At 41.0% G+C, this 72,089-nt stretch overlaps 1 protein-coding gene across 1 annotated transcript; it reads left to right on the top strand.

Annotated features, from left to right (window-relative positions):
- Positions 1–22,512: 22,512 nt before the first annotated feature.
- On the top strand, positions 22,513–66,217 carry top3b (DNA topoisomerase III beta). Its single transcript, XM_080208519.1, has 17 exons — positions 22,513–22,656; positions 28,704–28,835; positions 30,572–30,678; positions 32,096–32,170; positions 33,634–33,830; positions 35,833–35,989; positions 39,009–39,122; positions 40,046–40,136; positions 41,601–41,755; positions 42,628–42,733; positions 46,397–46,543; positions 50,145–50,318; positions 54,930–55,058; positions 55,886–56,035; positions 57,083–57,183; positions 62,918–63,119; positions 64,142–66,217. The coding sequence occupies exons 1-17, from the start codon at positions 22,587–22,589 to the stop codon at positions 64,627–64,629; spliced, it is 2,595 nt and encodes an 864-aa protein (XP_080064645.1). The 5' UTR covers positions 22,513–22,586; the 3' UTR covers positions 64,630–66,217.
- The last annotated feature ends 5,872 nt before the right edge of the window (positions 66,218–72,089 follow it).

Below are 72,089 nucleotides of genomic sequence, written 5' to 3'. Positions count from 1 at the left end.
TACTGAATTTACCTTAGCCAATTCTCCCCTGCATACCTATATATTAGCTTTTAAAAAAAAATTGAGCTTCTTCTTTGTGATTGCGATATGCCACTTTCAAATGTAAAATGAAATTCAATGGTATTAATGATCACTATTTCCCAGTGACTCATTTACTATGACATTATTAATTAATCTTGTTTCATTACAAAATACTAAATCTAAGGTAGCATTATCTCAAGTCAGTTCCACAACATATTGCTCCAAGAAACTGATGAAAACATTATACAAACTCATCTCCTCAACCACTCTTGGAAATTTGATTGTCCCAGTGTACCTGAAGGTTAAAGCTCTCCACAATTACAGTAAAGTTGTTCACAGTGTTACGCTCCCATGAATTCTCACAAAAGACAAAATGAGAGTGAATTAGATAGGTCGCAGCCATCCAAAAAAATTGGATGTTAATCAGATTTTTTTTCTGACTTACTGAAAGATTTCCTACACTGAATGCATCAGCTGATCCTTTTGCCATTCCATACTCTCTGAAAAGTTCCCCCCACCTCATTCATTTTCTTGTTTAGTAGACAGAAAACTGAAAGCAAAAAGCATAGTCTAAGCCGCGAACCAATTCCTTTCACTCCACAATTACAGGGAAAGAGATAAGAAAGTGTGCTTTCAAGGGTTCTCTCTCTCTCTCTCTCCAAGTTGTTGACAGCCATAGAATCTCTACAGTGTAAAAGGAGGCAATTTGGTCCATTGAATCTGCATCAACTCTCCAAAAGAGCATCTTACTCAGACTTAGCCCTGGCCCTATCCCTGTAATCCTGCGCATTTAACATGGCTAATCCACCTAACATATATATCTTTGGACACTAAAGGGCAATTTAATATGGCCAATCCACATAACCCTGCACATCTTTGGACTGTGGGAGGAAACTGCAGTACCGAAGGAAATCCACAAGGCATGGGGAGAACATGCAAACCCCACACAAACACTCAAGGCTGTAACCGAACTCAGATTCCTGACACTGTGAGGCAGCAGTGTCACCCTAACAAGATCACATTATTGTCCAGAATGGAGAAAGCTCAATGCCTGTAATTAAGGCATTTAACCCCCTTAATTTTCCTCTCCTGAACATTTAACTATGACGAAATGCCAGGGTCCCATCCATCAGGCCCTTTTAAAGTTTCTCTCTTTCTCTCTCTCTCCCTCTTTCCATCGCGCTCTCTCTCTCTCTGTCAATTTACTTGTCTTTATCCATGTTGCTATCCTGTTCCAATGCCTTAACTTTCTCTCTGGATTTCTAAATCTCTCTTTACCTGAATCCTCCCCTCCCCTCTCTCTGTTAGTTGAACACTCTGTCAACTTTGCAAACTAATCTAAACCTGAGTAAAGATTGACTTCTGGTCTCCTTCTGCACCAGCTGGCTGTCAGATGTTTAAAATGTGTTCATGAAGCTCTGCACATTATTAGCTTCTGTTTCAGAATCACTGTCTATCAAATGCTGGCTCCCTCCTCTACAGGCTGGCAAGGCTAGCGGATAAAGTAGTGCATTCTGAAGTAATTATATTTCACAATGGGTAATGATTTTTTTAAAATCTAAGAAAGTCATGTCAGGACAGTTTCCAAAGAACCTTGAATTGTGAAGGCCAATATCAGAAGATTAATGTTGATACAATACGCAGGACCCTGGAGAATTTAATCCTTCACCATAGCAAACAGTTTACCCTTAATCTCACATCATAGTTTTGAAAACTTCAATTAGATCACCTGGAAATAATAACCAACCTTACCTTACTCTTCAGGGTCATGTTTGAGAGTTCAAATGTTCTGGGCAGTGGGCGTGGGTTTGGTTGCACTATTGCTGGTGACCAGTGTGGTGTGTTGGTAAGGGCCCTGGCACCTATTTATATTGCTCCTGATAATCATTAAGTATGGGCGGCAAGCATTTGAAATTTCTCAGTACTGCTAGGTGAGGCTGTCTGAATCACACTTACTCTCTCATCAGCCCGACACTCATTTAAATGTCATTCTTTCTGCAGCATATTTGTTTCAATCATTTACTGAAACACAGAATTGTGGATTTTGAGTATATCTTAAAACAAGAAAAAGGTATTTTGAAAAGCTCACTCTAGAAAGTGCTTGCTTTTGGTATGACCCCATCTCATGTTAACACAGACAATCACACAACACTATTTTATTGATCACAAAAATCCTACTACACTCTTTTTATTAGTGATGGCTGTACTTATGGGGAATGGGCACAAGAATTCAACTGCTACAAAACCTTCTTTACCAAACGAATGACATTATCATTGATACGCCTCAAAATTAGACCCTGTAATACCATAATTTAGATAAAGGATACAGCGCACATCACAATGTACAGGGACACAGAGGTCTTGCATTTGAGGTATCACACTGGCAGAATTCATTCATCTCAGTAGAATTTACTTCCATCTCTCTATAACTCAAGCCCAGCCATCTGTCACAATCCTTGTAACCCACTCCCAGCTATCTATCTTTATCAATGTAACTCAATTACAGATGTCTGTCCATCCATTGACTCTGTCTACATTTCCCACTGCCTCAGAAATGCAACCAACATAACCAAGGACCCTATGCACCCTGGACATAATCTCTTCCACCTTCTTTCATCAGGAAAAAGATACAAGTCTAAGATCACATGTCAACTGACTCAAGAATAGCTGGTTCCTTGCTGCCATCAGACTTTTGAATGGACTTACCTTGCATTAAGTTGATCTTTCTCTACACCCTAGCTATGACTATAACACTACATTCCGCAATCTCTCTTTCCTTCTCTATGAATAGTGTGCTTTGTTTGTATAGCATGCAAGAAACAATACTTTTCACTGCATACTAGTACATATGCCAATAATAAATTAAATCAAATGAAATCAAATCCTCCCGAATGTCTATATCTATTCATGCCACTCACTCCCAGCCATTTGTCTCTGTTTCATAAACAAGATATAGCAAAGGCTAGGGACCTTGACAACATCAAAACTATGATACCAAAGACTCGTGCTCCAGAACCATCCATGTTGCCGTTCCAGTACAGCCACAACACTGACATCTATCCACCAATCATCAACAAAATGATTGTAGGTATCCTTCACAGTGCTTTCAAGCAACACTCACTCAACAACATCAAGCCCTTTGATGCACAGTTGAGTTCCATCAGTCTACTCAGCTCCAAGCATGGACTAAAGATCTTAACTTCAGAGGTGAGGTGAGAGCGATTGCCCTTGACATCAAGGCAGCATTTGACAAAGCTTGGCATCAAGGAGCCCAAAAAAAATTAAAGTTAATGGGAATCAGCGGGAAAGGTCTCCAGTGGTTGGAGTCATAGCTGGCACAAAGGAAATTGACTGCAGTAATTGGAGGCCAATCATCTCACTCTCAGGATATCATTGCAGGCGTTCCTCAGGGCAGTATTCCAGGCCCAAACATCATCGCCTGTTTCATAGTGCCTTTCCTTCCAACATAAGATAAAAGTGGGGACATTCACCGATGATTTTACAATCACCAGAACCATTGTCTTTGGGTCAAAATCGAAGAACAGCATTGTGGGTGTACCTATACCATATAAACTACAGCATTTTAAGATGTCAAATTTTTCAAGGGCAATTAGGATCGGCAATAAATGCTGATATTGCCAGCAACATTCACATTTCAGAAAATAATTAAAAAACACTGTCCCAGTAACTCACTCCCAACTTCTATCACTGTCTCAGTAACTCACTCCCAACTTCTATCACTGTCCCAGTAACTCGCTCCCAATTTCTTTCACTGTCCCAGTAACTCGCTCCCAACTTCTCTATCCAAATGACTCTCTTCCAACTATCTCTATCCCAGTAACTCACTCCCAACTTTCACTATCCCAGTAACTCACTCCCAACTATCTCTATCCCAGTAACTCACTCCCAACTATCTCTATCCTAGTAACTCACTCCCATTTATCACTATCCCAGCAACTCACTCCCAACAATCACTATCCCAGTAACTCACTTCCAACTGTCACTATCCAAATAATTCTCTTTCAACTATTTCTATCCCAGTAACTCACTCCCAACTGTCTCTATCCAAATAACTCTCTTCCAACTATCTCTATCCCAGTAACTCACTCCCAACTATCACTATCCTAGTAACTCACTCCCATCTATCACTATCCCAGTAACTCACTCCCAACTATCACTATTCCAGTAACTCACTCCCAACTGTCTCTATCCAAATAACTCTCTTCCAACTATCTCTATCACAGTAACTCACTCCCAACTATCACTATCCTAGTAACTCATTCCCATCTATCACTATCCCAGTAACTCACCCCCAACCATCACTACCCCAGTAACTCACCCCCAACCATCACTATCCCAGTAACTCACTCCCAACTTCTATCATTATCCCAGTAACTCACTCCCAACTTCTATCATGATCCCAGGAGTTCATTCCCAACTTCCATCACTATCCCAGTAACTTACTCCCAGCCATTTATCACCATCCCTTTAGCTCACACAGGAAAGTTTAGTTGAGACATGATCATATTGAATAGTGGAGCAAGATTGAGGGGCTGAATGGCCTATTCCTTCTCCTATGTTCCCCATACAGAAAAAAACTTACATTTGTGTAACAAGTTTTCATGACCTCATGGCATTCTGAAGAAATTTGCAGCCAATAAAGTATTTTTGGAGTGCAGTCACTGTTGTAATGTAATTGAAAGTTCTTCAGATAGATGTTTTGCTAAGCTATTCACTTCCAAATTTTATGATTGAAGCAGACATTATGTAAAAATTTGCAACTGGATTGGACTGGTGGATGAATTCACACAGATGGTGCCACACATTTGGAATTCTCTACACCAGACGGCTCTGGAAGCTCAATCATTGAGCTTGTTCAAGGTAGAAATGGATAGATTTCAGGACACTAACAATACCAAAGGGATATGGGGATGGTGGGGGAAACTGGCATTGAGATAGATTAACAGCCATGATGTAACTGATGCAGAGCAAACTCAATGGGTCAAATGGTTTACTCCTGTTACCATGAAGGAAAAACATTTGTATGGGTATGAGAGCAGACTGAGTTAAAAATGATTAGATGGAAGTTGGCTCCAGGCTTCCGTCCAGTCACCCCTACTGAGAGCATGGGTTCAGGTGCTGGACTTCTCCATCATTTATTGGAAGAGTGATCTGCATTGCAGGTTTCCCATTCCAATCCTTCATTTCCTACCACCTCTGAATCTTCTGCCCACCACCCTTGGAAAAGGCTCTTCATGCAAAATATGCTTCTTAAGGTTCCCCAAACAGTTTCTGAATTTTTTCTCCATTTATTATAATTCTTTGATTTAATTGAAATCATACCTTTAAATCTGCATTATACATAATTTTCCTCCTAAGACTCACCTGAGCCTGCTGTGAATAGTTACGCAAGCACACTTACACAAGAGAATTAAATGGTATGGGTACTGTACCAGGATTTATTCCAGTTCTAAATCTTCCAAATCTTCATGTTAGAAAAGTCCATCCCTGTCTGATGCCACAAAGATCAAAACAATATATTTGAGTGCTATCAATAAGGCTGGGGCTGGCATAGAGACATAGATGACCACAACCACTCATGTGACCGACACAAACACACGCATCCCTGTACACAGAGCAACATATGCCTGCTTGTGAATTCACACAGATACCATATTTGTATGTGCAACTATGTGCTTGCTGATAGGAACACGAGTAGACCATTCAGCATCTCAAGGCTCTTAGATCACAGCTGATCAGCATCTTAACTTTATCCCAGCTATATTTCAGTAATCATTATTATTACCTATAACAGAGCTCTCAAGCTCAGTTTTGACATTGTCAAGTGACTCCCAATCTCAACGGCTTTCTGAGGAAGAGTTTTCAGGATTTTCACTGTGTGAAGAAGTGCTTTCTACATTGCCGGTGAACACCCTAGACAGAATTCTCTGGCCATTCACACCCTGCCGCCACTGCCAGCGAGAATGGAGAATTTGGTGCTCAGCCAAATCTCTGTTCACTGCAGTGGGACCGGACAATCTCAGCAGCAGGCAAGCTCAGATAATCCGGCCTCCTTATCTCTAAGGTTATGCCCCTTGCTCAGTTTTCAGCTTCTTGCCATTTAGAAAATACTGTGATTTATCCTTTTCAAGTCTGGGTCAATGCCCCTCCCCCACACTGTGGTTCAGTTGGTAGCACATTGGATTGTAAGGTTCCAGGTTCAAGTCACACTTGAGAGCAAAAATCAAGGATGATTCCAGTGCACCATTGAGGGAGCAATGTACTTTTGAAGTTTCTGTCTTTGGATGAGCCATTAAACCAAAGTCCCAACTGCCTACTTGGGTTAACATAAAAGATTGCATCACACTGTTTCAAAGAAGCGCAGGGAAGTTATCCTAACCAGCAACACCCACATCCCTTGACGGTGGATAGGGCATCAATTTTAACATCTGTTCCAAACGTACAGCATTTATGATAGTGCAGCAATCTTTCAGCACTGCACCTTATTGACAGTCTCCATGTTTGTGTTCAAGTCTCTGGAGCAGAACTTGAACTGCAACTTCTGATTCAGAGGCAACGAGGTGACTAGCTGAACCACAGCTGACACTTTTTTGGTGCTTTTGGATGCATTCCTGCTTAGTCAATCAGATATTTGTTTGGAGTTTAATAGATAAGTTGAGACTATCATACTTTTCTGCCCTACCAATGTACAAGTACTTGAAGGCAGAGGATGTCTAAAGGCCTCATTTTTAAGCCATGATATTGATCAGGCCACTCTTTCAGTTGCAACGCTTGTGAAATGTGTAGCGTTTTGGATGTATGCTCAATGCATGATTTTTAATTATACATTCCTGAAGCTTCACTATGCTTCCCTTGGAAAATGTTCCTGTCCTAGAACAATGTAAATCACTATGCATTAATATATTGCTAGAGAATAGAGATATGCCTTTTTAATTGAAAAGACCATATGAGTTAGCTGATGTTCATATTGGTGATCATAACTCTGGATTGGTCTATGTGAAGATCAATCAGGGCTTGTAGACAATGTAGCTGTGATATACTCTGTTCTGCAAGAGTTTTCTGTATATTGCAGTGACTGTCTTTCTACAATATTTGCATTGGACAATGTGTGATGTCTGAAAGTGTGGCACAAAGGGCACGCGTATGTTTTTACCATCAAGACAGAGAATATTGATGGACAGCTATATAAACACTGTGGCTACAAGAGCAGATTGGAGCTAGGGAGTTCTGCAGCAAGTAACTCATCTCCTGGTTCCTCAAAGATTGTCCACCATCTACAAAGCACAAGTCTGAAGAGTGATGTAATACTCTTCACTTGTTTGGACAAGTATAACTTCAACCACACCGAATGAGCTTGGCAGCATCAAGATAAAATGGCCTGTTTGATCGGCATCCCATTCATCACCTTAAACATTCACTCCCTCCACAGCAACATAATATTCTCAAGAAGCACTGCAGCAACTCATTAAGCATCCTTCACCAGCACCTTCCAAATCCCCAACCTCTACGATCTAAGAGAACAAGAACAACAGGCACATAGGAACACTACCATTTGCAAATTCCCTTCCAAGCCACAGACCATTCTGACTCAGAGAAACTGGATTTGCATGCCATTAATCTGATGACCTGAGAAGGTACTACATTCAAAGAGGGTTCATAGAAACATAGAAATATTGGTAGGAGCAGGCCCTTCAAGCCTGCTCCGCCATTCATCACAATCATGGCCGATTGTCCAATTCAGTAGTCTAATCCTGCTTTCTCCCATAACTTTTGATCCTGTTCAGCACAAGTGCTATATCTAGCTGCCTCTTGAATACATTCAATGTTTTGGCATCAACTACTTCCTGTGGTAATGAATCCCATAGGCTCACCACTCTTTGGGTGAAGAAATGTCTCCATCCTAAATGGTCTATCCCGAATTGTCAGATTGTGACACCTGGTTCTGGACTCCACCACCATCGGGAACATCTTTCCTGCATTTACCCTGTCTAGACATGTTAGAACTTTATAAATCTCTATGAGATCCCCCCTCATTCGTCTGAACTCCAGCAAAAACAATGCTAACCTAGTCAATCTCTCCTTATATATCAGACCTGTCAATCCCAGAATTACCCTGGTAAATCTTTGGTGCACTCCCTCGAAATCAAGAGCATCCTCCCTCAGAAAAGGAAGCCAAAACTCCACACAGTATTCTAGGTGTGGCCTCACCAAGGCCCTGTATAATTATAGCAAAACATCCCTGCTCCTGTTTTTGAAATCTCTCGCAATGAAGGCCAACATACCATTTGCCTGGCACTGATTCTTCAGTCTGCATTTCTTTGTGTAGATTCCGCTCATGGTATGGAATTGATGAAGGTTTCTATCATGTGTTGCTTTGTTCCTTCATTGTATATTCACAACTTTTAATGACATAAAATACATGCGGGTTTGTTTAGATTAAAAAAAGTTTCAGATTTGATTTATCCCTAGTTATTTGCAGTCTCCAAAATAAATTACATGCATCAATGATTGCAGATTTGGTGGAATATTGTCACAAGGTCAGGGAAGTGGGATGGGATGAAATACACCAGAAAATGACATCTTTACTTAAATCAGAACAGGTAAGTGTTTTTTTACATCCACTTTTCTCACCAGAATTTCCATACTCAGAACTCATGTTAGGACTTAAATCATTACTAATTGATTACTAAATGAGAATGGCAGCCAAAAAGAATATGATGCATGATGTTAGTGTGTGTAAACAGTTTTTAAACATGCAATGATGTATGCAAATAAATTCACGGAAAAAAATGAGTGTAAAATGAGTGTTAACAGAGAGCATTTAATAATCATACAGTATCAATCTTCAGTTGGTTGAGTAATAATTTTGCCCAGAGAATCACAATGTTAAATCACATGATACAAAAAAAGTGCTTTAGATTTTGAGAGTGTCAATGCTGCACAGTTATACCCAACATGTCCTCTCTTGTATCTAGGTGTATTATTGAACATTGCTTCTGTTTAGCACATAGCAAGTCTGTTACTTTGGTTTCTGTGGAATACAATTTGGTGGTCGGAAAGTGACTTTTTTTGCACAAGGCAACACATAATAGAAAACTTCACCAATTCTATAGGGCGAAATTCCTTTGAGCGGAATCTACACTCAAAGTAATGCAGCCTGAAGAATCAGTGTCATTTGTCAAGTCATCTTTGAATGTAATATCTTTTGAGGTCATCAGACATGCAAATTCAGTGTCCTGAGGCAGAGTGAAGGTAAACATTTCTCATCTATCTTCAGCTTGAGAGCATTCTTTAGAAATGGGGCTGACTGCTGACTTCATGGAAATGTCTGACTAATGACCCTATAATTTCATATTCTATTTACAGAATCACAGACTTGTTACGACACTGAAGGACATCATTTGGCCCATTGTGTCCGATGCTTCTCAAAATGAGCAACACACCTGGAGTCATTCCTCCACTTTCTGCCAATAATCCTGCACATTCTTTCTTTTCAGATACCAGTCTAATTCCCTCTTGAATGCATCAATTGAACGTGCCTCCACCATGCTCTTAAGTGGTGCATTCCAGAGCCTAACCACTCACTGTGAAAACATTTTTCCTCATATCACTTTTCTTCTTTTACTAATTACTTTAAAATTGTGTCCTCTCATTCTCAATTGTTTTAAGAGTGTTTTAAGAGTCTCCCCATATACTCTGTCCAGACCCCTCATGTCAAATATTCTCTCAGCCTTCTTTTCTTCAGGAAAACAGTCCTAACTTCTCCAATCTAGCTTCATTACTGAATGGTTTCATCCCTACATCCTCTCTAATACCTTAATATCCTTCCTAAAATGTGGCATCCAAAACTGGAATGCAATACTTTAGCTGAGACAAAATGGTGACTTATATAAGTTCAACATTACTTCCTTGCTCTTGTGGTCTACAGACATAGTCATAGATCTTTACAACACCCTTTGGCCCATCGTGTCTGCACTGGCCATCACGCCCCTAGTTGTTCTAATCCCATTTTTTAGCACATGGTCCATATCATTTTATGCTATGGTGTTTCAAGTGTTCATCTAAATGTTTTTTTAAGGTTGTGAGGAAATAAGCCCCCATTTATGAAGACTGGATAGTGCATGCTTTATGAACCATGCCCCCAAACTGTCCTGCCACTTTCAATGACTTATACACATATACACATAGGTCCCTCTGCTCCTCTATTCCCCTTCAGAATTGTACCCTTTACTTTATACTGACTGTCCGTGTTCTTCTTAACAAATTTTTTTTTACATTTATCTACCTTTCTGTTCATTTCACCAACTTGTCTACTGTGGTGATAGTTGCTATTGTTATAGATATACATTTTTTTAATGCTGGGAAATGTTTTAAAAATTCATTTTTTTCTACAGGCAGTTGATATGGCTGGAATAAATACAGCTCAGATGCTGGGACAGCAGGATAATTACTCAGCCTAGTCAGGTAGTGTTTACTAAGAAAGCGAATTGACTTTTGTTTACAAAATCAAAAGACCTACTTTTTTTGATTAAAGGGATGAAATGTGGGTTTAGGTAGACAAAGTTATGTGATGATGTGGGAGGAGCTAGATTTGTAGGATAGAAAAACAACTTTTCAATTCTGGCTGGGGTTTGTTCTAAAGACAGGAATGCAATCTGCGTGAAAATCGAAACCTCTCTGACACTTTGAGACTGTGTACACTCCTTGCTGTTAAGAGTTAAGCTCCTTCCTTTGTTACAGTTATATTTAAACTGTGTTATTAAATAAAGTTTAATAACACTTAAAGTTGATAACAAACCAAGAGTGCTGAGACACATCCAAAGACACCAATTACAACCAATTGTCTCTGAAGAGCAATCCAAAGATTCAGGCTTATGCTCTCTGGGCATGGATTCAAATCACACTGGTGGAATTTGAATTCAGTTAATAAATTTGGAATATAAAGACAGTCCCAGTAATGTGACCATGAGGCTATTCATCAATTGCCGCAATATGTCAACTGATTTTGGAAATTTGCTGTCCTTACTGAGTCTGGCCTACATGTGACTCCAGACCCATAGTCCACTGAAATGTTTAGTTCAACGGCAATTAGAGATGGACAAAAAAAATGGTGGCTTTGCCAGCAACACCCACATCCCATGAAAGAAAAAAATGTAGCCAGTATCTACCTGAACAGAGATGGGAGCATTTTCCCCTATTTCTAGGCTTGGATTGTTTGTTTGGGTAGATTACTTTACCCTGGATAAAGTTTGTTTTACTATTAAAAAATCCCAAAATTGTCAACAGAATTACTCCAGGAGTGAAGCATCCTATCCTCACACTTATGCAAAAATAGAAAAATTGTTGGGGTCTAGTCTGGCTTCACGATATACCTTGGGATTGGTTCCAGGACCCTAACATTATGTCCTTTCGAAGCTCTATGCTATCCTCCTCACAGTTCACAATGCTGTACATGATAACATTTGTTTTCCAAAATATTTCCTAATGACAAGTTTTGTGTGGCTGCACAGTTGCTTCATTGAATGTGCCTCAACTGGCTTTGGAAACCTACGTAGTTAGAGATCTTGGAAAACCTGTTTGATTCTGCATGTTGACATTGTGCATTCCTACATCATGTTCAGACAAGACATGAATTCTTGCTTACTAAAATTTGTCTTGAAGCAGCAACAGATAGGGTATAAGGTCTTAGATTAGAATGGTTAATTTTACTGTTCATTATTAAAATCTATTAGGTCAGTGCGTACTTTCTTCATTTTTTAATCAATTTCTACCACATTGAATTTCCTGATTTGGATTTTAATACATCAATGAAGAACTAAAACACCAAGATAACTGATCATTAGAGAGTGAATCACTTTTACATTAGTTAGCAAAGGTGGAGTTAACAAGGTCTGTATGCCAATCCTAAGAGCTTCTACTGAAAGATAAAGATGTGCTAAAGGGAGAAGTTAGGCTGATTAGGGACCAAAAATGTGGTTTATGGAGGCAGGGAGTGTACCTGAGAAATTAAATGCGTTCTTTGCATTTTACTTGACCAAGGAAAAAGATGCTTATGCAAGCTATGGTGAAAGAAGAGGCATTTCAGATGCTTTAACGATTTAAATTGATGTAGAGGTATCGGATAAGCTGTCTGTACTTAAAGTTGATAACAATCCAAGAGTGCTGAGACACATACAAAGACACTAAGTGAAGTGAGAGTGGAAATTACAGTGGCACTGACCATAATTTTCCAATATTCCTTAGGGTCAGGATATGACAGAGGGCTGGAGAATTGCAAACATTGCTACCTTGTTCAAAAAGGGCCAGTCAGTTTAACTTCGCAGATGGAAAGGCTTCTAGAAACAACACTTCAGCACAAAATTAATAGCCCATGGGAAAATGCAGGTTAATTAAGAAAAACTAATATGGATTTGTTAAGGACAAACTTGTTGGAATGTTTTGATGAGGTAACAGAGAGGGTTGATGAGGGTAATACTATTGATGTCATGTTCAAGGAATTCCAAAAGGCATTTAATAAAGAGTTTCACAAGAGACTTGTGCGTAAAGTTATTGCTCATGAAATAAAAGTAGAAACATGGGTATGAAATTGGTTGAGTGACAGGAAATAGAGAATAGCAGTTAATGGATAGTTTTTGGAATGGAAGGTTTGTAGTGAAGTTTCCCAGGGTTTGTATTTGGACCCCTGTTTTTCCTGATATATATGTAAAAATGTAGACCTTGGTGTATAAGGCACAATTTCAAAATCTGCGGATGATATGAAATTTGTAAATACTGTGAACTGTGAGGATGACAGTGTAGAGCTCGAAAAGGACACAAGCAGTTTGGTTGGATGGGTGGACAAGTGGCAGATGAAATTCAATGCAAAGAAATGTGAAGTGAATCATTATGGTAGGAAAAACAGAGAAAATGTAAACTAATGGGTATAATTCTAAATGGGGTGCAGTAGGAACCTGTGCATAAATCATTACATCAGAAAGGTTGAGAGCACGATTAATAAAACATGCAGCAATGTAGGCTTTATTACTGGGGACATTGAGTACAAAAGCAAGGAAGTTACATTAAACTTGTAAAGAGCACTGGTCAGAAGCCTTTCCATCTCAGATGAAGTATTACATCCAGTTCTGGACACCACACTTTAGGAAAATGTGAAGGCATTGGAAAGAGTGAAGTAAAGATTCACAAGAGTGGTTCCAGGGACGACGAACCTCAGTTACATAGATAGGTTGGAGCTTTCATTGGAGAAAATAGAGAGATTTCAGAGAGTATTTAAAATTATGAGGGCTCTAGAATATACAGGGAAAAACTGTTCCATCATTGGAAAGATTGAAAACAAGAATACACAGATTTAAGATAACTGGCAAAATAAACAATGGAGCCACAAGGGAGAGATGTTTTCTTGTAGCAAGTGTTAGGATCTGGAATGCTTGAGACTGTGGGAAGGCAGGTTCAAGAGGACATTGAAATATTATTATCTGAAAAGGAAGAATGTACAGGGCTACAGAGAAAAGGCATGAGCTGAATTGTTGCTTTGGTAAGCTGGTGCAGACATGATGAGCTGAATGGCTTCCTTCTGAACTGTAAGGATTCTATGGGGTAGATGACACAATTCTGATAAAACAACATCCATATAGATTAAATCTAGCAAAGTTATCATAAGTACAGTGGGAAATTGAATATATGCCTCAGGATAATATCATTGAATTAAAATCTAGTGATTGGAGCCTCCCTATTGTAATGGTACCAAAACTGGATGCAACGCAAAGGGTGGAATTTTCTTATCCTGCCTACCACAGGAATCATAGCAGGCAAGACATGGACCTTGACCTCGGACGGGATTTTCCAACCTTGGGGTGAGCGTGGCCGAAAAATCCTGCCCAAAGACACAGTAGAGTGAATGCTATCAGCGAAAGGGGTTTTTATCCTATTCCATATTTGGAAGATTGCCTTGAAAGAATTAGACAGTCTAAATTCATCATGAAAATAGACTTTCTGACAGGCTATCGGCAAGTACCTTTGACCAAGAGGGCAAAGGAGATCTCTGCATTCGTGACACCAAATGGATTTTATCAATTCAAAGTTATGCTATTTGGGATGAAGAACTCACCTATAACTTTCCAGAAACTCACGAATAAAGCTATTCAAGGACTGAGTCACAGTGTGGTATCCATTGATAATTTGGTGGTGTTCAACCAAAGCTGGGAAGAACGTTGCTGCTTTGGAGAGCCAGTGCAGACCTAATGGGTGTTATAGTAGTTCTGTGACTCTGTGATCAACCTTGCTCACCTTGTGTTTGTCCATCTCTACATTCCTCATGCATCATTATGTTTGCTCATCTCTCTGTGTTCCCCATGTAGCTTGTGTTTGTCCACCCCTCTGTGTCTCTCCTAAATCATTGTGGCTGTCCACTGCTCTGTGTTTCCCACATATACCATGCAAATGAGACAACAAATTTTTCACTGCTGAAAGTAAATGTGTCAAGCTGCTTAATAAGGTCCCTCAGGGAGCAAATAAAATGAAAGATCAGTTAGCCTGCATTTTTGTTGATGTTGGGTAAGTGACCATCATTGATCAGGACACCAGAAGAATTTTTACTTGTTCTTCTTCAAATCCACTAACGTCCCACTCCCAAAATAGGCAGACATTACCTCAGTCACTTCCTAAAGTGCAGCACTCCCTACTCAGATCCTAGGTGAAGTTTTCAGACATAAAAATCTGACTCAGGCTGAAAGTGATTTCCAACTAAACTATTACTATTAACATGAGTAATCTGATGAACAATGTGCTTCCTCGCAGGTGGAAAATTCTGGAAACCTTTGCAGGAACATGTTTCTCAGTTAGAGCATTTCAAAGACATTAAGAAGAAAAACAAAATGTGAAAGCTTAGTGACCTAATCTCATGACTATAACATAAATATTGCAGAAAATCCAGGTGTCCATTGATGTTTATCAAACTATGAAAACATCTGCGATTTTTTTTTCCCCCGTTTAACATTGTGATGTATACCCTATTGTACATATTCTGATTTTTCCAAATCTCTCTGTGTCCACCATATATCTTTGCCCATCTCTCTCTACATCCCCCTGTATTACAGTCTTTGTTCAGAATCTGTTCCAAACAAATGGTATAAACAGATTTGTCTGGTGGGGTAATGTAGAGCAAATCTTAAAAGTAGAGTCTGCCTATGAATTAAATGAGAAAGCATTTCTTCACACTGAAGGGAGTGAAGACGTAGATTTTTTTCCCCCCTGAGGCAATAGGTCAAATAAAATGTTCCAGGCTGAGATAAAGAGTACAAGAATACAAGGGAGATGGGTAAAATATGGGTAAGTAGATTTGAGTACAGATCACCAGGTGGCATGGTAGCACAACGGTAGACTGCTGCCTCATAGTGCCAGGGACACGGGTTCAATTCTCAGCTTTGGGTCACTGATTATGTGGAGTTTTAACATTCTCCTTGCGTCTGCATTGTTTCCTCCGGATGCTTCAGTTTCCTCCCACAGTCCAAAGATGTGCTGATTAGGTTGGTTGGCCGTGCTAAATTAACACTTGTGTCAGGGGGATTAACAGAGTGAATATGGGGGATGATGGAAATAGGGCCTGGGTAGGATTGTGGTCATTGCAGACTTGATGGGCTGAATGGTCTCCTTCAGCATTGTAGGGATTCTATGATCCATGTCCTGACTGATGAATGGAACAAACTAAAGGGGCTGCCTGGCCAACTCCTGATCCCATGTTCTTCTTTTCAGTAGAATCCTCTCCTTAGAGCCATAGCATCTTATAGCACAGAAGGAGGTCATCCATCTTTTTTAAACTTGTACTATATTATTCAATATAGTCCCACATATTGGCTTTTTCTCCAAACACTGCAAATAGTCCCTCTCAAGAACAGTTGACGTTAGAAAAATCCTATGGAATCTGCTTTTACCACCCTTCAGGTTGTGTCTTCTAGATCCTACCAACGCTCTGTGTGAAAATATTTCACATTTCCCCTGTGGTTCTTCTGCCTTAACACTCAACTGCAAAAATATATATTAAGCTTAAACTTAAAGCCATATCTTATTCCTAACACCCATAAATACAAATATAACTTACTTAAAACTATCTGTATTTCTTAACACTATCCTCTGGCACCACTTCCATATCTGAAGAGGTTTGTTTGAAAGATTGTGCTCAGTGCTTCTGTTATCTTCATTGTAGTTCCCCTCAGAAACTCAGCCCTCTGCCTCCCAAGTAAATTTCCTTTTGTTGCCCCTAATCTACATCACAATCTTTTTATTATTAGAGATTTTTGATGTCTCTTTTATATTACTCAATAATCTTTTTTCAAACCCTCTCTGTGTCCTTCTTGTACTCTTTGAAATTTCCTCCTGCACTCTTTGTATTCTTCTAGGTTTTCCATTGTATTTTGTATCTGATATTTGTCATAAATGTACTTTTCTGTTTTACTTAACCTCTATTTCCTTTGTCTTCCAGGGCATCCTTCCTCCTTATAGGAATATGCTTAGTTTGTTGGCTTGTCATTGCTCATTTGCTATTTTCCTACCCAATCTCCTTCTAGTCAGCCTGTGCTGGACTCCTCTACAAATCACAGAAATTTACTCTCTTCCAATTAGCTAATTTCACTTTTGACTTTGCCACTTTCTGTCACTATTTTAAACCTAATTATTTATTATCACTATCAGCCATATGCATCCCAGATGAGGATGGAGATAGTGGAAGAGGTTGCTATAAACTTCCCTCAATATGGGGAAGTGCTAGAAGAAAGGCAGGTAGCAAATGTGACATCCTTGTGAGGACATGCCAAGGCTTGTCGCTTTAACATTAGCGGTGAGTAATGTAGAACATAGAACGCTACAGCACAAACAGGGCCTTCGGCCCACGAGTTGCACTGATCACATCAATACCTACCAATCCATAGACCTACCTATAACCCCCAATCCCATTAAATCCCATATACTCATCCAGAAGTCTTTTAAAAGACCCCAGCAAGTTCGCCTCCACCACCACTGACGGCAGCCGATTCCATTCACTCACCACCCTCTGAGTGAAAAACTTACCCCTAACATCACTTCTGTACTTGCCTCCCCGCACCTTAAATCTGTGTCCTCTCGTAGCGACCATTTCAACCCGGGGAAATAGCCTCTGAGAATCCACCCTATCTATTCCTCTCAACATTTTATAAACCTCTATCGGGTCGCCTCTCAACCTTCGTCTCTCCAGGGAGAAGAGTCCCAGCTCCCTCAACCTATCTTCATAAGGCATGCCTCCCAATCCAGGCAACATCCTTGTAAATCTCCTCTGTACCCTTTCAATAGCTTCTACATCCTTCCTATAGTGAGGTGACCAGAACTGTGCACAGTACTCCAAGTGAGGCCTGACAAGGGTCTTATAAAGTTGCAGCATTACCTCCCGATTCCTAAACTCAATCCCTCGATTAATGAAGGCCAGTACACCATATGCCTTCTTGACCACATCCTCCACCTGCGAGGCCGATTTAAGAGTCCTGTGGACCCGGACCCCAAGATCCTTCTGCTCTTCAACACTGCTAAGACTCCTGCCTTTGATAGTGTACTCGTTCATCCCATTGATCCAGCCAAAATGGACGACTACATATTTATCCGCCCAGTCCTGCATCCTATTTATGTCCTGCTGCAACTTCTGACATCCTTCCAGACCATCCACAACACCACCGACCTTCGTGTCATCGGCGAACTTACTAACCCATCCCTCCACTTCCTCATCTAGGTCATTTATGAAAATGACAAACAGCACGGGTCCTACAACAGATCCCTGGGGCACTCCACTGGTGACTGACCTCCATGCAGAAAAAGACCCATCCACAACCACTCTCTGCCTTCTGCAGGCAGGTTAGGTGTAAGGATTCGCATTCTAATCAGTAATCTCTAAACTGTCTGTGCTTTATATGCTCTGTCTGAGGCCAGAACTCTCCATTCACCTGATGAAGGGGCTAACCCTGCAAGCTTGTGAGTCTATTATCAAATAAATAGGTTGCACTAAAACCTGGTGTTGTCAGACTTTTTACTGTGTTTCTGCAGGCAAGCCAGTTCTGGATCCACAAGGCCAAAGCCCCTTGGATCCCATGCCCTCTCACCTTCTCAAGAAGTCTTGCATGGGGGACCTTATCAAACGCCTTGCTGAAGTCCATGTACACCACGTCCACTGCACTTCCTTCGTCAATGTGTTCAGTCACATTTTCGAAGAACTCAACTAGGCTCGTAAGGCACAACCTGCCCTTGACAAAACCATGCTGACTATTTCTGATCATGCCAAACCTCTCCAAATGCTCGTAAATCTTGTCCCTCAGAAGCCTCTCCATCAGCTTACCAACCACTGAGGTCAGACTCACCGGTTGGTAATTTCCCGGGCTATCTCTGTTCCCTTTCTTGAAAATAGGAACCACATCCGCAATCCTCCGGAACCTCTCCCGTCTCCATTGATGACGCAAAGATCATCGCCAGGGGCTCTGCAATCACCTCCCTCATCTCCCACAGTATCCTGGGGTACATCCCGAATGGTCCCGGCGACTTATCTATCTTGATAGAATTCAAAAGTTCTAACACATCCTCTTCCTTAATATCCACATACTCAATCGTTTCCATTTGCTGCAAACCTGTAGCAAAATCTCCCAGATCAGTTTCCACCGTTAATACTGAGGCAAAGTACTTATTAAGCACCTCTGCCATTTCTTCTGGTTCCACACAGACCTTTCCCCCTTCACCTTTTATAGGTCCTATCCTCTCTCTTCTCATCCTTTTACTTTTCACATATTTATAGAAGGCCTTGGGATTCTCCTTAATCTTACCCGCCAAGGCCTTCTCATGACCCCTTCTGGCTCTCCTAATTTCCCTTTTAAGCTCCTTTCTACAATCCTTAAACTCCTCAAGATCCTTAACATCTCCTAGCTCCCTGAACCTTTTGTACACCTTCCTTTTCCTCCTGACTATGTACTGGAAACAATGATCAGGGAACAAAGTCATAGCCACTTGCAGAGGTTTGAGTTAACTTAGGAGATTTAGCATGGATTTGTAAAAGCAGATCATGTTTGATTAATCTATTTTTTTTTGATGAAGTGCCAGAGAGGATTGATGAAGAAAATGCAATGGGTGTTTGACAAAGTACTACATAAAAAGGCCGGTTAACAAAAATGAGACTGATGGAATAATATGGTCAATGTTAGCTTGGATATATACAAGATGCATTGCAGAAATTGACCAAGGCTCCTTCCACAGCAACTGCCAAACCCATGACGTCTACCACCTAGAAGGTCAAGAGTAACAAATGCACAGCACCTCCCCCAAGCCACACACCATCCTGGATTGGAACCAAATTACTGCTCCTTCACTGTCATTAGATCATACGCCTGGGATTCCCTTTTAAACAGTATTGCAGGTGTACCTTCACCACATGGACTGCAGCAGTTTAAGAAGGTGGCTTACCACCACCACCTACTCAAGAGCAATTAGGAATGGGCAATAAATGCTGACATCCGTATCCCGTGAAAAAATAAAAAACACAACCATCTTCCTCTATACTCAGCATGACTCCAATCAGTGGAGATTTCCCTCTGTAATTCCCATTGACTTCAATTTGACCAGGATTCCTTGGTGCCACACTTGGTCAAACGCTGCCTTGATGAAAAAGGCAACCATTCTTACCTCACCTCTGCAACTCAGTTCTTTTGTCCTCTTTTGTTTGGACCAAGACTGTAATGAGGTCTGGAGCTGAATGGTTCTGACGGAACCCAAAATGAGCTTCAGTGAACAGGTTATTGACTTTTTTTCTCATTTCGCCCCTTCAAGTATAAACCTTGTTGGGATTGCCAGTTTTCTCTGGCAACAGCAGTCTAGATATTGGGCAAGACCCTTAACTATGGTGACCCTCCTAGAGCTCCTTGTAATTGTTGAAGGCATGCTTCAGGTGGTGGGGGATAATGCACATCTTCTTGTTGCTCTGGGTCATGTTGCCAGTCGGATTAAGGGTCTTAGTGGTCAGATACTCACGGACAGCGATCAGATAGATGGCGGCTGTGGCCCTGACATGCTTGGCACAGTGACCCTTGCACAGCAACCGCTGGGTGTGGCTAACAGAAACTGGAGACCTACTCTGGACCATGGCGCACCCTTTTTCAGGGTTAACTCTCAAGTGCTCCTTGACAGCACTGTTGATGACACCTGGCATCAAGCTACTGATGATTGAGAGAATGCTGATGCAGTCGTAATTGACCAGATTGAATTTATCTTTCTTTATTCCTGACCGGACTGAGTTCAACAACTTTTCACATTATCTTAAACCACTAGGGGAGTTCAATGTGTTCTTTTTTTAAAATTAACTTTGAACAATTTGCATATATATAGTGTATATATTTTTTGAATCTGTTGTACGTTGTGATTTTTTATTGTTTGTAGAAATACATTGACAAATTAAGGTCACTTGTCATAGTTGTAGTTGCATTGGGAAAAGTTCAAGGTCAAGGATGGAGGTTATAAATAGTTAAACAAGACTAGTGACAAAAACTAATAATCAATTTCAAACAATCTTCTTCCTTATCTCCCTGACCACTCTATTCCAGTAAGAAGTCTCACAACACCAGGTTAAAGTCCAACCAGTTTATTTGATAGTAAATTGATAGGTGTAATTCCACATACCTGATGAAGGAACAGAGTTTCCGAAAGCTTATGGGATTACTATCAAATAAACTGGTTGGACTTTAACCTGGTGTTGTGAGACTTCTTACTGTGTTTACCCCAGTCCAATGTCGGCATCTCTACATCACTCTATTCCACATATTCGTCATCTCTCACAGTATCTAAATCTAAAACGTGCACCTTCTCTATTCTCAGCTCATGTGCCCCAATTCTATAGTTTGTGCCAACCTTAAATATATTATCAGTGGTTAACAGATCTTTAAGGCTATTAGTTATTTTTAGAGATTGTGGTGGCTATGTGAGCCTTACCAACTAATAGTCATGTTGACCGGATACATTGGTTTTTAGCACTCTATATTTAGTGATCTCCATTCTTAGCCTGACAGTATGTTGGCTGGCAGGGGGATTGGCGGCACAGTAGCACAGTGGTTAGCACTGCTGCTTCACAGCTCCTGGGTTCGATTCCTGGCTTGGGTCATTGTCTGTGTGGAGTTTCCATATCCTCCTCATGTCTACATGGGTTTCCTCCAGGTGCTCCGGTTTCCTCCCACAGTCCAAAGATGTGCGGGTTAGATTAATTGGTCATGCTAAAAATTGCCGCTTAGAGTCCTGAGATGTGTAGGTTAGAGGGATTAGCAGGTAAATATGTAGGGATATGGGGGTATTCTATGATGTTTCACTGAGATGGTGCTCAAGAACTGTAACATTAACCACACTTGTCTCGCCACAGATGCTGCTTTAACTGTTGAGAGCTTCCAGCAACTTGCTTTGGATTCATGAACTGAGAAAGCTCTGTTTATGGGGTCTTTGTAGCAGAAAATTATTTGACTTCAAAGCAAATTGATGCCTACCTGAACTCCTTTTATAGACACATAAAATGGTTACAGTGAAGAGGCCATTCAGCCCATCACATGCTCTGATAACCATTCTGGCAAATCTTTTCCGCACCCTTTCTGATAATTTCATGTCCTTCTTAAAGTGTTGTGCCCAGAATTGGCCGTTATGCTCTAATGTGTTGTTTGAATTATAAAATGATACAGCACAGAAAATGTCCATTCAGCCTGTTCTTTCCAAGATGGCTTGGATGACCATTTTTGCAAATCTTTTCCACGTGCTCTCCAATGACTTTAGGTCTTTTCGAGAGCCAGCCAGTGACGAGGTGCCAGTTTCCTTTTATTGTCAGTCATAAATTACTTGGCTGCTCTTTGGAAGAGATGCCCCCTTGTGTTATTTGGGTTGTTGCGTCTTAGGTCAGTCATATGAGAGACCAAGTCGCTTAGGATTATATTCACTGAAGCTTAGCAGAGTGAGAGCGGATCTCGTAGAAACTTATAAAATTCTATTAGGATCGATTCAGAAAGAATGTTCCCGATGATGGGGAGTCCACAACTAAGTGTCATAGTTTGAAGATGAGATAAACCTTTCAGGGCTGAGATGAGGAGACATTTCTTCATCCAGAGAGTGGTGAATGTGTGGAATTCACCACCACAGCAAGCAATTCAGGCCAAAACGTCTGATTTCAAGAAAAAAAATTAGATATAATTCTTGAGGCTAAAGAGATTAAGGGATATGGAGGGAAGGGGGCATCAGGAAACTGAATTCGATGATCAGTCATGATCAAAGTGAATGGCGGAACAGGCTGGAAGGGCCGAATGGCCTGCCCCTCCTTCCACGTTTCCAGCGGCAGTCTGCAGTGAGCGGCTGAACCGCCCGCTCCGGTTACCATGGAAACCGACTCGCGCCCTTCAACCGTCTCCGCCTCTCCGCGAGCGCCCCGGAACCGGAAGTGTCGTTACTTTGGCCGGCCGTTGGGTATCATGGCGACAGCCTGAGGGAGGAGGTGGTTGTTTTTGGTGTTCTAGCGTGAGGCCGGCACCATGAAGACAGTGCTAATGGTAGCCGAGAAACCGTCTTTGGCTCAGTCTATCGCCAAGATCCTGTCGCGGGGTAAGTTAGCCCGGCGGTAACCGGGCTCGGGGTTTCCGATGAGCGGCGGCTGCTGCTGCTGCTGCTGGTGAATGAGAAGGTGACGCTTTCCCATCGTTTATAAAGCAGCTGATTGCATCGTGCGGATAAGCCAAAGTGCATTAGAGCTAACTTAGAGAGCTTTGTGAAGTTTGCCCCCTGTAGTGATTTTGGCTGATTTAGATTACAGGAACAGCGATTGAGGTGAGTAACCAGAAAATCTGCTTTTTGATGGTTGAGGATAAATTTTAGTCTGGACGCTGATAATTCTCCTGAACTACACTGAATAATGACATGGGAATTTTTATGCCGAAATTGAGCAAGTAGATGGGCCTCGGTTTAGTGTCTCATCTGGAATGTGGTATTTCTTACAGTGCAGCACTCTCAGTTATTATGATGAAGCGACAATTCAGATTATGTGCAGGATTGGGGTTTGAATCCATGATGTTCTAATTTGGGTGAAAGTCTCACCACTGGAACAAGCTATCACCTCTTTGCTTTTTTACAGTGTCCCTTTTTATAAAGCCTAGTGTCTCAAACTTTTTAAAACACTTTCTCAATCTGCTCTGTTACCATCAATGTTTTGCACATAGATGCTCCCATGTTTCTCTGTTTTAGAAATGTACTCTTAAGTTCATATGGCCTTTCCTTATTCTTCCTACCAAAATGCATCACTTCATACTTCTCTGCGTTAAACTTCGTCTGCTATATATCCATCCATCTGCCAGCCTATCTGTCTTGAAGCCTGTCACTCTCCTCTGCATAAGTTTTGTGGCCATGTGAAATTTTGCCATGTACATCAAGTCTAGGTCATGAATATAGATTTTTTAAAAACTGGTTTTAGTAAATATCTTTGGAACATCACTGTATGTCTTCAGTCCAAAAAGTAACCGTTTACCACTATTCTCTATTTCTTATCATTCAGCTAACTTTGTGTTCATACCACTTCTAGATGTTTTCTTCCATGAGACTCAGCTTTGCTGGCAAGTCTATTATGTGGAACTCTTGTCAAACACCTTTTGAAAGTCGATGTATGCCATATCAACTGTGACACCTTCATTAACTCAAAGAACTCAGTTCAGTTAAACACGATTTACTTTCATGGGCATTCCTTAATTAACGTTGTTCAAGTTATTGTTAGTCCTGGATTATTGTTTGAAACCTTTCCCATCACTTATGTTAAACTGACTGCCTTAGTAAAGACAGATACAAAGTATTCATTTAGTATTCCAGCTATGTCCTCTGCCTCCAAGCATAGTTCCCTTCTTTTGGTCTGCAATTGGCCTCACACCTCCTCTTATTATTCTTATTATTTATTTGCCTTTTGAAAACTTTTGGATTTCCTTTTGTTAGTTACCAGTCAGCACTTATACTCCCTCTGCCTCTTTTATTTACTTTATCACTGACCCTCTGAATTATCATTGTTAAGCTTGGTTTTCATTTGTGTTATCAATCTGACATCTTTTTTTTACTTCATCTTATTTTCTTGTCACCCATAGGACCCTGACTTTGTTTGCCCTGCCTTACCCCTTCTGGCAATGCACCTTACCTATTCCCAAACCATCTCTTTAAAGGTAGCCCAATCTTCTGTTACAGCTTTGCCTGCCAGTCTTTGATTCCAGTTTATCTCGTACAGGTCCGTCCTCACAACTTGAATAGTTGGCCACTTTCCAATTAATTATTTTTACTCTAGATTGCCCCTCGTCCTTTTTCATTGTTACTCTAATGCTAAGGTATATGATCACTGTTCCCTAAATACCCTCAAATGACACTTGACCCCACCTCACTGTTCCCTAAATACCCCTCAAATGACACTTCAAAAACTTTCTTTGCCTCTCCCTATTGCTATTGCTTTTTAAAGTTTTTGTTTTGAAAATTAACGTTGCCCACGATCACTATATAGTTCATATACCTCTAATTTCCTTAGAAAATTGCTCCTCTGTATCTTTCCAATAGTGGGTAACCCATAAAGTACATCCAGTAGTGTAATGACACTCATCTGTTTCTTAATCCTAACCAGAGGATTTCTGCCCTTGATTCCTTCAGGACATCCTCTCCAACACTAACATTCGCCTTGATTAGTACTGCCATCCTCTTCTTTCTTTCCCTATCTTTACTGGACATCTTCTATTTGGAGATATTTAGTATATAGTCCTGCCCTTTTTGAACCAGGTCTCTCTCATCATTAAGCAACATATTTGCATGCGGCTACCTGTGCTTGCAGCTTACCAATCTTATTTGCTACACTGTGTACTTACATATAGTAAGAAGTCTCACAACACCAGGTTAAAGTCCAACAAGTTTATTTGATAGTAAACCCACTAGCTTTCGGGATTTGCCCCTTTGCCAGGTGAGTGGAGAGTTCTGGCCACGTGCTCTAAAGTGACAGAGTTCATCATCAGTACCTGCACTAATGATTGGGGTGATTAAAATTGGGGATGTTCAAGAGGCCAGAATTGAAGGAGCTCGCATATCTGGGAGGGTTGAAGGGCGAGAGAAGTAACAGATAGGGAGGGGGGAATGGGCTTGGAGGGATTAGAAAAAAAGGATAAGAATTTTAAAACAAGCTTTGCTTGACTGGGATCCAGTGTAGGTTAGTGAGCAATGTAGAGGAATGACACTTGGTACAAGTTAGGATACAGATAGCAGTTTTGAATGAGTTTAGGCTTATGAGATGTGGGAGACAGGACACTGGCAAGAAATACCTTGGAATTGCCAAAGAACAGTTAATAGTCATACAGCTCTAAATTAACTTTCTCAAAACCCAGAGTTAAAATTGGCCCATACAATCGGAATAGAATAAGACTATTTGACCCACCAAATCTACCTGAATTATAATGAAAAGCAGTGCAGTTATCCTACTCGACCTGCCCCCCTGCTTTCCCTGAACATTCATCATTCCTTTTGAAAGTTGCTATTAAATGTGTTTCTACCTAACAGCCAATCAGGGAGTGTGTTCCAAATTTCAACCACTTGTGTGAAGAAAGTTTTTCCATGTCTCGCCTATGATTTTTTTTTTGCCAGTTGCTTCTTAAATTTGCATGCTCAAGTTATCAATTTGCAGCTATTGGAAACCGACAAATAAAAATAAACTACATAAACCCTCATGATATTAAACACTTCTGCTTTAAGGAGAACATTTCCTACTCCAGCTTCTTCAACCTGTTCACGTAATTGCAATCCCTTGTGTCTAGAACCATCTCAGTTAATGTCTTCAGTACCCTATCCACAGCTTTCAATGCTTTCCTAATGCCCACATTGGACAAAATACTTCAGCTGGAGTTATAATACTCTTTTGTATAGTTCAGCATAACTTCCTGGCATTTGAGCCCCCTAGTTCTATATATGAAGCCCAGGATCTTATTTGCTTTCATTGATTGCTTTGTTAATCCAACCTACCATCTTCAAAAATTTGTCCACAACGCAGCCAGGTCTCACTATTCTTACACACACTTGAGAATTGTATGATTTAGTTTGTACTGTTTCTCCTTATTCCTACTATCAAAATGTATCACCTCAAACTCTTCTGCGTTGCATTTCATCTGCCCATTCCACCAACCTGTGTTTTTGAAATCTCTTACGCTTTTCTGCACCGCTTACTACATTTCGAATTTTGGTGTCATCTGCATCTGCCCTTTTTATAAAATGGGCTTCAGTTTTGCTAACAAATCTATTTATGGTGCTTTATCAAATGCTTTTTGAAAGTCCATGTAATCAACAACTGAACTACTCTCATCCACCCTTTCTTGTCACCTTATCAAAAAACTTACCAAGTTAGTCAAACCAGGATCACTGCTTTTGAGAGAGGAATAACAAAAAAGCTGTTTAAGATAGGAAAGAAGAACAGCTTGTGTGCCTGATAGGTTACTAACATCAAAGATGCTTTGTAGGTGGCTTCTGTGCAGCACAGGACTAAATGTCTTTGAAACCTAACAAAGGCATGATGGGCCAAATGGCCTCCTCCTGCACTGTAACATATGAGTCGACAAAGAAACCATTCTTGGAACAGAAAACTGCATGCAATAGTGAAATTCTTACCTTAAGAAAATACATGGTTATCCTCACAGTACAGACGCTGCAGATTCCAGAGAAGTTGATGGATTTGGAAAGTGTTCTAGTGAATTTGCTGTTATGCTTTGTATTTTTATATAAAGGAAAACCACTTGTGTATTAGATCAGAAATGGGCTAATTTTCCATTTGCGTACATTTCTTTTAGTTACTACGTACGCTATTTAGGTAATGGATAGCTCCTGGATAATAATTGCAATTCATAATAGTTGGTGGATGCTATTGAGATAACAGTGAGCTTTTGAGACCATTCTAAGTTAGTCATGCTTCCTCAAGTAAAGAATAATTCACAAAAGTTGAATTTGTTATGGTGATTTACACCTGTCCAGTGAGACTACACTAGAAATAGTTGGCCCTATGAAACATCTTAATTTTTCAATTCCTAATAATTTTCAAAAGCTAAGCAAGAGGAAAAAGAATGTTTTCCTACCTGGGAACCTCAGGATGTTTTCTGATGCTGTTGTTGTTTGGGGAATATAGAATCATAGAATCCCTACAATGCATAAGTAGGTTGTTCAGCCGATGAAGCCTTCACCGACAACAATCCCACCCAGACCCTATCCCTGTAACACCACATAGTTACCTCTGCTAATGCCTCGCACACTAATGGTCAATTTAGCATGGCCAGTCAACCTAACCTGCACATCTTTGGAGTGTGGGAGGAAACTGAAGGACCCAGAGGAAGCCCATGCCGACACAAGGAGAATGTGCAAACCCCATACAGTCACCCGAAGCTAAAATTTCAACTTGGATCCCTGGCGCTGTGAAGCAGCAGTGCTAGCCACCATGCTACCTCATCATAAGGGGCATGAGATTTCAATGCATTATCGATCTTCTCACAAATAGTTCAATGCTCCTATCCCAGAAAGTGAAATCATCATCCAGAAGTCCATCCCTATGCCCCGAATGAATCTTTGAGCCATCAAAACCACAAGATTCTAGGTTTGATTCCCATTCTGTGGTCAATCAGTAGATCCCAGTGAAGCAGTTGTGAAGCTACCACAATCTACATTCTCGAGAGAGATATATTTCTAATAAAAAAGATATGGGGAACAGGTGAGGAGGCGGATTTGAGACCAGGGAGCGATCAGTGATGGTCTGAATGAATGGCGGAGCAAGCTTGAAGGGCTGAATTTGCTACTTCTGCTCCTAATTCCTATGTTCCTATGTTAAATTGGGAGTGGAAAATTGCGGTTTGTGTAAAAACTGTAGTAATTATGTGAGACCTTGATTTCTCTTGTCTGTTCTGTGTGATGTAATTTAGTCTGCATTTTGATAGGTTCCAAAAGTCAATGAACAATTTCAAATAGGTTTTAGTTTTGGACATCACTCAGTATTGTAACTGAACTGTTTTCAAAATAAAATGAAAGAAAATTAATCTTTACATATATACAGGGCCTTGAATCATCAGAAATATTAGAAGCTCAGCAATGTGAATTACTTTTGGAGTGCCATAACTAGATAGATGTAATGACCATTTTGTGCAAGCAACAACCTGCAAACAAAATTGAGAAGAATGGCTAGTTCTGTTGTATTTACTGAGGGAAAAGTGATGACCAGGACAACCAAAAGAACTATTTGCTTTTCTTCAAATTAGAGCCACATGATATTTAATCCCATTTAATATACCAGACAGATATTTTTATGTAGAATGCAGTTACTGGTCTGAGACTAGTTGATGCATTTCGGGTATCAACTGGGTTGGACTTCATATAAACTATTTGGCCCATGCCTGGATATCTCCTGCCCATGTGAGAACTTTGCACACACACTCTTATACATCAGCCTTCAGATTGAGGTTTCAGATTGGAGCTATCCTTAAAGAAAAGAGCGTTGAAAATGATTGAATTTGAATGTGGAGTTTGTAAAGGAACAAACAATCAGCTTGTGAATTTGGTCTCAGCAGTTCCTCTGAAGTTCGCTGTGCACTAAGCTTGTTTTTCATTTGCCTTCTAATCAGGTAACTTCAACTCCCGGAAGGGATTAAATGGCGTATGTTCTGTACACGAGTACACTGGGATTTTCCTGGGTCAGAGTGTTCGGTTCAAGGTGACATCGGTCTGTGGTCATGTGATGACCTTGGATTTTATAGGTAATGTGGATCCTGGTGTGGTTTTCTTCTATTTGGGAAGGGTAAAAATTGTTGTCTGATGTTGAGGGTAATGACTACAGCAGTGGCTGCTTGTAAGTGTATTCCTCAAATGGGTATTCCTCAGTCTGGTTGTTTTTAAAGCTTAGATTTTGAGAATATGCTTGTTATTATGTTTAATGAGACTTTGGTGGGGAAGAGACTGGTGCATTAACTGATCATAGATGTGCAGGAAAACATTAAGTTTGGACTGTTGGTTTGCGTGACTCTATCAACTCTGTTATCAATTGCTTAGACGTGTTCCTGAAGTTTTCAGCACATGACCTCCAGTTGTCCCATTCCAACAGCCCTTTTCCTCCCATCTCCAATATTTTTCAGACAGAGATGTTAAAGAAAATGAATTAGAAAAATGTTTGTTTTAATGCCCCTCTAATTTTTCTCCTGGGTTGCCTGCAGCTGCAGCCAGGAGATGGGTCTTGAATTCCTGGAAAATCTAAGACTGTTCTGGAAGGTTTGCATCCCAAAATGTTTGCCCTCCTTTGTATGTTCACCTAAGAGTCTGAATGTAAAGTTACAGAGCTGAAGTCTTTCAATCTGATTGTATTATTTTGTATGACACCTTTTTATATTAGTGACTGGCTCCAGTTTTTAATACCTATGCAACTTAGCGAGGCAACAAATTCCATTTTGTTGGTAGAAATGTACATTGGCACTATCAGCAGGTTTTGAGTCAAAAAATACAGTTCCAGTTCAATCTTCATATTACTAGATGTAAACTATTGCTTTCCATATCCTATTAAATCAGGTTTTCTGTTCGTGGTAAAGAGAATGGGGTGGCTGTGCTAGTATTTAGTTTATCACTGGGTCTTGGTGAACTCATAAAAGTCGTCGTCTTTGGTATTCACTCGCTTATGCGAATGATTGTTCACCTAACACACTCCATATCATTGGTCAAGGGTTCTGTGGGTCCTTGCTTGGCTGAGGAGCCTGATCCTAGAGCCACATCTTTGACTGCATGCTTTTGGGAGGTGGGATTGGTCTTTGGGCTTGAGATCATTAGTATTCATTTCTCAGGCTCCTTTTCTGGACTTCCTCTTACTATTGGGTGTTTTCAAGGAATTGTGCTCCTCCTATCAGGAGGTTACTCCAAGTGGGTCTCTTCTGAGCAAGGGCCTCCCAGGCGTTGAAGTCTGTGTTGCATTTCTAGAGGTTCATGATGTCTTTGAAGCACATCCTTTATCCTCTGTTCAGGAGCAAATCTTCAAATCGTGATGCTCAGTTGCTGCAAGAATGAAGTGTCCAGTGGCTTAGTGAAATATGTGAACTGTTGTAATGTCTTTTTAAAATTATATTGCTTAGCTCATTAATTAAATACACAGATATAGTAGGATTAAGAATCACAGATCTGTGATTGGATTTGAATTGTGATAAAAAGATACCTTTGCTCCAATGTGACTTACTCTTGGCGGTTGACTGGCACTTGCAGCATGATCTGTCCATATTTTAATCACTCATTAGCATCAGCAAAAATGTTTGCACAGTTTCACCATTGGTCCAGTCCATATTGAACTTCTTACTAGCTTTTAAAGTGGGTAACGCTCTGAAACAGGACATGGAAAACATGAATGGGCTTTTCTTGTGCTGTTATTATCCCTGCATTTAGTGCTACAACACAATGGGATTACTTGACTTTGATCTTCAAAGGTGAAGCAATCCTGGCCGTGTCTTTTTATTTTCAGGTAAATATAACAACTGGGATAAAGTTGATCCTGCAGAACTTTTCAGCAAAGCACCAACAGAAAAGAAAGAAGCCAACCCTAAACTCAACATGGTGAAGTTCTTACAGGTACGAAAAACAAGAGTCCTCAATTCAAAATGTTTTTCTCAGTACTGTATATTCTGCTTCCAAACTCAACTTGGCCAAATATAAGAACATAAGAAATAGGAGCAGGAGTAGGCCATCTAGCCCTTTGAGTCTGCCCCGCCATTCAATAAGATCATGGCTGATCTGAAGTGGATCAGTTCCACTTTCCCACTCTCTCCCCATAACCCTTAATTCCCTTGTCTATCAAAAACCTATCTACCCACGTCTTAAATATATTTAGCGAGGCAGCCTCCACCACTTCAACGGGCAGAGAATTCCAGAGATTCACCACCCTTTGAGTGAAGAAGTTCCTCCTCAACTCCGATCTAAACTGCACCACCCCTCCCCCCCTCTTATCTTGAGGCTGTGCCCTCTAGTTCTGCTATCCTTTCTAAGCGGGAAGAATCTCTCTACCTCTATCCTATCCAACCCCTTCATTATCTTATACATCTCTTATTCCCCCTCATCCTTCTAAACTCCAACGAGTACAGACCCAGTCTATTTCATCTCTCTTCATAGTCCAACCCCCTCAACTCCGGTATCAGCCTAGTGAACCTCCTCTGTACTCCCTCCAAGGCCAATATATCCTTCCGCAAGTGCGGCAATCAAAACTGCGCACAGTACTCCAGCTGCAGCCTCACCAGTACCCTGTACAGTTGCTGCAAGACTTCCCTACTTTTATATTCTATCCCCCTCGCTATAAAGGCCAACATTCCATTCGCCTTCTTGATCACCTGCTGCACCTGCAGACTGGGTTTTTGCGCACAAGGACCCCCAGGTCCCTCTGCACCGTAGCATGCTGCAGCTTTTTGCCTTTTAAATAATAATCCCTCCTCCTATTATTTCTGCCAAAGTGGATAACATTACATTTGCCAACATTATACTCCATCTGCCAGGTCCTCGCCCACTTGCTTAGCCTATCCAGATCCCGCTGCAGACTTTCCACGCCCTCCACGCAATTTGCTTTTCCACTCATCTTCGTGTCATCAGCAAATTTCGTCACCCAACACTCAACCCCCTCCTCCAGATCATCTATATAAATGGTAAATAGCTGAGGCCCTAGTACCGATCCCCGCGGCACTCCACTAGTCACCAACTGCCAATCAGAATAGCAATATAGGTAAGTTCCTTGGAGCATGCATTAATATGGCCCATTTTCAATGGGTTCCAGTACTATGTAATTGAACACAGTTCTTTTTATTTTGTTGGATAAGGTTTTGCTCACTATGTTACTACTTATTCAGGAACTATTTACTCGTTATCAATAGGTTGAATCTTTATAACACTATGATCTTAGGTGAGAATCAAGTGTTTGTCCAACAAAGTAAATCAAATACTGCTCAGTTAATTATTTGAACACTTAATGACACTCATTCACTAGTATGTCTGTTTTGAACAGGTAGAAGGACGAGGCATTGATTACATTGTGCTATGGCTGGATTGTGACAAAGAAGGGGAAAACATCTGCTTTGAGGTAAGATATTTTATTATGGGACAAGATAATACATATTCATTTGACAGTCCCCAAAACAGAAACTTTCATTTTGGTTACAAAGGTGAGAAGTGAATAAGGATGGACAATTATAACAACTTCTCAGCAGGGACAATCTTGTCCTTCAGTCGTCGAGATCCCGAGCTCTGGTGCTCCCTCCCTTTGCCCTTCCATCTCTGCACCTCATTTTTCTTCTTTGAGTTCTTAAAACATACCTCTTTAACCAAACTTTTGATCATCTGACCTTTCCTTATGTGGCTATTTGTCATATGTTGTTTTAATACTCTAGAAGGCACTTGGGATTTACATTATGCTAAAGGTGTTATATAAATGCAAATTGTTCGCTGTGCTATGTGATATTTCTTTGCTATCAAAATCTGATGCTACGCTTTGCATGCAATGAGATAAGTGGTCAGAATGCTGTCCATACGAATGCACAATTTAGGGCAATTACTACTCTCATTTGGATTTGTCAATTCTCACTAAAATTCTGAAAATCACCTTGATTTTAACCAAAATATGTAATAGTTGAGAAGTTATATAATTTTGGGCGTTATTTTCAAATTGTAATTCTTGTTGTAGGAGCGCAACTACGTTCGTGATCCTGAGTGGCCTAAAGGCATTGACAATATAGCTCAAAGGCTTGACAATTCCAATTTGTTCCCCAGGACATTTTTATGAGAAAAAAACAAATAGATAATACTCAGTAACTGGAGAGAAAAAAGAAAGCTTTTGCATTTTGGTTTTATGACAACACCATCAGCCAATTATATGATCCCTGGACTGCCATGATGTATATTACGTGCCTTCAAACAAACTATAACTCCATGATTGGACCAGAATAGCTGGATGAATAGCAAGCAAAAGCTCCAGATATTAGTCTTTCTATGTTTGCTTATATTCATGACAGTTGCATAAAATGCTTGCCCTCAAAGCATGGCCCTGCAAATGTGCCACGTTTACCTTAGGTTCACAAATGTACCTGTACGGTCTAGTTGTACACCTTTGTTCACATTATTCACGGTATAATGGTTGGGTGTGAAACCTGAAAGGTTCAATTGGCTTTTCAAGTGGCGGGGGCGGTGATATCCAGTCTAATCTTTTGAAGAAATGGTGGCACTTGCCAGCATCATTGTTGGTGTACATTGACATTGAGGATTTATAAATGAAAATCCTGTTTGTCAAACCAATTGGAATTTTTTTTGAGGACGTAACTAGCAGAATAGATAAAGGAGAATTGGTTAGCAGACAAGAAATTGAGAATAGGAATTAATGGGTCTTTTTCAAAGTGGCAGGCATTTGGGAATGAGGAAGAATAATGTTGCAGAATGACTGTCTGTTGGGAATGTGAAGACCTCATTACAGACTTGATTAGGTTCACTTTCCTACAATAGGTAAACTTTACATTCAGAATATTGTACTATAATGTGTTTTTGTTTATCCAGGTACTTGATGCTATTCGACCTGTTATGAACATTCCTCGTGGAAATGAGAGAGTGATTTATCGTGCAAAGTTTAGTGCTATAACAGATAGTGACATTAACAATGCTATGAACCAATTGGGAGAACCGAATCGGAATGAGGCACTATCAGTGGATGCACGTCAAGAGCTGGACCTGAGAGTGGGATGTGCTTTTACCAGGTATAGCAAAGTTTATGTGTACAATCTCTAGATTTCATAGTTAAATGCACAAGGCTGGATGCCTTTCAAGCTCCTTCATTAATAGAATTTAGTTACAAAGCAGTGGTTTATAGTCAATTAATGATGTATATCTAATGTTATTATTTAAAAGGCAAAAAGCTGCAGCATGCTACGGTGCAGAGGGACCTGGGGGTCCTTGTGCACGAGTCGCAAAAACCCAGTCTGCAGGTGCAGCAGGTGATCAAGAAGGCAAGTGGAATGTTGGCCTTTATAGCGAGGGGGATAGAATGTAAAAGTAGGGAGGTCTTGCTGCAACTGTACAGGGTTCTGGTGAGGTCGCTGCTGGAGTATTGTGTGCAGTTTTGATCGCTGCACTTGCGGAAGGATATATTGGCCTTGGAGGGAGTGCAGAGGAGGTTCACTAGGCTGATACCGGAGATGAGGGGGTTGGACTATGGAGAGAGACTAAATAGAGTGGGTCTGTACTCGTTGGAGTTTAGAAGGATGAGGGGGGGATTTTATAGAGACGTATAAGATAATGAAGGGGATGGATAGGGTGGAGGTAGAGAGATTCTTCCCGCTTAGAAAGGATAGCAGGACTAGAGGACACAGCCTCAAGATAAGTGGGGGGGCAGTTTAGATCGGAGTTGAGGAGGAACTTCTTCACTCAAAGGGTGGTGAATCTCTGGAATTCTCTGCCCGTTGAAGTGGTGGAGGCTACCTCGCTAAATATATTTAAGTCACAGGTAGATAGGTTTTTGATAGACAGGGGAATTAAGGGTTATGGGGAGAAAGTGGGAAAGTGGAACTGATCCACTTCAGATCAGCCATGATCTTATTGAATGGCGGGGCAGGCTCGAAGGACTAGGTGCCCTACTCCTGCTCCTATTTCTTATGTTCTTATGTTCGAGTCTTCAAACAGAAAGTTTTCACGTTGTCACTGGCAAGTAAGTTTTAAATTTAAGTTTTTAGTTTGTTTATTAGTGTCACAGGTAAGCTTACATTAAAACTGCATTGGAGTTATTGTGAAAATCCCCTTGTTGCCACACTTAGGGTACACTGAGAGAGTATTTAGCATGGCCAATCTTTTGGACTGTGGGAGGAAACTGGAGTACCAGGAGGAAACCCATGCAGACAGGGATAGAATGTGCAAACTCCATACAGACAGTGGCCCAAGCTGGGAATCAAACCTGAGGCAGCAGTGCTAACCACTGTGCTACATGTTTACTGTTAACCAATAAAAAGTTCTTCAAGGGATGCAGGCGCTAATTATTAGCCATGTTTTGACCACAGTCAGCAATGTTAATTTGAAAACCTATCTGGAAGCTTTCACTTGGAGCAATCCTATAAACTTTACTACAGGCTGGCCATTTCTTTTAATGAAATATTGTATTCCTGGTAGTTTGTTGGGAGTATAGTGGAGTGACCTCACATTTTATCTCTCATGGTGGGTGGAGTTATAAAGTAATGTTTGCTTTCTATTTTTAATATCTCAGTTTGGAGTTAAAGTGAGGTTGCATCCCTTGTCTATTTTGTCTATCCTGAAACTCCACTTCCCTCTCACTGGAAGAATTAATAACATAGATCATTTCCTCTCTACAGTTCTCATTTCTCTAATGGAAACACCATATGCAGACTGTGCATGTCTTCTGGCCACACATTGTCCTGCTTGGAAAGATAGTGCTGTTAATTGCTATAATTATTCCCCAATGTGTACAAATGCACAAATTGTTTATTTAGCTCTTCATGTAAAAAATAAACTGCTGGACTTTGGGAGGAGATTTGATTTGTGTTCTTGAAGGGAAGCTTTATGAAACTGGTATAAATTGCACAAAGGAAAAGTATAAAGGGCATTGCTTGTGTGGAGTCTCTTGTTGGGGATGTGCCTTACTGTTTGTTGTGTGTACTGTGCTCTCCATTGAATAATAAGTCCCCATAAGATGAGAAAGTTACCATTTCTCAGTATAGAGTGACCAATGCTTTCGTTACTATGTTTTTTCAGATTTCAGACCAAGTACTTCCAGGGCAAATACGGGAATTTGGACAGTTCCCTCATCTCATTTGGACCCTGTCAGACACCCACTCTTGGCTTCTGTGTCGAGCGGCATGACAAGATCCAGTCTTTCAAGCCTGAGGCTTACTGGGTCCTGCAGGCAAAGGTTTGTGTTGAAATACCATGAAGTCTGAATAATCCTGGTGCATTCAAGGAACAGTTAGCTGAAGTTAATTTTGCAATTTGAGAATAAACATGTTTGCAGAGCCCCAAGAAGCCAAGATGTTTTTTCATTCATTCTGGGAAATGAGTTTTTGTGTGTGTGGCATATCATTGATTATAGCACAGTAGCATAGTGGTTAGTGCTGCTGCCTCACAGCACCAGGACAAGCGTTCAATTCCAGTCTTGGGTGACTGTATGAGTGGAGTCTGCACATTTTCCCTTAAACTGTGTGGGTTTTCCTCGGGTACTCTGGTTTCCTCCCATACTCCAAAGATGTGCAGGTTAGGTTGTGTATGGCCATGGTAAATTGAACCTTAGTGTCAGGGGGATTAGTGGGGTTACAGGAACAGGCCCTGGGCGGGATTGTTGTCGATGCAGGCTCAATGGGCCAAATGGCCTCCTTCTGCACTGTAGATTCTATGATTATCTTTTGATATGCTAACAGAATAGGTGGGTTTTATCTTCAGCAATTTACTAGTCACAGTGCTGACCCACAGAATTATCATCTTTAAAAATTAAGAGCTAGCAAGAGCCTAGGTGTGACACATTGGATTCAGCCTGCTTTCATACCTTTTGTGAGGTATTCTTTTACTGACTACTAGGTGCAGTGTATTGGAGTGCATTGATTTCACTGGCCACGATGTGCAAAAGATCAGAGCACTATCCTTCCATTGGTGTTGCATATTGGAGCAACCTTGTTGTATTAGACAAAAGTAAGTTAATGCGAATGCTAAAGTTTGAAACAGAAGCAAAAAATGCTAGAAAATCTCAACCGATCTGACTCAAGTCATCCAGATTTGAAATGTTAGCTCTTTCTCTCTCTCGACAGATGCTGTCAGATCTGCTGAGATTTTTCAGCATTTTCTGCTTTTCATTCTACTAGCTGTTGGGTACAGCATCAAAATATTGTTCTGTTACTGGGCACAATGCCTTGAAGCACCCTTCTCTGTGGTGATAGTATTATTGGAACACCATCCTCCTCCTAGCTAATTGGTGAGGAATTTTAAAACTGATTGATAGCTGGTGGGCATGTGATGTTGCAGCAAATTAGCTTTCACTGTTAGGAACTGGACTGAAAACAAAACCATTGTTTTTGATTTCCTTTTCCCTTGCATGTACCTGATTGACAGATTGAGGGGGGCATAGAGCTAGTTAAGAAACTAATGAATGTGCAACACAACTAAGTGGGACTGAGAACTGTACGAATCCAAGAGTTGGGTGCAAGATGGAGTGAGCCAGCTTTTAATCATAACTATACTGAACCTTGGTAGTTCAGGATTAAAATTAGTGTCTATTGATGGTCTTATCAATTGGTATTTCATTCCAGATGTGACATTTAGTGGGGTGGGGGATAGGCAAGTCACTATTTTCTTAAACTGCTAGCCATAAGTGAAGAGCAACACTGTTTTATTACAGTACAAAACTGGAAAGGGTTAATAAAGAAGTGGGACTATTCAGGAAACAGTGACTAACTGATGCCAAGCAATAGTTTTAAAACCCCGATTTTGTCTGAAGCAGTATTGAGGGGAGATGGATGTTCATATTTTGGAGGGCTTCGACAAGCTAAAATTTGATTAGGACAGAGCGATTGATCTTGAATTAAACACTATGTAGATGTAAGGTGAAGGGAGAGTGCGTTGGACAGAGTTTTAATGCAGAGTCATTTATGGCATAAGGTTGCCATTCTAGTCTATGCCGTCTCTCTGTGGAGCAATCCAGTCAGTTCCCCGCTCTATCCCTGTAGACCTGCAAGTTTACTTATTTTAAATGCTCATCCAATTTCTCTTTGAAACCATTGGTCATCTCACCATCTTCGTGGGCAGCAAGTCCCGGGTCACTGCCACTCACTGTGTTAAAAATGTTCTTCCTTAAATTCCCCTGCATCTCTTGTCCAAAACCCTCATTATATCTCTCCTTAACCTTGTGCCATTAGCTAATGGGAACAGTTTTTCCGTGACTAACTTATTCCAAACTGTCTTAATTCTGTACACCTTTGTCAAATCTTTCCTCAGTTTGCTTTGTTCCAAGAAGAATAATCCAGTCTAACATCCCCCATCCCTGGAACCATTCTGGTAAATTACCGCTCACAGCCCTTGCATTCCCCTTGAAATGTAATGACCAGACTTGAATACAGTACCTTGTTGTGACCTAATCAGAGCTTTAAGGAAAAGCATATTTTATTTGTTTGTGATCCTAAAGCATTTCACCATTTTCTAATCATATATATAGCACACACTTTTTCTGTTACTGTGCTTGGTGTGATAGACTCAGTGAATATGAAAAGAATGTTGTGAATAAAATTAAACTATAGAATCATCAAAGATTCCTCACGCATTCCCACCAGCTGTGCAATTCTTTAGGAACTCTATACTGCAGATTTACACTAATTCACCATCTTGCTACTACCAGCTTGCTCCTACTTTGCTAAGAGGCTTTCTCGGTTCTCAGGCTTTTCTGTTAACCAATTGGCATCAGATTGTCCAGAATTATTTGAGAAGAAAATGTCCATATTTTAACCTGTTCTGTACTGACCTTTGCACCAACTGACCCCTTCTTGGGCCACTGTTGATGCTTGGAGATTTTCACAGTAACGCCATTGCAGTGTTAATGTTAGCCTACTCGTGACACTAACAAATAAACTTTAAAATGTTATCATTGTAATCCCTGTCACAGTATTGAAAATAATGAGTTTCTAGAGGATGAATAGATCTACAGCTTCTTCCCTGCTGCCATCAGACTTGTGAATTGGATCATTCTCTACACCCTAGCTATGATTGTAACACTACGTTCTGCACCCTCTCCTTTCCTTCTCTCCTGTGTACTCTATGAATGGCATGTTTTGTCTGTGTTAAGAAACAACACTTTTCACTGTATACCCATACATGTGAGATCAATAAATCAAACCAAATTTTCAAGGTGCAAAAGAACAATATGATGATTGTTCTCAATCTGTTCTCACCAGATCAGTAATTGTGCTGGGGATTCCATGGTTCTGGACTGGGATAGAGTTAGAGTATTTGACCGGGAAGTTGCACAGATGTATCTGAATATGACAAAATCCGCAACAGAAACAAAGGTAAGCAAGTGTGAGAGTATAGATCTTTCGTCACTCTGAATCTCTTGGGGAGGTGTGGGAGGGAAGGGGTGGGCAAGTGGGACTAAGAGCATATGGATACTGACGCATGGTAAGACAGTGGTCAGGTTATCGGGAAATTAGAAACTGCTATCAATAAAAGTTACCATGAAGCAGATGACTTGTTGTAAAAACCCAGCAGTTTCACTTAAAGCCCTTTTGAGAAAGCAGTCTGCCAATCTAATCTGCTCTGATTTATATGTGATTCCAGCCTTCTTACTGAGTCGTAGCTGCCTTCTGAAGTGCCCTAAAAAACCATTCAGTTACACCAAAACTGCTACAATTATTGCTATGCTTAAAGAGCAAGACACACCACTCTCAGCAGCTAAGGATAACCCATAAATGCTCACATCCTGAGAATGAAAAATAGCTCAATGTGCAGAAAGAAAATAATTTCCTACGTGCACATTTGGGTAATCACAGAGCAGGAAGAGAAAATGCAGTCTAAACGCTCAGAGTGGAATCTGTAATCTCTGGAGCGAGCAAGATGTGGGGGGGTGGGGCGAAAGAGGAAATTGGAAAGCTGTAGATGGGAGGGGAAAAAAGAGGATTTCAGTTCCAAGCTAAAAAATCATGGGCATTAAATTCTACAACTTGCCTTTGTACCAACTGAAAGACCAGAGTTTAAATGTAGAGCCTGAAAGAACCATTGCACAAATAGCAAGGCCTCCAGGACTATACTTCAAGATTATCCTAAACAAGGCAGATTATTCTCCATGCTCAACTCCTGGACTTCTATTTCACATACATGAATGTCATCTCCTGTAACATATGATGACTTACGAAAGAAAACTGCTAACTGAAGCTCTTTTTCTTAACTGTAGAAGTATCTTGTAGTTGAATTTGTATGTTAATTTTTGTTGCAGGTAGAATCTGTGAGTAAAAAAGAGAAGGTGAAACAGCGACCGCAGGCGCTAAACACTGTGGAGATGTTGCGTGTAGCCAGCTCTGCCCTAGGTATGCTGCGTATTACATGCACCTCTAATCATTACTGGGGATAAATTTGATTTCTTAGCTATGAGAAGGGTCTGGATGTTATAAAATGAATATGTAGTATGTATTTTTACTTTTGTCTTTTTGTCAAGGTGATGTTTTAGTGTTGGGGTATGGTACATTATCCATTTAGAGCAGCAGTGTCAGATGGAAGACTCCCAGATCAACTTACTGACTTCTGAACAGCGAGCCTTTCTGTATTAGCATGACATTTTACCATGTTCTCACTGAGTGAGAACTTTACCCACTGAACAATGAGTTATGTGCTTTGGGTCTATGCCTACTTAGGTTGAGACTGCCTAAACTTGTTTCAGAGAGGACCTTGACGGTCAGCAGATAGGGGCACAGCAGACAAGTGATTTAGCATATACTGTGACACAATAAGTGGATTATGGTTCATAATTCATATGGCGAATTTTGACGCTGGTTGCAAACTACTTGACTGGTTTTTGGGCACAAACTGTATGCGTGTGTTCATTGTTGCCATTGTGCGGCTGTATTGCCGTGGCAGTATGATATTGGGGACTGAGATGTTACTAGTTTCAGTAATTATGCAAGTAAATAAAACAAGAATTTCTGAAAGTCCTCGCAAATTCAATGCAAGTTCCAGGACGTCTGTGTATTTCTGCAAGCTACAGGTAATTCTGTTCAGACCAGCTGCTTTCCATTGAAAATAGACAGGATTTTTCAGTGAATTTGCATCTATTTTTGGGACATTGTGTGAATGGTGGTAGGAAATGTGGCAGGGAGGCTTCTGTCATGGCTGGGATTTTCCACAGAAAGTGACATGACTATTAAAATCGAGGTGAGCATCTTGAATTGGTGGGGGTGTGTCCTCAGACATCTTTCCCATTGTTATCCTTGGTCATCTGAGTGTCAGAAGTGCCATTGATTGACTAAGACGATCTGTTAAGTCAGTTTACCTGTAATTCCTTCGTATTTTTTGTTTATGTTTATTAATTTCCCCCCACCCACCATAGTTGCCTCTTATTTCCAGTTCTGCAAAAGGGTTATCACTTGACTGTGAACCTCTTTGTCCTCTCCATAGATGCTGACTATTTTCAGCACTATATTTTGTTTCAGATTTTACTGCTGCTGTTAAGTGATGGTAAATAAAGTAGCAGGGTGGAGCTACACCATTAACTAACTGGTACCAAGTTCACTGCATTTCAGATTGTAGAAGGCAAAAATAATTTCTCAAAAAAAAGGTTTTCTGTGACAATATCACATTTTTGTTTGCTAGATTGTAAAATGGCAACCTCTATTCTTACTCCACCTTCTCAAACACAAGAATTAATACCTAGAATTATTTTTTCAAAAATTGCCTCAAGACACCACAGTTATGCAAAGTGAATAAAGTGATTAATTGCTTCTGCCTCTCAAGGATATACACTGATGGTTGACTTTCTGCTTAATTTGTTTGAACAGGGATGGGCCCACAGCATGCCATGCAAATAGCTGAGAAGCTGTACACCCAGGGCTACATCAGCTACCCTCGAACAGAGACCACCCAATATCCAGAAAACTTTGACCTCAAGGGAACCCTCCGACAGCAAGCAAACAACCCCTACTGGAGTGAAATGGTTGGTAAATGAGTGGTCTTTGATTGAAGGATGTAGGAGTTGCTTCCCTTTTTGATATACTAATTTCCAGCTGGGGTATTGATGGCACTGATTTTTCCAGTACTGTTACTTGTTGCTTTGACAATATAGTTTTTATATAAAAAGAGGTGTTCAGTCTCAAATTGTTCAGGAAGACGTAGAGGAGCAGAATAATCCAAGATTGCGATCTGGGAGAGGTCCTATGTGTCAAGGTTATGGAACTGGAGGGGTGTCATGTGTTTGTGACTCACCAGCCAAAATTAAATTAAGGCCTCAATGAAGGAGAACTCTTCACTGATGGAATGGACGATCGCCTAGTTCACTCCACCAGTTTGTCCCCCAAAAGTGCAAATAGCTATTTGTTTATTCACTACTCCCTTGACCAATGGGAGCAGCGAATAAACAATGGCACAGTGGTTAGCACTGCTGCTTCTCAGCACCAGGGATCAAGGTTTGATTTCCAGCTTGGGTCACTGTCTGTGCGGAGTCTGCATGTTCTTCTTGTGACCCTGTGGGTTTCCTCCCGCAGTCCGAAAGATGTGCTGGTTAGGTGCATTGCCACGTTAAATTCTCCCTCAGTGTACCAAACAGGCACTGGAGTGTGGAGACTAGGGGATTTTCAGTGTTAATGTAAGCCTACCTGTAACTAATAATATACTTTAACTTTCTTTTCCTCCCTCTACACTCTTTGCTAGTTCACCATGACAGCCACACATCAACTTGTAGTCAGCTGTGCCATTTGTTCTCTAAATTAGAATTTTTTTACTTTGTCAAACAAAATTGGCTGGGGAATAATTATGGAAGGAGGAGGAATATTTTATCTGGCAATGATGTTGGGATAATTTTTTTTATAGGTAAAGACACTGTTGGCTGAAGGCATCAATCGTCCTCGGAAGGGTCAGGATGTTGGTGACCATCCTCCCATCACCCCGATGAGGTCTGCCACAGAAACTGAATTAGGTACAAGTTTATTGGCTTTATCCTCAGCAGAGTTATCCACACTATAAGTCTTGGATGGCCCTCAGAGCCCTGACAATATCGGTGCTCATTCATGAAATTTTTATGGATCGATCTTATTCACAATATTCTCTGAGATTAATTTCATGGACCTGCAGGTTTGGGAAGAATTTCTCTTAATGCTGTTGCCTCATTGGTGGATAAATCCTCATTTGGAGCACTGGGTTGAAAATAATTAAAACATGAGGATCTGTGGTTTTTGGCTAAGTGACTCACAATTTTAAAAAAGCATGGACTAGATGAAGTTAATGATCTGAGTTGCTGTTCTCCTGGAAATGACATACCAAGTTATACTTTTTTTTCAAAATTTAGTTAGAAGTAGTACTATTAGAACTGCTATATCCCTGTGTGTAACTGAAGGCCTTTTGCAGTCTGTTATGGATATAAAGTCATCAAAATGATCCTCTTTCTTTCCCAACCCTTCCCCAACATACACAATGAGCAGTCCTATTTTGTTGACATCTCAGAAGTCTGCACACATTGAAGCGTGCTTGGTTCCTTGCTGTCAGTATCTTGTTCTGCATCAGCTATTGCAAAATCATGACAGTCAGATAGCAACAGGAAATGCAAATAGGTATGACTGAAAAATCAGCCTAGTTAGCTGGTCTCAGCTCGAGTGATGGTAGCCTCTAACAGTGGTCAAGTTTGGAGGAGAAATTTGCGGCATTTCCTCATCCTGATTTGTCTGTTTATCTGTTGATTCTTTCATGGGATGTTGGCAAGGCTGGCATTTGTTCTTGCAGAAGGGCCTCCTTCCGTACTGACGGGATTTTATGATTCCTTATCCCTAACAGCCTGTGTGGCTGACTTAGGTCATTTCAGAGGGCAGTTAAGAGTCAACCATATGTGGACCTAGAGTCACATGTAGAGCAGATAAGGAAGACCAATTTCCTTTCCTAAAGCATAGTAGTGAACCAGATGGTTTTTACAATGATCAATGATATTTTATGAACAATTGCTTAATATTCCAGATTTATAAATTGAATTTGAATTCCACTAGCTGCTATATTGGCATTTTAACCCTTATCCCCAGAACATTAGCCTGGGCTCCTGAATGACTGGTCTAGTGACATTTCCACTACTCCACTGTCTCCCTAATAGTTCCTGGGGTCACCCTGTTGGAAATAGGGTGAAATGTGTGTTGATAAGGTCAAAATCTTCCAAACTGTGGGAAGAAAATGGAAGAAGTAATCTTCAATCAGATTAGCAAGATGAGTGGGTATAGCAAAATTACTTTCTGGGAGATATTGATTATCCACTTAATCGACTAAGGCTGAGAGCAAGCAAGTGGAATCCTGTAAATATGTACAAAACTCCTTTTTCCAGCAGAATGCTACATGTCTATAAAGTAGGGGAAATTGATTGATCTTGTCATGATTAATGAAATGAATTAAGTAGATGAGCTAAATAAGAGTGAGCACCTTGGGATTGTTAATCACAATATAGGGTTTGAAATTCAACTAAAAGTGGAAAAGTTGGTATGAAAACTAGAAACCAGTTTGGATTAGGGCTGACATGAGAAAAATAAGGAGTGAGCTAGCTGAGGTAAAATGGAAGAAGATATTGGCAGAGTGTAACCCTTAAGGAGGTTAAAATGTACAAAATAAAAATATTCCAGTAAAAAAAAAGTAAGGAAGTGTTGGTAGCTTTAGCATGTCTTAGATAAATAAGGTGGTTTTAAAAAAAATTGATATCTGCTGAGGCACTAAATTTACAAGCACTGGCAAGTACAAAGGTGGAGATGCAGTCACAAGAAAATGCTGTGTGTGGATGATGGGAAAAGAGGTGTCCAAGATTTTTGTCCTGCTTCTCCCGGTTCCCATAGATTCCGATTGCTAAATAAAGCATCATTCTTAACCAGGCCTCTTCGGCCTACTCTGCTGCACCTTGCCGGAATTACTCCCAAGTCGTGTTAAAAATTACAACACAGCACTAATGGAACTTAGGAATACAGGTTTACAGCAACTTAAAGGTAGACTTTATATTAATAGGGCCATGTTTAAAAAAAAGTTGTATCCTTTATCTCTTGCGTAGAATTGTAAAAGGTAATGATGAGCCTTTACAAGACCTCAGTTATTGTATTGTACACAATGTTGGCTCCATATTTGGAAAGGATATTGAGACTTTAGAAATAAATGCAATTTTATTAGGATGTTGCCTTCCACAAGAATTACAAATATGAAGCAAGACTTGAAGGATAACGTTGGCTGGAAGTTTGCTTTTATTCATTTATGGGATGTGAATGGTATTGGCAAGACGAGCATTTCTTGCCCATTCCTAAGTGTCCCTGAGCAGAGAGAGGTGAACTACAACTTTGAACTGCTGCAATCTTTTGGTACAGTGCTGTTACTCGGGATCTTGACCCAGCGACTGAAGGAGTTGCAATGTATCTCCAAGTCAGATGACCATCATTGTGCACCTGTTTGTGCATATGCTCCTGTGGCCCTTGTTCTACCAGGGAGTAGAGGTCCTGTGTTTGGAAGGTGCTGCCGAAATAGTCATTGTGAATATGATAGCATTGACAACGTTAGGCTGTTGTTTGACTGATCAGTGGAACAGCTCTCCATGGTGACTTGATCCCCTTTTGAAATTTATTCTCTCAGCTTTTTGATGAAGGTTGGTTTCCTTCCCATTGGTGAAGTAAAACCCCCAGTATCGTATCTACCCAGCATTATGTACTATCCCTCAGCAATGGGTTTTAAATGTTATTTAAATGTTTATTTAACAGGAGGTTGCTGACGGATGCTGATTGTTCGTGTACGTACCTCTCTCTTTTTGTTTCATTTCACAACAGTTCCAGCTGTGTGTCATCATTCAACAGCTACTAGATGCTGCGAAATGGTTAACAAAAGAAACAAGCCACGTAGTCCTTTTTTTTTTAAGAACTGAATTGACTTCCAAAGCAATGGGAATTTAATGAGCCCAAGTCTACATAATGGAATTATAGAATGCGATCTCTAAAATATCAGTGATAATGAAGTAGATATGAAATTTTACTTAGTTGTAGCTTATTATTCACTAACATAAATATGATGTAATGTCATTCTCAATTTTTCCTTTTCAAAATTTATTAGTAATTTGAAGCTAAAGTTTAAATGTCGAATACCTTTCTCTTAACTAGGCAGCACAGTGGCTCGCACTGCTGCCTCAGTGTCACCGGGCCGAGGTTCAGTTGCAGCCTTGGGTCACGGTCTGTGTGGAGTTTGCGCATTCTCCTTGTGTCTGCTTGGGTTTCCTCTGAGTGCTCCGGTTTCCTCCCGGGTTCCAAAGATGTGCAGGTTAGGTGGATTGGCCATGGTAAATTGCCCTTTAGTGTCCCAAGATGTATAGGTTAGGGGTTTAGTGGGGTAAATATGTGGGGTTAGAGGGATAGGGCCTAGGTAAGATGCTTTGATGGAGAGTAGGTGCAGACTAGATGGGCCGAATGGTATCCTCCTACACTGTAGGGGTTCTGTTCTATGATTCTATTATGCATGTACCAGATGTGCTATGTGATTTGGCTGATATATTGGGCAGAGCTGAATGATCTTTATTCTGTATTCCTGTTCATTGGATTCTCATTTTTCTCTAACCTGGTGTTTTGTTGTCATTGTTTCACTGTTTCAGGTAGTGACGGCTGGAGGCTATATGAGTACATCACCAGACACTTCATTGCTACAATCAGTCATGATTGCAAATATCTCCAAACCACCATTGCGTTCAGTATCAATATGGAACATTTTACGTGTTCGGGGAAGACACTGATTTCACCTGGTAAGAGTAAAGTTAATGTTTATACAGTGAATTCACTGAGAGGAAAGGGAATATATTAAAAAGTGCTTCATAAATTCATCGCTGTTACAACAAGTTCTCAGTAAGCGCTTGGCCCAGATGGGTTACCCGGGCAAGCACTCAGATCCAGTGCAGACCAGCTGGTGGGAATATTCGGAGACGTCTTTAACCTCAATCTGAGGTCCCTATCTGCTTCAAGAAGACAACCATCAGCCCAAAGGAAAACCAGGCAGTGTGTCTTAATGACTATGGTCCGGTGGCTTTGACATCCATCATTATGAAGTGCTTCAAAAAGCTAGTCATGGCATGAATCAATTCCAGCCTCCCAGACTGCCTGGATCTACGACAGTTCATCTACCGCTGTAACAGGTCCACAGCAGACGCCAACTCCCTGGCCCTGCACTCAACCCTGGAACACATGGATAACAAAGATACCTACGTCAGACTCCTATTTATCGACTACAGCTCAGCCTTCAACACCATTATTCCTATGAAACTCATCTCCAAACTCCATGGCCTGGGGCTCGGCTCCTCCCTCTGCAACTGGATTTTGAACTTCCGAACCCACAGACCACAATCAGTAAGAATAGGCAACACCACCACCTCCACAATCATCCTCAAAGCTGGTGTCCCACAAGGCTGTGTCTTCAGCGCCTTATTATACTTCTTATACACCGAGGACTGTGGCCAATTCCCCTCCAACTCAAGTTTGCTAATGGCACCATCATAGTACATCAGATCTCAAACAATGACAAGATGTGAGTCCAGGAAAGAGATGGAGAACCTGGTGAACTGGCGTGACAACAATAATCTCTCCCTCAATGTCAACAAAACGAAGGAGATTGTCGTCAACTTCGGGAAGCATAATGAAGGACATGCCCCTGTCTATATCAATGGGGACAAAGTAGAAATGGTTGAAAGCTTCAAGTTTTTAGGTGTCCAGATCACCAACAGTGTGTTTTGGTCCCTGCAAGATGACATGATCATTAAGAATGCCTCTACTTTCGCAGAAAACTAAGGAAATTTGGCATGTCGACTACAACTCTTTCCACCTTGTACAGATGGACCATAGAAACCGTTCTTTCTGGTTGTATCACAGCTTGGTGTGGCTCCTGCTCTGCCCAAGACTGCAAGGAACTACAAAGGGTTGTGAAGGAAGCCTAATCCATTGACTCTGTCTACACTTTCCACTGCCTCGGGAAAGCAGCCAGCATAATTAAGGACCCCACGCATCCTGGACGTAATTTCTTCCACCCTTTTCCAAAGAACAAAGAAAATTACAGCACGGGAACAGGTTATTCGGCCCTCCAAGCCTGCACTGACCATGCTGCCTGATTTAGCTAAAACCCCCTATCCATCCAGGGACCATATCCCTCTATTCCCATCCTTATTCATGTATTTGTCAAGACGCCCCTTAAAAGTCACTACCACATCCACTCGGCAACGAGTTCCAGGCACCCACCATCCTCTGTGTAAAAAAAAAAAATCTGCCTTGTGGATTTCCTTTAAACCTTGCCCCTCGCACCTTAAACCTATGCCCCCCGGTAATTGACTCTTCCACCTTGGGGGAAAAAAGCTTCTGACTATCCATGCCTCTCATAATCTTGTAGACTTTTATCAGGTCGTCCCTCAACCTCCATTGGAAAAAGATACAACCTCTGTTGGAAAAAGACAAAAGTCGAGTAACCTACTCGAGAACAGCTTCTTCCTTGCTGCCATCAGACTTTTGAATGGACTTACCTCGCATTAAGTTGATTTTTCGCTATACCCTAGCCATGACTGTAACACTACATTCTGCATCCTCTCCTTTCCTTCTCCATGAATGGTATGCCTTGTCTGGATAGTGCAGAAGAAACCATATTTTTCATAATAATCCATGGGATAGTAATAAATTAAATTCTGTTGCTGAAAATTACAACTTTAAATGATGTGGAGAAGCCAGCATTGGACTGAAGTCTCAACACCAGATTATAGTCCAACAGGTTTATTTGGGATTATGAGCTTTTGGAGCGGTGCTCCTTCCTCAGGTGACTCATCCGAGAAGGAACAGCACTCTGAAAGCTGTGATTCCAAATAAACCTGTTGGACTTCAACCTGGTGTTGTGAGACTTCTAGCTTGAAATAAAACATTAGTTTCCATAAGGATGAATTTTAAAACTCTACTTGGGTTCTGAAGGATCAGAAAAAAATGAATATTAAACCATTGCATCCTCTAAGTTGCAATATTTTACATTGCTAAATTCCTTCAGTGGTAAATTAAATAACTTGTATATTTTCAAACTTACTTTGTTTCACAAGAAAAATTTAACTTTCTAATTAGAGAGCCTCCAGCTCACTACCGATCCTGCATCCCCAGCCTCCCAGTTCCTAATCCTCCTCATTGCCTCACATCCTACCCTTCCCCAAACCTCAGAGTTGTAACCTTTCACCTTTGCAACCCTCCAATATTGTGACCATTTCCCAATCCTCTTCACCGTCTCCAAGTTGTGGCCTTTTCTGCCTCCCTGAACCTCCCACTTCCTGACTTGTTCTCTTGCCACTTCCTTACTCCGATCTGGTGTTCCTGTTCAAGATCCAAATTCAGTTCAGATCCAGAGCCCTGCCGTTGTGGAAATGTGAATCTCATTGGTGCAGAAGTACCAAGCTGGAGCTGCAGTAGTCCATTTCTTAAACACACACGTTCGCCACTTTGCTCTCCTAAACCTTCACTGTGTGAAAGGGCTCAGGAGAAGAGCAGTGAGACAGGGGAGTAGCTTTGACAGTCATGTTTAAAAACAAAACATGGATTGTAGCAGCTAAGTCACATCTGGATCTTGAACCTGAATGCACATCCAGATGATGGAAATGATGAGAGGGTATGTCCGGGAGGCCATAACTGCTCCAAAATGGTGTCCATTGGATCCATGGGAAATTATGTCAAAAGGATTGTGTGATGCTCATTGAGATTACAGGCCCCAATCGCGAAACAATATTAAATGGAGGAATGTAAATGACTAATTATACTACACCCTTCTGTCAAAGGTAGTGCTGCTGTAGTTTTACAGAGCAGGGTGTGGTTCCAATGCAACTGCTATAAACGTTTTCTACTTGAATGCAGAAATTTGTAATTTATAAACTGGGCACAGAAGATGATTTTATACATTCTTATTTTAATTTATATTGTCCTATGGATATCTCTATTCCTATGGGGCCTTAATATTGCAGTAGGAAATCAAAATATTTGCATATGCACTGCCACTGAGTTTTTTTGAAGGGTAAAACTGGCAAAAACTTGCGCTTTTGGGGCATTTTTAAAGCTGGATGGAATTAACTTTGTTAAAATATATTGCTTTTTGACCAGAATAAATTTTAACTGAGAATGAAACGCAGCGCAACTCAGAAAACAGTTATTACCGATTTGTTTTGACTGACATTTTCCACAGCATTTGTTTGTGCAGGAGTTCAATATGCCTGATTGTAGCCTGTTGTTATGTATCACTGTTGATTAAGATGTGTGTGGAGGAAAGGTCGGAGAAGCCAGCTTGTTCAGTATTTCTGGGTGTTTCCCATGTCGTGTATAAGGGACTTTGTTGTTCCTCTCCAGGTTACACTGCGGTGATGCCATGGCAGAGCCTGGCAGAGGAGGAGACCCTTCCCATTTGTGAACGAGGTGACATTTTTACTGTCGATGAGATTAAGTTGTTAGAGAAACAGACAAATCCACCTGACTACCTGACGGAGGCAGAACTCATCACATTGATGGAAAAACATGGCATTGGTAAGTCAGTACATATCCAGCCATTGGTCGTTCTGGTCTAACTTTAGCTTTTAAACAATTTTTAAGGCACTTGTCATGGTTCAGTGCATCATTTAATGCTGTGTAAATACGCACATTATATGTTAGAGATGAAGTATAGTGATAGGCCTGAAAATGGTAATGAATTCACAATGTAACAAGCATAAGGATAGTTGTTTTATTTTTAAAATTTTACCACCAGGACTTTTAGCCCAGCACCACAGATGTTAATACTGTTTCTCATTATAGTAATGAAACCAAGAAACAGTCAAACACCCACAGTTGCAGTCTCAACTTCAGCCTCTGACCTTGAACACTCTCCCTCCAGTTTATGTACTTATTTCAACATCTGATCCTGTCCTTGTCTCAGCACTAATTTCAGTCTCTGATCACCAATCTCCCCTTTCTATTCATTCTCTAATTTCAATTTCTAAAGTTAGTTTGTTCATTTTGTCTAATGACATGTGCATTCCTTTCAGGTAATATTTTAGCCACAGCCTTTTCAATCCCAGCACTAGTTTCAGCAGAGAACCATTGCCAGGCTCTAAGCCAATGTTGTCAATCCATTTTGTGTCCAAAGGTGGTCCCACTGTAATCTCCTTGCATTTTCTGTTTTGATAGTTGAGTGGAATTTTACAGGGGGTGGGTGGAATAGGGTGGGGCATTTCTCAGCACAACCCCCTCCCCCCCCCCCCCACAAAGGAAAATTGGTGCCTCTTTAACCAACACTCAACAAGGCTGTCCCACCTCGAAAGCTGCCAGCCAATCTGACTGGCTCTGGCAGTGCCCACAGCCCCAGAACTCAGTATGTGCACTTCCAGAATTCAAGGAAGCCCTGGGAAGAAGACAACGTGGATCCCAGCGTGGGATAAGTTGGGTTTATTGGATAGGAAGTGACCAGGGAGCAAGGGGGAAAAGGGATTGAGGGGTGTGGGGGCATCGATTTGAGACCAGGCAGGGAGTAACAAAGGTGGAGTAACGTCTTGATAGTGGAGGATGGGTGCCTTTGTTGGACAGAAGGCTTGGGGTGTGCAGAACGTACCTCCTCTTCTTCCCACGTTTTGAGCAGAATTCTTAAAATAATGACCTACCCACTCCCACTTGCCTCCCTATGCCAACCATTTTATTGCGTGGGCCGTATAATATTCGGGTCACTTGGTTTGCTAATCAGTTTAATTGCCCTTTAATGCCTTATTTAAAAATGGGTAGAGGGCTGCTGATTTTTGTACCAGTCCACCTTTTGTATTATGGGGAATAGGTCAGAGTTGGGTCGGAATATGGAGGGTGAACCACCCATCGTATTTTATGTTTTCCCTTCCCTGCCACAAATATGTCTGCAGTGAGTCCTAAACTCTAGCCCCAGCTGTATTTATTTGCAGCTTTCCTTTTTTTTCCCCTCCCTTCTCTCATTTGCCGACTCTCCAAACCTCCTTTGACAGCACCTTCTAAACCTACACCACCTAGAGGTGCAGACACGCAGGAACACGCCTACATGGAATTTCCCCTCGAAGCCTCACACCATCCTGTTTTGGAACTATATCGCTGTTCCATCATTGGTGCTTGTTCAAAATCCAAGAGCTCCACTCCTAACAGCGCGGTGGGTGTACCTACACCGTAAGCCCTGCAGTGGTTCAGGAAGATGACTCACCACCACCTTTTCGAGGGCAGTTAGGGATGGCCAACAAATGCTGTCATAGCCAGAATGCCCATGTCCCATGAAAGAAATTTTAAAACATTCCAGGATTCTAAATTTTCACTTCAGTTTCCATTTTTTTCCCTGTTATGTAGACTGACAAAACCAAGGGGTCACAAAATAGTTTTCACTAAGTTTCACTTGAGGAACTCAAACCTACCTGTTTAAGAGTGAGGAACCTACCATTGGTAACTTTGCATTGTTTGGAGTGTTTTGTAGTTTCTGTAAACTCACATGAAATAACTTATATTTATATCACATGTTTAACATAATAAAACATACCAAGATACTGCACAGAAACATTACAAAAGATAATCTGGCAATGAGCCAGTTTGGCGGATATGACCAAAGGCTTAGTCGAAGGACAGTTTATTCATTTATTAGTTCCAAGTAGGCTTATATTAACACTGCAATAAAGTTACTGTGAAAATCCCCTAGTCGCCACCTCTGCCTTTACAGGTACACTGAGGGAGAATTTAGCATGGCCAATGCCCCTAACCAGCATGTCTTTCAGACTGTAGGGGGAAACCGGAATACCTGAAGGAAACCCATGCAGACACAGGGAGAACGTATAGACTCACAGACAGTGACCTAAGCCAGGAATCGAACCCAGGCCCTGGTACTAAGAGACAACAGCACTCACCGCTGTACCACTGTGTTGCCTCATTGTCTTAAAGGAGGAATACAAGGTAGAGAGATGGAGAGGTGTAGGGAGGGAATTCCCAAGCTTTAGGTCTTAGGCAACTGAAAGCATGGCCATCAGTGGTGGGGTAATTTAAGATCTAGGATGCTCTAGGGACCCAAATTAGCTGTTCACAATACCTCGGAAGGTTATGGGGTTGGAGGAGATTACAAGAAAATATGAAGGAAGTGTGATGGGGGAAAAAAGGATGTGAATTTTAAAGTCAAGACATTGACCTAGAGCCAAATTAAATCAGTGAGTGCAGGGATAATAGGTGAGCAGGACTCAGTGCAAGTTAAAACACAGATACCAGTGTTTTAGATGATCTCAAGTTTAAGGAGGGTAGAATGTGGAAGACAAGCTAGGCATAGTCAAGTCTAGAGGTCACAAAAGAATAAATGAGACTTTCAGCAGCAGAGGAGCTGGTCTGTAGTGAAGATAGGTAATGTTAAGGAGATGAAAATAGGGGGTCTTCATGATGGCACAAATATGTGGATGGAATCCCATGTTGGGATTAAATAAGGTTGTGAACAGAGAGGTTTAATCTCAGACTGTTGCCAAGGAGAACAAGAGTTGGTAGTTAAGGAATGGAGTTTGAGGTAAGGATCATAAACAATGGCAGTTATACTGGGTGTCAGAGATTTAACAACAGCAGAGGAGTGGAGAGGCGGTAGTGAAGTGGTACACCTATTCCTGGATCATCTTATTACTAATCCTGAAGCCTAATTAACACTACGTTATCGGGGGTGATCAACCGTTACCAAATAAATACATCTACATTGACCATTCCATTACTAACTCATTGGTTTTGGATTTGACAGTTCCATTACCAATTTATTTTGCATCCAAATTTATAGTTCCATTACCAATCTGTCCATCTTCATGGCTGATCAGCTGCATCTGCTGACCATCCATTAATAATCCAGTTTATAGCTGAATTGACTGGCCCTCTACCAGTTCTGTATTGTGGAGGCTAACTGTCCCACAGTTAACCCCTATCCACATCAGCACCAATGGTCACCAGTAAAGCACCAATTATAGCCTTATTCAGATGGAACCACGTAACAATTTTCATACATCATGTTAGCAGTCTAGTTGGATCAAACTACCAAGTTTGACCATTTGTTTCTAGACTACTTGCCATAGTTTTCAACTTGTAAGACCTCAGATTATAATTGAGATGATTTTGGTGCTCATACAGAACTAAAGTTATAATTTTCTGACGTCACTGTACTCGATATTGAAGTTCCTTTGGGAACTGAAAAATGAGTAAGTTAATTCTTGTTTAATATTCACTGCAGTTAGCATAGCGTTTATTGTCCAATTATCTGCTGGTGTTTATGAGTCATATCTATAAACACACTCCAGTGATATGTTTGTATGGCAGATAGCATCAATACTGTCAAAGCAGTTACTCCAATTAGGTATGTTGCTTTGAAAATATGAAATAAAAACAGAACATCAAAAATGTAATTCTTTTCTGTAAGACAATGCAATTAGAATTCATTTCAGTTCGACTTGGGTTCAAATTTCCAAACAAACTTTTGAGTTTGAAGCCCCAAACTTCAGCTCTGAGTTTGAGTTTAAATATATTTCTGAAGTAAAAGAAAAACAAAACTTGTAATAACTATCTGAACAAAGAAGATTACAAAGGAAATTTTGTAACAAAAATACCATTTATAATTGCAGTGCACACAACCAGTTTGTTCTGTTTATCTACGGTGAATTGGGTTCTCCGCTGATAATCAGGTCAGCCTGTCATTGTCTGCAAACCGTTCTAGAAATGAAGAAATGAGGAGGAGAAGGCCATTCGGCCCTTCAAGCCTGCTCCATCGTTCATTTTGATCATGGTTGATCATCAAATTCAACATTTTGATGCTGCCTTTCCCCCCATATTAAGTCTGTACAGATATTACTCAATTGAACTGCATTTTCTACCACTATCTCATGCACAATTAGTTTAGTCTCGTGGATATAGACAGTGATGTGTGGGAATGGGAAGTAAAGCTGTTTGTTGCTTGTCAGGCATTTTATGGCCCACTTTTCCTGAATTTGGGAAAGATTGAATGAAATGATACCTCTGACTTCTACCAACGCCAAAACCTAAGGCTGCAGGTTTATCCCAGTGGCAAAACAGTTAGGGCTCTGAGAAGACTGCATATGGTGCTTTATCTGAGACTTGGTAATGTTAAACAAAATTGTATCTCTTGATTTTCAGGAACGGATGCCAGTATCCCTGTCCATATCAACAACATCTGTCAACGCAACTATGTCACTGTTGAGAGTGGCCGCAGATTGAAACCCACCAACCTTGGGATTGTTCTCGTTCATGGATATTACAAAATTGGTAAAAGTGCAACTGAGGGAAATTTCCTCCAGCTCTGAAACCAGGAGCTTATTTAAATTTTCAAGTGTGCTGATCTGCCTTGTGTGTTTTAGATGATTTGTAAATATGATCTAATTGTTGCTCTTTGGAGTTCCTTTATACAAACTTATCAGTCTCTCTCACACACACACACACACACACACACACACACACACACACACAAAACACTGGAAAGAGTTGGCAGATTGTCTCCACAGAACTAATATTAACAGAAATGCTTCTTTTTACTCTTGAAACCTACAGGACCTGAACTCTATTCAGTCTGACCATAATCTCTGGAGAAAGCTCTATCCAAGTTTCCTAACGTTCTGTCTCAGATCAGTGAACTCAATGTGGGCTGGGAGGATCATAGAATCCCTACAGTGCCGAGGGAGGCCATCCAACCCATCAAGTCTACACCGACAACAATCCCACCCAGGCCCTATCCCAGTAATCCCACTTATTTACCCTGCTAATCCCCCTAATCCACACATACAGGTTAGATAGCACGGCCTATCCATCTAACCTGCACGTCTTTGGACCTTGTGATGAAACCGGAGCACCCAAAGGAAACCCACACAGACATGGGGAGAATGTGCAAACTGCCACGCAGTCACCTGAGGCTGGAATTTAACCTGGGTCCCTGGCATTGAGGCAGCAGTGCTAACCACTGTGCCGAGGTGGCAGTATTGTTGGGAGTGGATGCTGGGTGGTGGTGTCAGTGGATATTATCAAGCAGATTCCATCAGTTGGGTGCTGTGCCCTTTTCTCTAGTTGGTAATTTGTATGATCTTTTTGTATTTTAACAGACCAGGAACTTGTCCTTCCCACCATCCGCAGTGCAGTCGAGAAGCAACTCAGCCTCATAGCTGCGGGCAAAGCTGACTTCCCACCAGTTCTGGAGCATGCCCTCAATATCTTCAAGAGAAAGTTCCATTATTTTGTAGACTCCATATCTGGTACAACTAAATGTTATGATGTTTTGTACTGTAACAAATTCTGTGACTAATTGTTAAACTGTTCAATAGTCAGAAACAAGAGCATGTTTTGTAAGGCGCCTCTCAGACACAGAACTTGATTCTCCATTCAGCGCTGTTGTCAATTCTCTGCTGGGAACAGAGCCTTGCGCAATTTTTCCCAAGGTCTGAACAGTTACCCACATCTCATCTGTAGATTTGTCTGAGTAGGAATCTTTCACCTGTCACGGCTCATAGGCCATATTTAGATAACATGGAAGAATTGCAAAAGTTTCATCAAAACTTCTGCATCAAGGACTTACAAGACAGGCATCAATCTCAGCCCCAACACTGCATATGTTCCACAGTGCTCAATGTTGGGTTGGTGGAGTGGGCAAGAAAATGGAAGATGGTGTTTACCTCACACTTAGAGGTGATGTATTTCAGGTCAAACAGTAAACTGGAATATGCTGGGAAAGGTAGATGAAGTGAGAGATCTTGGCATTCAAGTACACAGATCCCTGTGTACATAGCTACAAGTAGCTATGGTTGTAAAGAAGGCAGTTAGAATGCCCCACTATTGCCTGAGCTGAGATGAGTTGCCACAGCTTAGACTTGGGTCTATCAATACTCAATCAGACACTGTGTTTACACATTAGGCCATTATTCAGAGTACTTTGTGTTCAATTTTTTCAACAAGAGTTTTGATTTGTAGAGGTGGAATTGATGTTCCTGGCTGACAATAAGCATCTTTTTCAGATAATAATTCTGTCTTATTAGATTGTAACAGTGTCTGCATCCAAAGGCTGGAACTGTCCTGCTTGCATCCTGCGGTAATATAGTCTTTGTCACTGGGGTTATACAGTATATGTCAGAAAAGTATTTGCCGTTGCTAAATTGATTGCATTTGGGTGAAGCTTGACCTGCATTGGAGGTCTGGAAGAGGCTTACTCTTGGAAAGTCAGTGGAGAATTGGCGGCTGCTTACTCTTCAACTTTCAGTGCTCTTTTGCGGCTACTTTTGCTCAGTCTGCTCTCTGTTGCTCGACAGGTATGGATGAATTAATGGAGGTGTCATTTTCTCCAATTGCTGAGACAGGGAAGCCTCTGTCCCGCTGTGGCAAGTGTCATCGATTCATGAAGTACATTCAGGTTGGTAAAGTGCATCTACAGCTTCAGGGAGGGAGTTTGTAGAGGGCCAGGGATTGATTCACTTTCAATAATCCCAAGCATGGTCTCTTGAAATTGCATTAATATCTGTTATCGATACAGTGTTCATGTGTGCAACAAATGGTTAAGAATTGGAATACGCTGCCTGGCAGGATGGTGTATATGGATTCAGTTGTAAACTTCAAAAGGTCATCGGATTAAATTCTTGAAAGAGAAAATAATTTGTATGGGGAAAAGTTGGCATAATGGGAATAACTGGATTGATGTTTGAAAGTGCCTGCTTTTATTTGATGACCTGAATGGTTTCATTCCGTGTTGTACTGTATGATTCTATAAATATGATTCTCATCGATATGTTTCAGGAATCAAGGAACCCAGTGGTTATACTAAGTTACTTAAAGAAGGGAGGTTCTTGTGCAGCAAATTCAAGTACAGTCAGGGACAATTATGAATCTTATGATGAAAAAAGTATAACAATGACAGTAAGCTGCAGCCAATTTGAACATGAGATACCAAACAGAAATAAGATTAACAACATTTACTTTGCTTTCGTGGCAGATAAATGCAAGTGGAGCACTGAGAACCTGCCTGTCCTTTTAAAAAGTATTAACGACTTTTTTAACATAGAGAACAAACATTTAACATTGTATTTGAAAATGACACCTTTGACAATGCAGCACTCCATATCTGTATAAGTGCCCAATGTTGTATCCCAGAGACCCATTGGTGAAAGATAGAACTGGAGCCAATCTTTACATACTTTAATATTTATTTACAGAATTACATATTACAAGTCTAACAACCTTTTTAACCCAACAACAATTTTAGTCTGTTTATTTCTACCAGGGCTGAAGTAAATCCTCAATTAATACTCACCATCTTCATACTTTTAAGAACAATTCATAATTACTATCCAAGTCCTTCAATGGAACTTGACCAAAAGATACATTTCAGGCACAGATGGTTTAAGGAAAGTGCTGGACATCAGTCAAAACCCCTGCTGGTGTGAATCTAGAATTCCATTCATGAAGAGGTGTCATGCATTTGAAGCATTAACTTGTAGCTTTACAGATTTTTATTACTTACTGTGCGTTTCTACAATTTTCTGTTTTTGACTCTGATTTCCAGCATTTCAGTTTTTATTTCTAGAAATCCAATCTATATGCGTTATTCTTTTAGTTTGTGCATACTTACTAGGCCAGTAAATATAAGACTAGTACCACAAAACCATAGAATTCCTACAGAGCAGAAAGAGGCCTTTTGGCTCAATGAGTGTGTATCGACTCTCCAAAAGAGCATCCTACCCAGGCCCTCCCCTGTAACCCCATATGCATTTATCATGGCTAATTCACCTAACCATGACATCTTTGGACACTAAGGGGCAATTTAACATGGCCATTCCACTCAACCTGCACATCTTTCGACATACCCTCACACTGGGAAGTGAATGGGAATCCAGCAAAAATACACACTATGGTTATAGGCAATTAATGGGAGTTCAGGGCTTTCATTCTTTAATTACCAAGTCTGTGAATGGGTTTCCAGGGCTCTCGTAGTGAATGGAAGTCCAAGATGCTTTGTGATATGGCAATTGACCCAACCAATCCATGCTGGTGCTTATGCTGTCTCATGCCTACTCGCATGTTTCTTCTTCTAAACGTACCATCATAACCATCTATTACTTTCTCCCTGAAGTATTTGTCTAGTTTCTCCTTAAATGCATCTAATATTATTTGCTTCAGTTTCTCCCTGTATTAGCAAGTTCCAGATCCTTACCACTCTTTGAAGGAAATTGTTTTTTCCTCGGTTCCCTATTGGATTTCTTTGTGACCATTTTGTTTTAATGATTTCTAGTTGTGCTGTTTCCTGCAAGAGAGAACATTCTGGATTTACTCTGTAAAAACTTCATGATTTTAAATATCTCTATTAGATTACGCCTCAGTTCTCTTTTCAGGAAAAAAGGGCGCCAGCCTGTCAATCCTTTTACTGATATGTATACCCATGCATTTCTGATACATCTTTGTTAATCTTCTCTGCACCCTCTCCAGTGTCTCTATATCTCTTTCATAATGTAGTGATCAGAACTGCAAGCAGTACAATCAGAACTGCAAGCAGCAATTGTTTACGATTTACATAGATGATTTGGAGTTGGGGACAAAGTGTACTGTGTCAAAATACGCAGATGACACTAAGATGGGTGGAAGAGCAAAGTGTGCAGAGGATGCTGAAAGTCTGCAAAGGGATGTAGGTAGTCTAAGTGAGTGGGCGAGGGTCTGGCAGATGGAGTACAATGTTGGTAAATTTGAGATCATCCATTTAAATAATAGAATATTATTTAAATGGTAAAAAATTGCAACATATTGCTGTGCAGAGGGACTTGGGTGTCCTTGTGCAGGAATCACAAGGAGCTGGTTTGCAGGTGCAGCATTAAGAAGGCAAGTAGAATTTTGTCCTTCATTGCTAGAGAGATGGAGTTTAAAAATAGCGAGGTTATGTTATAGCTGTATAAATTGCTGGTGAGGCCACATCTGGAGTACTGTGTACACTTTTAGTCTCATTACTTTGAGAAAGGATATACTGGTATAGGAGGGGGGGCAGAGGAGATTCAGTAGGTTGATTCCATAGTTGAGAGGATTGGCTTCTGAGGAGAGACTGAGTAAACTGGGGCTATACTCATTGGAATTCAGAAGAATGAAGGGAGATCTTAGAGAAACGCATAAGATTATGAAGTGAATAAAGAACAAAAACAGCCCGGGAAACAGGCCATCCCAACACCACCAGTCCCCCTCTCCACCCATGATCCTTGTCTAATGTTTTATGGTAAAAAGCCTGACAACACCAGGTTTTAGTCCAACCGATTTATTTGATAATAGACTCACAAGCTTTCGGGTTAGTCCCTTCGTCAGGTGAATGGAGAGTTCTGGCCTCAGACACAGCATATAAAGCACAGACAGTGTGGAGATTACTGATTAGATGCGAATCCTTACACCTAACCTGCTGTTCAAGACCTGAAGTGGCTGACAATGTGAGTGGAAGGAGCACTGATCACAGGTTACAGAGATGTGTATTGTCTCCAGACAGTACAGTAAGTGAGGTTTTGCAAACCCAGGCAGTCACGGGGGTTACAGATAGTGCTATCTGTAGCACTAAAACCTGGTGTTGTCAGACTTTTTACTGTGTTTATGCCAGTCCAACGCCGGCATACCCACATAATGTTTTATGGCCATCCACATTGAGGGAAACTAATTTAGGGACAATTTACTACTGCCAATCAGCCTAACAGCACATCTTTGGTATGTGGGAGGAAACCGGAGCACCCGGAGAAAACCCACGCAAGCATGGGGAGAATGCACAAACTCCCACAGACACTGGCCCAAATCCACGTGTCTGCACAGCAATCAGTGATAGTCACCGAGCTGTCGTCTTGCCCAGTATCTGGTCCAGTTTAGGCACACACTAACGACATGAAGCACTAGGCCAATCTTGAACAATCAAGAGCAGCCCAAGTACGACCCATCGCGTGTATGCCCCTCGTTGGACACAAAGCGGACCAACTTAAAGCCTGTGAATGAAAAGAAAAATAAAGCATTATTATTGTACCATATCCATTTACCTTTCCAGGGACGCCCCAATATTAATGACCCTTATTTAAAACAATCTCCTATATCTACCCATCTCCAACCCACTCATGTGCCTGTCTAAGTTACTCTTAAATGACTCTAGCGTGTTTGCCTCCACCACCTTACTTGGCAGAGCATTCCATACCCCCACTACCCTCTGTGTGAAAAACCTCCCTCTAATATCTGTGTTCTACCTCTCCCCCCTCACCTTAAGTCCATGGCCCCTTGTCCTATGTGCCTCTATCGTAGGAAATAGCTTACCTCTGTTTACTCTATCTATACCCTTCATAATCTTATATACCTCTATTAGATCCCCCCTCAGTTGCCGTCTTTCAAGGGAAAAGAGCCCCAATTTATTCAATCTTTCCTCATACCCCAGTCCTTCCATACCAGGCAACATCCTGGTAAACCTCCTGTGCACTCTCTCCAGAGTCTCCACGTCCTTCCGGTAGTAAGGCGACCAGAACTGGACGCAGTACTCCAAATGCGGCCTAACCAACGTTCTGTACAACTGCAACATTAGACTCCAGCTCTTATATTCCATACCCCTTCCTATAAAAGGCTCACATACCATAGACTTTCTTCACAACCTTCTCCACTTGCACTGCCACCTTCAAAGACTTGTGCACTTGCGCCCCCCAGGTCTCGCTGCGATTCAGTACTCCTTATGGGGCTTACCCTTTATCATATAACTCCCCACTACATTATTCCGGCCAAAATGCATCACCTCACATTTATCCAGATTAAACTCCATTTGCCATGTATCTGCCCAATCAACCAGCCTATCAATATTCCGTTGTATTGCCAGACACTGCTCCTCACTGCCCGCCAATCCAACCATCTTGGTGTCATCAGCAAATTTGCTGATCACACCACTTACTCCCTCTTCCAAATCATTTATATACACTACAAAGAGAAGAGGTCCCAGGACTGAGCCCTGTGGCACACCACTAGTGACAGACCTCCAGCTAGAAAAGGACTCCTCCACTACTACTCTCTGTCTCCTCTTACCAAGCCAGTTCTCTACCCATCTAGATACCTGGCCACGTATCCCATGAGCTTTAATCTTCTCTACCAACCTACCATGAGGGACTTTGTCAAACGCCTTACTGAAATCCATATAGACGACATCAACGGCTCATCCTTCGTCGACCGTTTTTGTCACCTCAAAGAATTCTACCAGATTTGTAAGGCAAGACTTCCCCTTTACAAAGCCATGCTGCGTATCCTTAATCAGATCGCAACACTCTAAGTGCGCATACATCCTATCCCTAAGAATCCTCTCCATAATAGGTAAGATAGAAGCAGGGAAATTGTTTCCACTGGTGGGTGAAACTAGAACGAGGGGAAACAGATTTAGGACTGAGTTGAGGAGGAACTTCTTCACCTGCTCAGTGAAGCAGTTGAGGCTCTCTGAATGTTTTTAAGGCAAGGATAATTTTTTGAACAGTAAAGGAATTAAGAATTATGGTGAGCGGGCAGATAAGTAGAGCTGAGTCCACAAAAAGATCAGCCATGATCTTACTGAATGGTGGAGCAGGCTCAAGGGGCCAGATGGACTATCCCTGCTCCTAGTTCTTATGTTTTTTGTGTTGAGTAGCCAAAGTGTGATACAGGGTTAGCGTAACCCTCCTACGTTTTAATTCTCTCCCTTTAGAAATAAATGCCAGTGTTTGGTTTGCATTTTTTTATGGCCTAGCTAACCTGGAGCGCAACTTTTTAATGGTGGATGTATTTGTACTCCATGATCCCTTTGTTCTGTGGTTCTATAGTTATCAGATCTGTGATGATGTCCAGGATTGTATTTCTACAGCTACCAGAAATGTGAATGTTGTCCAGAGTTTAATTCTCTAGTTGAAAGGTCTTTGAATGGGTATCCAGGGTTCTAGTTCTGTAATTACTAGGTTTGCAAGTGGAGGTCAGGCACTAAAACACTGGTTGGTGAGTATGTCAGTGAAAGTTCAGAGCTCCAACACGAATTGCTGAATATGTATAAAATAGTACTGGACCTAATGCCTGGAAGATGTTAAACCCACGTTGCACTACTAACATTATTACATTATTAGTAGTACTAATATTTGATTGTTATCTCCCAGGCCAAACCCAGCCGGATGCATTGTTCGCATTGTGATGATACCTACAGCTTACCCCAGAATGGAACCATCAAACTGTACAAAGAGCTCCGCTGTCCTCTGGATGAGTTTGAACTGGTTCTCTGGTCATCTGGTTCCAGAGGGAAGAGCTACCCGCTATGTCCATATTGCTACAACCATCCACCGTTCCGTGATATGAGGAAAGGTGAGAGCTGCCAAAACCAATGCTGACTTCACTCGTTGGTTCATTTTGTGAATTTGTCACAAATAGAAAATAATTCTGCTTCTCCTGGTTTGTTTATTTTTATTTTGTTTTGTCGCTTCCTGAGCATGCTGACTCTTACTGTTGTGTAGGTATCATCAGTACCCAACCTTGTGGCCATTTTTAATTTGAGAGTGTAAACAGCGACTCGTGGCAGATGTTTGACTGTACTGAATGTCACAGTCTTCATCCACAAAAACTAACCTGTAGGAGTTATTGGAAAGCATTTCACCCCAGGGCTTCTGAAGCTAAGTATATTATCCACTTTCAGCACAAACAAGAGATCGATCCTAATACCTCCTGATTTGAATGGCTCAGTATCACACCATAGTGTTATCCCACTGGGGAAGGTATATCCACCCTCACGAAAAGGAGTATCTATTATGCACACCTCCTCCCCCCCCCCCCCCCCCCCCCAACCTAATACATGACCAAACCTATAGCTCAATGTCCATAATCCAGAATGTAGGCACCAGCAAATTGAAATGTGTAGGTGCTGTGAGAAATCAGGAAATAGTGAATGATTAGAAGCATAGGCTTTCAAGAACAGAAAATTGCTTGTGGGAAAGCACACCTGTGGGGGCATGTTATGAGAATTCTACTCAAATAACCAAGTTACAGTGTGCTATTTTGAATTTGGCTGCAGTATGTAAATTGCATATAATTTGTGATTTATTTCTACAATATAATACTTTCCCACATTATACTAATGCAGCCTTTTGGCTTTAACCATTTAAAAGTATTCATTCTCCCCTGCCCACCACAGCCTCCTGTATCCCGTCTGTTTCCAATACATCCCCAAACTCCTCTTCAGCCGTCATGCTTTGTCATTGTGCATCATTCTATTTAATGAACAGAGTTTGAATCCTATGAGTTCAGTGCTCAGGACTGGATGAAAAATATCTAGAAATGTCAGTGCGATATAGAAGATGTACCTCATGACAGAATTCTCTTTTTCCCCTCAGGAATGGGGTGTAATGAATGCACCCATCCAACATGTCAGCATTCACTAAGCCTGCTGGGGATTGTCCAGTGTGTGGAATGTGAAAGTGGTGTGCTTGTCTTTGACCCCACCTCGGGCCCCAAGTGGAAGATGGCTTGTAACAAATGCAACGTAGTGGTGCATTTCTTTGAAAATGCCCACAGAGTGAAGGTGTCATCTGAAACTTGCGATGTGTGCGAGGCTGCAATTGTTGACGTGGACTTCAACAAAGCAAAGTCACCGCTACCTGGCGAAGCGACACAGCATTCAGGCTGCGTCTTCTGCGATCCGGTGTTTCAGAACCTCGTTGAGCTGCAGTATGCCAAAATGAAGCATCCAATGCACAGGGGTGGTGGGGGGCAGAGCCGAAGACGAGGGCGGGGACGGGGCAGAGGCCGGAGACCCCCAGGCAGGAACAATCCAAAGAAACCCAAAGACAAAATGGCTGCATTAGCTGCTTATTTTGTGTAGGAGTTAATAGGGTCTTGAACACCCCGTTGATATTAGTTGAGGAATTTGTGCTTTGTTTGTCCCTTGTTCCACTTTGTTTCTTTATTGATTTTAAACGAGTTGAACGAGCTTCCCAAATGGCTGAGCCAGAAAGTGCATGGCCAGTGCAGAACTGAGCTGATTGGTAACAGCTATGCCAGCACTGAAAAACAGCCAGGGCAGGAATGGGGCCTAAGAGTTTCCTTTAGTCCATCTGAGTTGGGAAGGAAATGGTCAAGGGTTCTTGTTATTCATTACAGTCCAGGAGTCATTGTATAATAGTACACCTTGTATCAGAGAAGGATAGGATTGACCTTGGCAATGACACCCTGCACACTTGAATATACTGCCAACATCGATCATCTTGGCTCATGAGTGGAAAAAGAACCACACAGAGTATTTAAGACAAAAATTGTTTTAATCGTGTGCTGAAATTGGCATATTAAACGATAAATTTTTATAATGCACAGGAAATAATTCAGCCATGGAAAAATTTTATAAAGCCCGCAGTGAAAACCATGAGAAACAAACTCCATCAACTTTGCTGGTTCACTGCAGAATTGATATCTATCCTGGATGCCAGACATAGTAAGTTGGCATCATTTACAAAAGGTGAACACTGTAGAGAAGAGGCACTTCTGCAATCAATTTACAAACTAGAACACAAAATGAAATAGTTTAAACTTTTTTTTAACAATATTAAAAAGTAAAGAAACACTTGTATTTATTTAGTGCCTTATCACATCTCTCAGAAACATTCAAAGTATTTCACACACAATTACTTGAAGTGTAGGAATTCTGGAAATCTGAAATCAAAAGAAAAAATGTACAGCAAATCAATTAGTATCCAAAGGAAAGGTTAAAAGATTTCAATGAATGTTCACATGCCTATTGTTCTTCAACATTGATTAAGCTGCTATGAATTTCTAGCATTTTCTGGTTTTATGAATATTCAGTCTGTGTTTGTTTTCCTAATGGTTGTTTCATTCAAATGTTGGGATATGATAAAAAATTTGAAGTTTCTCTGGCTTTGAATTGCCTGTAAGATCCACAGCATCTTTGAAATCTCTCCATTTTTGGGAGAGTGTCCTGATGATGGTTGTGCAGTCAGTCAGAAGGAAATCTCTGACAGATCTTTATTCTGGAGCTCTGAATAAACTGGAAATGTTTTACATTTACATTAGACTTTTACTCTTTTTAGTCTTCCAGTTACAAACACGTGAAAAGGACAATGTGTAGTGTCCAAGTTCATTTCATTTTTGGTGTTATCTTCCCATTTTTTAATGCAAAATATTATATTTAATATAACAATGCCTTTAGAAACATGGAGAACTGTCCAAGAGAAGGATGCCAGCTTTTCTTATGATGAAACAAATAAAATTAAACAGAGCATAGAATGACAGTGTTGTAGAAGAGGTGATATCTACAAAAGAACCATTCTGTTAGTAAATCTGAGACATAATACAAACAGGCACTGATTACTGTGGGCACATGTGTACATCTGGACAGTTATAATACAAATTGTTATCTCCTTCAATTATTCAAATAAACAGATCTGTATTCATGTGTATTTGCAACATTCTCTTTTTAATCCTTATCTTGTCTTTATCACTGTTTTCCGAGAAATTTGAGCAGGATTGATCGATTTTCCTCAACTGTGGACACCTTTTAGCTGTTGGGTTGAGCTGTGAAGCCCTGTTGTATAGTTATGCAGTTTCTCTGTGACAATTTGTTTTGAGCTGGCTGGGGACTATGTGTGGTTTGCTGCTAGACCAGCATTCCTAATTGACTGCCATTGAAATTATTTGCGATCAGGTTCGGATGACTATCGGCCCTGACATTTTATTCTGAGATAATATAGTCTGATGTTCACTAAATTTTGCCAGTGGTCATGATAACAAATTGGTTTGCTCAAGGGCAACTTTTAGTGCTGTAATACATGAATACCAGAACCCCAAGGTATATAATAAAGCCAAACTAGACTCCAATTTTTCTATTTTGGCATAAGTGTGAGGGTAGGATGTTTCGCTCCAGGAGTAATTACACTGACAAATTAGGGATCTTTTATAGTACAACAAACTTATGTTTAAACTGTGAAGTCTAACAAATTAAGCAACTTAACTATTAACAGTAGAACAACATTTAAATGAAAAGGAAACAACTTTAATTTCTAACTTATCACTGTTTCAGTTCTACATAGGCAATATCTCTCTTATAGACTTAAATACACTTTAAATACAGTTAATCATAAATATACTTGCTATGAGCGTAGACAGTCCTGAAGCTTTAAGAGAAAGTAAGTTTGAGCAGCTTTCAGAAGCATCTGTCTTCAAATAATTCTCAGCTGGAACTAACCACTTTTTGCAAAAGCTTTTTCCTTTCTGCTATAAACCAAGTCTGCTCAAGGCACATCACATGACCCTGTCGACTACTCATCAGAAATCCCAAAAGAACTGAAGTAAACAAAAGTCCATTAGCTCTACTTAAACACTTGCAAGGTTGAAATTAGTAATTATCCTGCTCAGCCAAAATCTGAACTGTTCCCACCAAACATACTGACTGCCTGTAGCACATAACTTAATTTTTATACATTCCCCATTGCACTAACATCACACTAGCCTACCTTTGTGTTGTCTTATTTTTATGCCTGCAGTGGCTGTTTTTGATGCATAGAATCACAGAAGAACCCTACAGTGCAGAGACGCCCTTCAGCCCAACATGTCTGCATCAAACACAATCCCACCCAGGCTCTACCCCCATATCATACCCACTAATCCCTCTAATCTACGTATCCCTGGATACTAAGGGGCAATTTCTTAGCATAGCCAATCAAAATAACCCACACATCTTTGGACTGTGGGAGGAAACCAGAGCACCCAGAGGGGATCCACACAGACACGAGGAGAATGTGCAAACTCCACACAGACAGTGACCTGAGCCGGGAATCGAAGCCAGGACCCTAGAGCTGTGAAGCAGCAGTGCTAACCACTGTGCTACCATGCCTATCCCATGACCTTACTGCAACAGTCACAGAAGACTTTGTATCTGAACAGTGCTTTTAATGTAGAAAAAGTGCTGTGATGTTTCAGAGAGGCATAAGGGAAAAAATGGAGAATGGGCCTGTTGTGCGATAATTCTATTACCAACAGATTTCAAGCTTTATTCCAATCATACAAAGGAAGAGACAGTCTGAGGCAATCCAAGACTGACTGAAGATTAACAAAAAGGCATTATTTATACACAGTCACGTACTTACCATTAATCTTGTTACTTATAATCAGGTGCAAAACATATGTCTCAGACTCTAGTTACTTGTTTCCTGACAGTGTACCCATTAGGCATTGTTCTCACAAGTGGGGGCCCCATATCTTGCCCCTAGCCTTGTGCTCCTGCATCCTGTAGTTTTGATTCTTTTTTTATCTTGCAAGGCACATCTGCCACCTGCCAGTTCTGCCTTTCCCTGCTTGGTGGTTTATTTTGCTAAAAGATACTTTTCAACTAATTTCTTATCCTGATTAGAACAGCATACATGCTATTCATCAGTCTTGCTTTCCCTGCTTGTGATTTTTAATATCCTGCTTTTCCCTGCTTGGGTCTTTTTTTAGTCCTCTCTTGCTCTGCTTGGAGTTTTATTATTCTGCTTTTCCCTGCTTGGGGTTTTATTTTGCTAAAGGATATTTTTCAATTAAATTTGTTTAACCCTTTCAAGCCAAAGGAGAGCATTGGGAGGGATAACTAGAAACTTGGTCAATGAGATGGGTTTTCAGGAAACTCCTAAAGAAGGCAGAGTGAATGATTTGGATCTGAGCTCATCTCATCAAGCTTGATATGTCTGTAAGGATCCTACATGACATTCAGACAGTCTCAAAACAGCTCTTTGGGGAGTGGGAGTTGGAGGAAGGGGGTGATGCTTGTCCACTTAACCCCTTATAATTCAGAACAACCAGAGAGGAGTTACAACATAGCATATATGGAAAATGGAAACCAAGACTAGTATAGGAGTTGTTTTTGAGGTTGGGGTTAAAGTATATTGCAGTGAAGTTTAAAAATCTTTAAAAATACATTAATTTTTTGGCAGGCATAGCCTTGTATCCATAACGTTAAATTGTTGAAATTCTACTTCCAGGCAGCAGTTTACTCGAGAGTCATATCATTACCCAACAGAGACCATATCATTACCCAACAGAGACCATAACATCCATTTGGGCTTGTTTTTTCATCAATCACTCTCTGTATCTTGCATTGACTCTTTGCAGTAATTCTGGGAATGCATTTGCAAAGCAAAGTGAACCTCCCCAAATAGCTCTCCATGTGTAAAACAAGTACAATATGTTTAATGACTAACCATTTTTTATTTTGCTCCTGAGCAGCACTGAGATAGGGCAGGCGTAAATGGAAATATTGCTCAAGGGGAAAAGAAAGAATAGACAAATGATGTAAGATTCAAATCATTACTGGACACACCATTATTAAAGACAAATGTCCATCTGGTGTGGCCTGTCATCTTGAATGGGGAACTTGCAAGGTGTGCGATGCGATCTGTCCTATCATTGAAGAAATAATGTAGGGGGGAGTTATATGATAAAGGGTAGACCTATTAAGAGTATAGAAACGCAGAGGGACCTGGGGGTGCAAGTGCACAAGTCTTTGAAGGTGGCAGTACAGGTGGAGAAGGTTGCGAAGAAAGCTTATGGTATGCTAGCCTTTATAGGAAGGGGTATAGAGTACAAGAGCTGGCGTCTAATGTTGCAGTTGTATAGAACGTTGGTTAGACCGCATTTGGAGTACTGTGTCCAGTTCTGGTCACCTTACTACCGGAAGGACATGGAGACCCTGGAGAGAGTGCAGAGGAGGTTTACCAGGATGCTGCCTGGTATGGAAAGACTGGGTTATGAGGAAAGATTGGGCAAATTGGGACTGTTTTCCTTAGAAAGACGGAGAATGAGGGGAGATCTAATAGAGGTGTATAAGATTATGAAGGGTATAGATAGAGTAAACAGTGGTAAGCTTTTTCCAAGATTGGAAACAAATATTACGAGGGGCCATGGACTTAGGGTGAGGGGGGCGAGGTATAATTCGGATGTTAGAGGGAGGTTTTTCACACAGAGGGTTGTGGGGGTATGGAATGCACTGCCAAGTAAGGTGGTGGAGGCAGGCATGCTGGAGTTGTTTAAGGGATAGTTAGATGGGCACATGAACGGAATAGAGATGGAGGGATATAGGAGACTGTTTTAAATAAAGATCAAGAGCCTTGGGACGTTCCCGGGAATCAACTGATTCCTATGGACCTTCCAACATATTTTCTGGCTCACTTGTTTTACTTTTGAGCTTCTGGGGATTCCCTTGAACGTTTGTATAAGGATGTGCATGTTATTGATGTTTTTCTCTTTTAATCCACAGGTGCTTTGGTCTGCATTGTTGTCCAACAAGGGGCATACACGCAGTGGGTCATGCAAGGGCTGCTCTTTTGAGGGTAGCCTAGTGCTTCACGTCATTAGTGTACATTTAAACTGGACCAGCTGATGGGCAACACGACAGCTCAGTGACTATCACTGTTTGCTGTGCAGAAACAGTATCTGTGGGAGTTTGCGCATTCTCCCCATGTTTGCATGGGTTTTCTCCGGGTGCTCCGGTTTCCTCCCACACCCCAAAGATGTGCTCTGAAGCTGATTGGTGTAACAAATTGGCCCTAAATTAGTCTCCCCTCAATCTGGTTTCCAACGTGGAAAGCCATAAGCGTAGACAAAGGTCATGGGTGGAAGAGGGAACTCACAATGTTAAAATGGCGGCGCGGGCTCGTTGGGCCGATGGGCCTGTTTCCCGTGCTGTTGTTCTTTGTTCTTTGTTATCATGATATCTCACAGCCCAATCAGCTGATGTACAGCCCTTTCACTAAATTTAGATCATGCAAATTAACTCAATAAATGTACTCCATTCAAAGACCATTAGAGCATTCAATGTAAATTGGGTGCCATGCACTTGGACATACTAGACATCATCTTTTTGGGCATGTCATGTATCCTGAAGCTTCACGGTAACTGTGCCTAATAAGCTGTTTTTCATTCATTTATGGGATGTGGGTGTCGTTGGCTGGGCCAGCATTCATTGCTCATTCCCAACTGTCCTCCATTTTTGAGGGCATTTGAGAGTCAACCACACTGTCGTGGGTCTAGAATCTCATGTAGGCCTGACCAGGTAAGGACAGTAGATTTCCTTCCCTAAAGAACATTAGTGAATCAGATGGGTCTTTTATGACAATGAGCAATGGTTTCATGGTCGTCATTAGGCTTTTAATTGAATTCAAATTTCACCATCTGCTGTGATGAGATTTGAATCCGGGTCCCTAGAACTTGCCCAGGGTCCCTGAATTACTAATCCAGCAACAATACCTGTATGCCACTATCTTCCTAAAGTCAAGGAAAATTTCTCCACTGACATTAATGTAGAATCAAGGGAAACAACATGGTTGACTGTGGCTTTGGAGAAAGTATCCACTGAGGTTTCTGACTTCCCTGGATCCATGTAGCCTAAAGAAAAAGTGTTTTCTTTCCTTAAAAAGAGTCTCTGCTGAAAGTCATTCATGGACAATTTAAAGTTATTTAATGGCTAACTTTAGTGCAGCCAGCTAAACCCAACTATAGACAAAATTATTAACAATAGATGTCTATATAGATGATTGGCATGTGGGAGGCTTTCAAGTGTAAGTTGTTAGGGATTCAGAACTGGCACATTCCTGTAAGGATCAAGGATAAGTATGGCAAGTTTTGGGAACCTCGGATAACGAGAGATATTGTGAGCCTAGTCAAAGAGAAGAAGGAAGCATTTGTCAAGGCTAGGAGGCTGGGAACACACAAAGCAAGTGTGGAATACAAGGAAATTAGAAACTTAAGCAAAGTGTAAGGAGGGCTAAAAGGGGTTATGAAAAATCATTGGCCAGCAGGATTAAGGAAAATCCCATGGCTTTTTATACACATATAAAGAGCAAGAGGGTAGCCAGGGAGAGGGTTGGCCTACTCAAGGACAGGGAAGGGAATCTGTGTGGAGCTAGAGGAAATGGGTGAGATATTAAATGAGTACTTTGCATCAGTATTCATCAAAGAGAAGGACTTGGTGGATGATGACTCTGGGAAAGGATGTGTGGATAGTTTGAGTCATGTTGAGATGAAAAAGGAGGTATTGGAGTTCTTAAGAAACATTAAGGCAGACAAATCCCCAGGGCCAGATGGGATGTTCCCCAGAATACTGAGAGAGAAAAGGGAGGAAATTGCTGGGGCCTTGAGAGAAATCTGTATCCTCACTAGCTACAGGGGAGGTCCCAGAGGATTGAAGAATAGCCAATGTTGTTCCTTTGTTTAAGAAGGGTAGCAAGAATAATCCAGGTAGTCATAGGCTTATAAGCCTTACGTCAGTGGCAGGGAAATTATTGGAGCAGATTCTTCGAG

Source organism: Carcharhinus amblyrhynchos, chromosome 20 (genome assembly GCF_965287045.1).
Source record: "Carcharhinus amblyrhynchos chromosome 20, sCarAmb.v2.hapA, whole genome shotgun sequence".
NCBI classification, from domain to species: Eukaryota; Metazoa; Chordata; class Chondrichthyes; order Carcharhiniformes; family Carcharhinidae; genus Carcharhinus; species Carcharhinus amblyrhynchos.
This window is presented reverse-complemented; position numbering and strand designations above follow the sequence as displayed.

Coding starts and splice junctions, on each gene's coding strand:
- top3b (XM_080208519.1), top strand. CDS start 22,587: ATGAAGACAGTGCTAATGGTAGCCGAGAAACCGTCTTTGGCTCAGTCT. Junction 39,123..40,045: donor AATCCGCAACAGAAACAAAG/GTAAGCAAGTGT, acceptor TTTTTGTTGCAG/GTAGAATCTGTGAGTAAAAA. Junction 42,734..46,396: donor TGCCACAGAAACTGAATTAG/GTACAAGTTTAT, acceptor TCACTGTTTCAG/GTAGTGACGGCTGGAGGCTA.